This window comes from Quercus robur, chromosome 8 (assembly GCF_932294415.1).
Source record: "Quercus robur chromosome 8, dhQueRobu3.1, whole genome shotgun sequence".
Classification (NCBI taxonomy): domain Eukaryota; kingdom Viridiplantae; phylum Streptophyta; class Magnoliopsida; order Fagales; family Fagaceae; genus Quercus; species Quercus robur.
In genome coordinates this window covers 3,690,936-3,763,024 of record NC_065541.1, presented here as the reverse complement: position 1 = coordinate 3,763,024, position 72,089 = coordinate 3,690,936, and the positions used below count along the sequence as shown (strand labels likewise).

Sequence of the window (72,089 nt, the reverse complement as noted above, 5' to 3'; positions counted from 1 at the left end):
ATCTATTGTAGAGTTCTCAGGGTATTTTTGTTGTAGAACTCTATGGTGTTGTAGTGATATTTTGCTATTGCATTTTGCTCATGATACTGCTTTGTTTTAACGTTGCAGATTTCTGCTACGGTACTGTCCTGCCGTAACGCCACTACATTCTGCCACAGAATTCTGCTACGGTACTGTCCTGCTGTAACGTCGCTGTATTCTGCCGCAGAATTCTGCTAAGACACTATCCTGCTGTAACGTTGCTGCATTTTGCCATAGAATTCTGCTACGGTACTATCCTGTTGTAACGTTGCTGTATTCTTTTGCCATAGATCTATAGGACTGCTATGACATTTTGGATACTTTCCTGAGAGTATAGCTTGAAAGGTTCAAGAACATCTACATGTCTTGCTTTGGTAAGGACTTGGAAACATGTTTGCGAGGGAGAAATATCTCATTCTCCCCATCTTGATCCCAACTCCCCAATGGAATCGCCATTTTAATGTAGTGGGCCTTTTTGTGGTTAAAGTGGGCTGGATTGCCTCCTGCGGTATTGGGCCCGAGTATTCTGAGTAAGGGAGTTGGGACCGGTCCAACTGCAACTCAATTTGGTCCGGCTTGTGCGCAAACTATGTCTCGTCTGCCAAGAGCATGCTTACGGCGGGCAGAACGTGGTGTTTATCCTCTGTTTCTACCGCAGAAGTAACTTTTCTCCAGTTTCTGCCGCAAAATGAACTTTTCTCCAGTTTCTGCCGCAAAATGAACTTTTCTCTAGTTTTTGCCGCAAAAGGAATTTTTCTCCAGTTTCTGCTGCAGGACTGACTTTTTTGCTATGTACCAAAACTTTCTACTGTGCGATAAAACTTCCTGCTGTACAGTAAAGCTTTCTACTGTGCATTGAAGTTGTTTGCTGTGCATTAAAGCTGTCTACGGTGCTTTAAAGCTGTCTGCCGTGCAGTAAAGCCTTTTGCAATGTGAATGACTACTCTCCGTTTTTACTGCAGAAATACTTTTCTACTTCCTGCACATAAACAAATCTAAAACCCAAAGAAAATACCCATCAAACAAATGTTAGTTTAAATGGGTTAGCATATTCTCAAATATATACATACATATATAAAATATATTTTGCAGAACATGAGAAACAAGATATATGTATATATATACTTATGGCAGGATAATGATTAGTTTGTGTCAACAGTGAAACACGTAATAACAAATAAAGAAGAAAGCTTCCGCAGGAAAGGTTTAGCAGTGTAATAGCTAACACAGTAAATATAATGAAAAGGTGCTACAACAGAATAACTAGTACAAAAAGTAAAGATACCACAACAGGACAACTGATGCAGCAGACGTGATAAAAACGTGTTACGGCAGGATGACTAAATATAGCAGATATAATTTATAATGAGAGAAATAAAATATATTTGCAATCAAAATCAAGTATTGAATCTTCCCATAGGATAAGTGAACCAAGAAAGAACCCAAACCCCAACTTGAACAACCTTGTCATAGGCTCCTACCATAAAAGTTATGCATTTTGGAGAATAGGCCTAAATGGCTACTAGCTATTACTTTGGGAGACTTCAAAGAGTGGGTTTGCTAAGAGGGGGGCAAAAGATGGTCTATTGATGCATGCCCCTATTCCTGCCGTATTTTCTCTCTTTGTTTTACCACTTTCTTTCTTTTTCTACGTTCTTTCTTTACTCTTAGTTTCTTACTACTCTCCTGCCGTGTGTTGTTCCCCATTTTTGGTCTTTCCTTTTACTGGGTACCTCTCTCTGGATGCTTACTACCATCTTACCATGGGTTTTCCTCCCTTAAGTGCTTCCCTCCATTGGGTCTCTCTCTTTTAGTGTTTTTCTCTCTTCCCCTGTTTTTTCCTCTTTCATTCAGTCCCCCTTAATCTGCCGTGGTTACCTTCCTTTTTATAGCCAACTGATTCAATGGGATTTCTCCCTTTTACCCTTAGGGCTTTACCAATTGTTTTTGGTTTGTTGTGGGCATCCTTTCAAGATTACCCACTCACCCATTGGTTGCCCCTGCCATTGCTTAATACATGTTTGCTGCAACGCTACTCATTTCACGACAAAATTCCCTTTTGTTTGTTCCTGCTGTATACCTCTACCTCACTACCTAGCTCTATGGCATGCATCATATGGTCCCAACCATTTATTACTTCTTTTAGGTAAGATACCATCCCAGCAAGATATCTTTCCCAAAAGAAGTTACGGCAGGAAACCAAATATAGACCCCCTTTTCCCCCCACCACCAAATCACGCCCTCTGAATCCCCTTGACCGTGGGCCCACCTCCCTTGTAATGGCTGGGTACAGGTTAGTGGTGCCCTGGCCATTCTGTGCTTGCTCTGCTATCTTCTGTGTTTGCCTCCCACGCCGTTTCTGCCGTAGCAGTTTAACTTTGTTTTGGTCTGCTGCGTGTTTTGTCTTATTTCTTCACGCGTTTCCTGCTACGTTTGTCATTTTCCTTTGGTTTGGCTTTTCTTTCCTTCGCGTGATTCCTGTCGCTGACACTTCCTGCCATTCCTTGTTTCTTTTCATCGTGCTTCTTCATATCAGTTTTTCACGCTTATCTTTTTTATACAAAAGGATTTAGGCCTTTATGGGCCAAATAATGTTGACTGGATCAAAAGGGTCTTGGGCCCAATTTGTCTTTGTCTGCCGAAGCTATTCTGCCAGGGAACTGTATTATGCGGCAGATCTGTATTTTGCAGCAGATTTGTATTCTACGGCAGATTTGTGTTTTGCTGTAGATTGCTTTCACTTTCACTTATTTCTTTGGACCTTTCTTGCTCTTCGGTCTTCTTGGTGGGCCTTTGGGCCTTGCTTTTCATTGGGGTTTCTTCCTCATGAGCTTTTGGATATGGATTTGCAAAAAAATGGGCATCAACAAAAAGTTATATTTTAAAAGTACAAATTGAAAACTTGTTACCAAACGAGCACTAGAATTTTATCAATTCTCATATGTGATTATTATTTTGGATTTTGAAGCATCCAGGGCCTTCGAGCTAGCCAGTGGTGTGAGAATTCAAGGTATAAATATCCTTATGATTCACATTCATTTTTCTTGATAAAGATGTTAAGTGTATTTAATATGTTTATTTAGAGGAACATCTTAGATGATCTTATATTTAGAATTAGACATAAGGATTCAGTTACAGGTACTAAGTATACGTTAATTTTCTGTTTGTTGCATTCAATCTATTAGATAATCACCTTGAGTTTTTCTTTTTTCTTTTTTGTGTTGTGTTTGAAAAATTGCCTTATCTCGCTGCTCGATATATTGGCTTACATCTCATTTTCCTCACTTGTGCTTCTTGTCAAGATACTAAATGAATTGATAGAATTAAGAGCAGAGTTAAGAGCAAAGAACAGAAGAGAAGTACCAAAGAGCAAGTTTGTACAGTAAACGACATCACTGTTTCATAATAGATGGAGTAAACGGCATGTAGTTAGTCTCTGTATATATATATATATATATATATATATTTAAGTTTAGCATGTGATAGGCACGTGAATGAATCTGTTAGTTTGTTACTATTGGAGGGAAAGTTAGTTATAGTCCCTGTTATATATATACATGATTGTATCTTTGATTCAATTCAATGAAAGATAGAGTTCTTTTCTCTAGAAGTTTCCTTTGTTTTCTGATATGGTATCAAAGTAATAACTTTTGCTTCCGCTTAGTTTCTTCATCTAGTTTCTTTGCCAAAAGCTAGGTTTTCTTCTTCGAAGCTTCATCAATGGCGTCCTCTGATCAAGCATCTACGAGCATCACCATTGATGAATCACATCCATTCTTTCTTCGCCACGTCGAGAGTCCTAGTGCAATTCTTGTATCTCAGCCACTAATTGGAGGAGAAAATTACCCAACATGGGCACGATAAAGGGAGAGAGCTCTTAGAATCAAAAATAAATTTTGGTTAATTAATGGCTTTGCTTCTTTAACTTTTGCCATGGAGAACATTCCTCTTCTTGTTCAAAGTTGGGCATGATGCAATGACATTGTGGTTTCCTAGATCATCAATTTTGTTTCTCCTAAAATTTCAACAGTATGGTGTATTGCAAGACTGCCAAGGAAGTTTGGAAGAAACTTCAAAACATGTTCTCTCAAGGTAATGAACCTAGGGTTTACCAATTACAGAAAGATCTTGCCAGCATTTCTCAAAGGAAACTCTCTGTGAGCGACTATTTTACTAATCTTTCAATCTTGTGGGATGAGATACAAAAGTATGAACCACTTCCTCTTTTTTCTTGTGAGAAGTGCGTGTCATGTGAATGAAAAGATTTCCAATCTTCATCACAAAGAAGCAATTATGCAGCTTCTAATGGATCTCAATGGTTCTTTCTTTCATATTCGAGGCCAAATTTTATTGTTGGATCCTATTCCTTCAATTGAAAAGGTGTATTCATTGTTGGTCCAAGATAAAAAGCAGCCATTAGTTGGACAAAGCAACAACAATGGCCCTTTTGTTGAATCCATATCCCTCACAGCAAAGGCAATGAATCCTGGTTCTAGTTCCAAGAATTTTCAAGAAAGGAAAAGAGAGGCCTACTTGCAGCCATTGTGGATTGCTTGGTCATACCGTTAAGAAGTGTTACAAAACCCATGGATATCCTTCTAGATATAAGACCAAAGCAAGGGCAAATCAAGTTTCATCTCTTGATTTTGTTCAAGAGTCTGTTACTGCTACTACACAACAACATTTTCCTTTTACATTGGAGCAATGTCAGAAACTGTTTGCCATGATTGGAGGGTCTGATGCTCAAAATAGTTCTATTGCCATGGCCAATAGTGTTTCTTCCAATCAAGCTTTAGCTTCTCAATCTACACCTTTGGCAGGTAATCTCAAGCATTCCACATTTTATGCTAAGCTTGTGAATAGAATTACTTTTGGTTGTAGTACATGGGTTATTGACACAGGAGCAAGTGATCACATTGCCTACTTTATCTCACTTTTTCAATCCTATATTGTTGTTTCCCATTGTGTTGTTGAATTACCTAATGGTGAATTAGCACATGTCACTCATATTGGCACTATCAAGCTTTCCAATTCCCTTATTCTTGAACATGTTCTTTGTGTTCCTTCTTTTTCATTTAATCTTGTGTCTGTCAATCAGCTCACTCAAAGCTTGCCTCTTTGTCTTGTGTTTTTGTCTCAATTCTATTTCATTCAGGACCTTTCTTGTTGGAGGACGATTGGAGTGGGTGATGTCCAAAATGGTCCGTATTTGCTGCAGAACTCCACTTCTAGGACTCCACCTTCTCTATCAGATCACATCTCCACCAACAAGAACCTCAAGTCAATTTTTTCAACTTCTATTTCAAATAAAGATATGTCCATCTTGCAGCATTTTAGATTAGGACATCCTTCTTTTAATAAATTGTCATCTTTACAAGATGTATTACCTTCATTTTCTACTAATGGCCTGTTTAGAAGTTTAGAGAGAGAGGAGAGTAAAGGGGAATGGTTATCCTCTACCTTGTTTGGATGTTTTTAAAATTAGTAAGAGGAAATGATTTAAATAGACAAATTTACCCCTATTTGAAAATGGACTTGCAACATTAGTCTATGATTAATTTATCAATTTTGTAAAGTCTCGAACCTGATTATCATTTGTCCAAATCTTAGAATATGTAAGTGAATTTTTTTTTTTTTTTTGGGAGAAGCATAAATAAAATTTTTAAAAAAATAAAACAAAATAAAGTATATACCTAAAAACTAAAAAAAGAGTAAAAAGCCAAAAAGAAGAGGCCCAATCTTCAACCACCATGCTTTCACACTCTTCAGATCAAACCAACATTTTTTGCAAATCAAACACAAAAATCTATGAAATATAAAAGCGTAAGAAACTAGTAAAAAATAAAAATAAAAATAAAAATTTACATTTGATCAAGCTGCTTGTTGACTTCCTCAACCTCCTCCAGATCGGTAAGCAACTGGCGCACGATCGCACCGTACATCAAGGTAAACTGCTCCGCATTTTGTACCAATTTTTCAAAGTTCCATTTGGTTCTCGAGAAAATGAATCGGAAATTTTGGAATTGAAAATAGGTAAATTTTTTAAATGAGAAAAAGGGGGGCTTTAGGGCTTACCACACGTTCGACATTGGCGAAGATTGCGTCGCTGGATCGAGGAGCAACAAGAGCCATGTGATGAGAGAGTGAGAGTGAGGTCTAATCCGATTTGATTCTTGGTTTTTTTTTCTTCTTCTTCTTCTTCTTCGGATTCAAATCAGCAGCCAAAAAGTCAATGCTTAAATTTTCTCAGGAAACAAACAAAGGTTATTATATAATCAGTTTGTAATTTTGTTAATTTAGAAAGGGTAAATTGGAGAATTTTTTTGGTCAATAATTTACCTACTCTACTCTCCCTCCAAATCTCTCCAATTTGGGAGAATTAAAAATGAGGGGTTAGAGGTAGTTGAAACCCCTCCCCCTCCTTCCTTAAAAAACTTCCAAACAAGGTAATTGAATTACTCTCCCTCCCTCTACTCTACTTCCCCTCCTTTTTTAAACATCCAAACAGGCCATAAATGTAGTGACATTTGTACTATCTATCATTTGGCTAAGCAAAAAAGGCTACCATTTCCTTCAATCAACAATATGTGTACTGAACCATTTGCTTTAATTCATGTGGATGTTTGGGTTCCATATTCTATTTGTACTCATGATGGTTTTAGGTTCTTTCTTACTATTGTTGATGATGCCACTAGGTCTACTTGGGTATATCTCATGAAAGCTAAGTCTGATGTTAAACAACTTTTAATCTCTTTCTATAACATGATTTTGACCCAATTTAACACTGGTATTAAGACAATCAGATCATATAATGCCCTAGAATTTTCTCTGCCCAATTTTTATAGTGATCATGCCATTGTACATCAAAAAAGTTGTGCTTATACACCTCAGCAGAACTATGTGGTTGAGAGAAAGCATCAAAATCTTTTGAATGTTGCTAGATCCCTTAAGCTTCAATCCAATCTTCCCTCAGCATATTGGGGTGATTGTATTTTGACAGCTACTTATTTGATTAATAGGTTGCCTATGCCTTTGTTAGACCCCAAATCCCCTTTTAAGCTTCTTTTTCATAAGCAGCCTTCCTTTACTCATCTTAGGGTGTTTGGTTGTTTGTGCTTTGTTTCAACTCCTCCTACTCACAAATTGAAATTTGATTCTAGAGCTACACCTTGTGTCTTTTTAGGCTATCCTTTTAATATGAAAGGTTACAAGGTTCTTAACCTTCATACTAGGAAGATTTCTGTCTCTAGAGATGTTGTCTTCCATGAGTCCACTTTTCCTTTTTCAACTTCTTCACATTCCTTATCTGGTTCCCCTTCCTTGTCCTTTCCTTTATCTAGTTCATCTACACTAGGTAAACCTGTTTTTGACTCTCCTAGGGATGGCAATTTATATTCGACCTACAGATACCCCCAGCCCAACCCTAGTGGGTCAAATTTTACCCAGCCCGATAAATTATAGGGTCGAGTATAGGTTTAAAAAAAATACCCGAAGCGGGTCCAAGTCGAGTCCGGGTTTTATGCATACCTGACCCGAACCCGACCTGTATACACATAATATTAAAAAAAGTTTAAAACCCTAGTAATATAAATACTCTCTTTTCCTTTTAGATTTCATTTTCTAAACACTAAACCCAACTCTCACCTCTCAGCCGCCCAACCTCTCTCTCTCTCTCTCAAGCTCTTACCATCGGCCACCTTCCCTCGCCCTCAAACACTCCCCTCATGGTCACGGCCTCACTCAGCTTCACGGCCCCACAGCCTTGTTTCGCCTTATGCTCCACTTACGACATCACTCCACCTTGCTACCCGTTACCTCTCTCACTCTCACTCTCACTCTCGTTTTCTCTCAGCCGCCCCTCAGCTAGTCACCTCACTCTCATTCACTCACCAACCGACTTTGATTAGGGTTTTTATTATGGGTTTGGTTTCTGTGTTTTTTATGTGAAGAATAATTGTAGCCGCATCTTGTATTTTCTTCTTCTCTGATGATAATAGTAAAATCCCTGCAATTCCGTGGACGTAGGCAAATTGCCGAACCACGTAAATACTGTCTTGTGCGTGTGATTGTTTTTCTTTGGTGTGTGTTTTCTCTATTTTTTGTTTCTCACAGGTTGGGATTTCGGTTAAATTCCCTACATGAAGAAGTACATTTACCTTACCTTTCTCCCGACTTGTTTGAACTGATTTTCCGTCGTCTATGTTTTGTTGATTATTTGCACTTTCGTGCTACCTGTAAATGGTTTCATTCTGTGGCTCCATCGATCCAATGGAGAATGACCTCACAAAGGTTTGAAAACCTTTCTTTGTCTCCATGGCTGACTTTTCTAGAGAAAGATGGTGCTTGTGCTTTCATTGACCCAAGGTGTGGTGACAAATATTTCATCAGCTTGCCACAACCATTGAAAGAAAGCAATGTCTTTTGTGGCACAAAACATGGTTGGCTGCTATTGATAGTAGACGATGAGTCACCGTTCCTTTCCAATCCATTTACACAAGTGATTCTCCCACTACCATTCTCGGATTCTTCAATTGAGACATGCACTTCCATTGGCATTTCATCCCCTCCATGCACATCAGAATGTGTACTAGTTGTGATTCTAAAGAAGAAGGTGGGGTTTTGTATGTTGGGGATGAGGTTTGGACTGAAAAATTTATAAAACCGACTTTCTGATTGATGACAATAGCCCAGTTCTCTACAGAGGAGCATTTTATTGTCTGGGTCAGAAAGGAAATCTAGCAATTCTGAAGCTAAATGATGAAGAGCAAGAGGGTACTTTTGCTGTTACTTTTGATGTCCTTACCAAGCCTAAACCACCATGCACTGGTTACATCCAAAATTTTCTTGTAGAATGTGATGGTGAGCTCTTATCAGTATTTGTGGGTCTTTTTGGAAAATGGGTTCGAGTTTTCAAGCTGAATGAATCAAAAATGACATGGATCAGGGTTGAAAGTTTGGGAGATTATATGCTTTTTCTTAGTTCCAAATCATCCTTTTCAGCGAAAGCACAAACACCAGGAATGGAAAACAAGATTTACTTTCCTAGACTTTGTGGGCAAAGCATTGTCTTCTATTCACTGGAGACAAGTAAGTATCAATCCTTTCAGAGTGAGGATGTTGTGGATTTTTATAGCTCCAGAGAAAAATTGGACTGTTGTTGGATTGAACCTAGATGGTGCTCGATCACTAAAAGTGGCCGTATGTGCCAGCCTTTGTACTTTGTACATTTTAAATGCCCTTTTTTTGGGAGAAGATTCTGTTCTTGTATTTAGTACATGTAAGTTTTATTTAATTCCACAAAGTAATGTTCAAGAGTTTTTTTATTTCTTTTAATTCTAGAGTTAATGTATGCTCCTTGTTAATTATAATCGATCCCATTAAAAAGTGAATTTGCCTTTGCGATAAGTATTGAGGCATAAGGTCTTTAAAACAAAAAAAAAAAAAAAAAGTATTGAGGCATATACTATAACGAAATATAAGGTTAATCTTGTAAAAAAAAAAAAAGTAATTACACTAAAACAGGATATTTATGTATTTTTGCTTTTTTCCTATATTTCTCTTTTCATAGGTACTAGGTAGTGGCAGACTACTTTGAGGTGTGGGCTTTGTTTCAATTTTTTTATTTTTTTTTACTCACGTGAACTTTGATTTAATAAATGTCAACCCTTTTTTCTTTAGGTGATGGATACTTTGTTTTAGTGTATTTTTTAATTTTAACAACTAACTAATTTACAATTTTCTTTTTTAATTCGTGATCAAAAGGTAAATGTTAGTACTCAAAGTTAAACCCATTTGAAAAAGACTTGAGAAGAACAAGAATCATGAGTTTGATAAACTAGAAATAACATTTGTACAACCAAGAGTCTTGTAACTCAAATGAGATTATCTATTCTCCTTTATAAGCAAAACTAAGATTCAAATCTTCTCTCTCCTTTTTCATTGTGTAACAATATAAAAAAGAAAAGAAAAGAAAGAACATTTATACTTTTGCAATCTATAGTAACAATAAAATTATAGAATTTTAAAATAAGTGACATTGAAAAATCTTTTAGAAGAAACTTTCATAATAAAAAAAAATATAATTTGTATTGATTGACAAGTTAATTTCAAATACCCCATTCAACACAGGTTTCAACACAGGGCCTTTATATATACGAGCAGAGGCAATTTAATGGTAGTCTTTTTAAGGATATATATTAATATCACAATTAGGTCACTATGATTTTGGAACGTTGACAAAATAATTATAAACAAAAACAAAAATAATAATCATTACTCAAAAAACATCATAATCATCATTAATGGATTATTAAAGTATGATATAATTAATAATTAATAATAATAATTATTATTATTATAAGCACTGCCCTAGGGTGGTATCGGACCATTCCTAAAATGGTGTTGCACCAGGTATCCTCATTGGTCAGTAGTTTGCTTGGGCAGCACATTATAACGTACCTCATCTTCAATGGCTCATGGGAAGGACAACCCACGATCATGCCTCCCCAAATAGAATCAAAGCGGACTAAAGAGACTGAATATGACCAATGTGGACTGAATAGGATTGAAGTGGATAGAATAGGACCAATATGGACCGAATGGACCCAATAGGACCAACGTAGACCAAACAGAACCAAATTTGACTGAATAGGACAAAATGCCAATTAGGACCAAAGTGGAAAAATAAATGTGGACAATATTATTAGGGATAATTACAGATTACCCACTTGTGGTTTAGCCCGAATATAACTTATCCACCTATGGTTTCACTTTTGACACTTTACCCACCCGTGGTTCATTCCGTTTATGCTCCGTAACCCACCTCTAATTTTTCCGTTACTCTAACAAGTTTCATCAAAAAATCAAAGAAATCAGATCAAACACTTGTCTCCCACACACTCTCTCACACTTGCTCACCCACCTAAGATCTTAGATGCTACAATGGCACCCACTTGATTTATTAGTTCGAGAATCATCTGGATTTTCATCGTGCAAGGAAACCGAGGAAGAAGGAGACCTACAGATTCTGGGTTTTGAGCATTACCAACCTGTTCATGTTTGGGAACACTTTTGGTCTTAATTCGTTTGTGTTTCTCTATATTGGGTGGCCTCCAGATCAGCGTGGGGTCGTGGTGCTGTGGGTGGACCTGGGTTTGTGGGGCCGTGGGTAGCAACTCGCCGTGGGTCTTGGGATTGATGGATAGAAAAGCGGCGGGGATAGGATCATAGTGTTGGACAAAGACGGAGGCAAGATCGACTACGACTAGCTCATCGATAAGTTTGGCTGTCAAAGGCTTGACCCTTCCCTCATCAATCGTGTCGAGCTTCTCACCTCCCACAGCGAGCACGTCTTCCTCTGCCACGGCTTCTTCTTTGCCCACCGGTACCTCTACCTCCCAATGCTAACTCATTCTAATAATATATGTATTGAGGGTAAATTGGAATTTGATGGTTGGATTTTTCCACTATTTACAGAGATTTCAATGATATATTGGATGGATGGACGAAAGAGAGAGAGGGGGAAGACAAAGAGAGGATGAGATCTGTGGAGTGGTTGATTTGAGTTTAATTTTTCTGGGTTTGAGAAGTCCCTGAAATATATGTCTGGATTTGAAATTGGGGTTTCAAATATATGTCTGGGTTTGAATTCATTTGTTCTTAAGTTCCATTAAAGTTCTCTAAGTTTTTTCTTTTTCTTTTTCTTCCAACAAAGAAGTTGAAATTGTGATTTTTCACTCTCTACATGTTAATTTTCAATGTGTTGCTAGCAATTTGTGACTCTTTTTTGTGGGCTTAATTTTGAAGCCAATCTGGTCTAAAATGTTGGATCAAATGTTGTGCTATATTTTTCTTCTTCTTTGTTTATTTGATTTAGGGATTGGGCTTCTTTTGGTTGTTGGGGTTTGAAAAATGGGATTTGAGGCATGGTTACTGATGGATCTGTGGGTTTGGATGTGTGTGGGTGTGTTGATGTTTGTATTTTGACTTGGGTTTCGGGGTTGTATTTTGATAAATCTATGGTTTGTACTTTGATGGTATTGCTTGATTTGATTTGTATTAGTTTTCTGGGTGTATGTTCTTCATGTTTGTGAATTGTGAGAAACTAATACAATATTTTAATCTTGTTTTTCTTTTCTTTTGTTTTTTTTTTTATTTTTTTATTTCTTTTTTATTTTTTTGGGAGGATAGAGACATAAAATGGGTGTAAAAAGACTTATTTACCCCCTCTTTTTTAATAGAGGTGGGTACCAGAGACTAAACAGAAGTAAGTGGGTAAAGTGTCAAAAATGAAACCACGGGTGGGTAAGTTAAATTCGAGCTAAACCACAGGTGGGTAATCTGCAATTATCCCATATTATTAATATTATTATAATTAATATAATTTATTTAATGATGATGATGATTATGAGTAATAAATTATTTATTTTAATAAATAAGTCTTATTGAGTAATGTTTATGATAATAATTAGTTGATCCAAATTAAAAATATATATTTAAGAAAAAATGTCTAAAGGCTTTTTATTTTATTTTTTTATTTATCCAAGATGCCTTTGGTTAGTTCTGAGTTCTCAATTATGCCCAATATAAAATAAAATTATAAATGAAAGAATCTTCCAAAACTCCAGAAGATATCCTTGAAGCATGGAGCAAGCTTACTTTTTCTAGTTGTTTCTTCATCTCACTTCCTATCTCTTCTTCTCCCTTTATTTATGTAGTTTTTCCCCCCTCTTGATCTATTTTTCATCTTCCTTTAAGCTTTGACTCACATCATGGAATGATGATTTGACAGTGAAAACAACATTTTTATTGTCCTTCTATATAACCTGGAAAAAAATCTATTACCATAATCTATTACACAATTTCTTTACCACAACTATGAGTGGCAAATGTCGTGTGCTAACTTGCCCTTTGTTTAATGACAGATTTCAAAGATTATCCTCCATTTCAAAATTAAAATTTATTGTTTTAAATTTTTAATTAAAGTGTATTTAAAAATGTTAAGTATGAATTTTTCTTATTATTATTTTTTTCTTTTTTCAATGGGTTATGGAGAGATTTATCATTGCCAGTGTTTGCAGAATATGGCTCGAATTAGGAGTTTGATTCCTTGTTGGATTTGGATAAGAAAGGAATTTTATTCCTTTTGGGTTACTGTTGTTTGAATTTATCAAGCTCTATTAGAAGTTTTGTCTACTACTTGGTTTTGAGTTCTATTTGGAATAGGAGTGATTCTCCTTTTGTGTGTAGAAAAGAAGTCTAGTCCTTGGTTTTGGATCTGCTAGCTAACTCAAGTCTTCTATATAAGCATAATGTTGTTACAGCAAATTGAGGAGAATTCTGAGGTGTGAGAAAAAGAGGCTCTTTCTTGGTTTGGTTATTTCATATTTGTGGGTTGCAATTTGATATAGTGAAATTTGTTCGTCATCGCCGTAAATGTGGGCTATTGTTGAACCACATAAATCTTGGTGTTTTGTGTCTATCTTCTTTTGGATTAATTTCTTTCATTCCTATTAATTGTTTGGAGATCTTTTTCTAGCCTAAAATATTTTCACAATTAATCGTGTTAAGTTTAAGCTTCCGCTATTTTACAACAAATTGGTATTAGAGTCAAGGTTTGTTACCTAGGTGTTTGGATTTGTTCTCTTTGGAGATTTTGATGATTAGTTCGTGGATCTGATTATTAGGGAGAAAGATGTCAGATGATTTCTCTACAAAATCTTCGGCAGATTTCTCAGGAAAAGCTTTGGCAGAGTCTTCTGCAAAACCTTTGGTCGTTAGGACGATGGTTTCTAATGCCAAATTTGAAGTAGAGAAATTTGATGGAATGAATAACTTTGGCATGTGGCAATGCGAAGTTATGGATGTCTTGGTCTAACAAGAGTTGGATATTACTTTGGATGACAAACCTGAAGGGATGTCAGACAAGGATTGGGAAGAGATTAATAGATAAGCATGTGGCACCATTCGTTTGTGTTTGGCCAAGAATCAAAAGTATTTTTTTATGAGGGAGACAGAGGCTAAAGAGCTTTGGAAGAAATTGGAGGACAAGCATATGACCAAGAGTGTGGAGAATTGTCTCTACTTGAAGAAAAAGCTCTTTCGTTTCCAATATCATGCAGGTATTTCTATGTTTGAGCACTTGAATGATTACAATAAAATACTTGCTGATTTGCAAAACTTGGAAGTTGATATTAGCAGTGAGGATAAAGCTCTCTTGTTGTTGAATTCATTGCTTGATACTTATGATCATCTAATTACTACACTGCTGTATGAAAAAGATGAGATTAGGTTTGATGATGTGTCCAATGCTTTGACTAATAATGAGTATCGTAAGAAAGATAAGCAAGTTGAAAGGGACACAATGACTGAGGCTTTGATTGTTAAGGGCATGTCTAATGATAAGAAACTCGAGAAAGATAAGTGTGCCTATTGTCACAAAAAGGGGCATTGGAAGAAAGATTGTCCTTTGTTGCAAAACAAGGACAAGAAGGATTCTAATGCAAATGTAGCACATGATAGTGATGAGGATTTTGATTTTGCATTGACTAGTTCATCATTTGTTTGCCATTCAAATGAGTGGGTTTTGGATTCAGCTTGCACCTTCCATATGTGTCCGAAGAAGAAATGGTTTTACAACCTAGAAGAGTCGGAACTTGGTTCAGTCAACATGGGTAATGATCAAACCTATGAGATTGTGGGGAAAGGTAAAATCAAGCTGAAACTGCATGATGGAACATTTCTTTTTTCTGAATGAGGTTCGATACATACCTAATTTGAAGAGGAATTTCATTTCAATTGGTTTGTTGGAATCCAAGGGTTTCAAGATTGCTATGGAGGTACTACATGGTGCTTTGGTAGTTATGATGGCCACACGTCGAAGAAACATGTATTTCCTTAAAGGGAGTACCTATATATTGTCAAGATTAGTTAATGGCAGTTAGTTAGTTATATATATATATATATATATATATATATATATCTATCTATCTTAAGTACAATATTTAGGTGTTTTTCTTCTTCTTGTTTGTTGTCCGTCTCCACTACTTTGGTTTCTTCTCTTTTTTGCTAAACAATGAACATTGCTATGTGGTTTCTCTTTCTTTGTTTTGTATTTTATTTGAAATTTCCTATGCCCTTTTACATGTGACTAGCTTTGGAAATGTTGAAAACTTAGATTATGTTTAGTAACAGTTTTTATTTTCTATTTTCAAAAACTTGTTTTGGGGAATATAAAGAAAAAACAATTTTCTTGTATTTTTGAAATAAAAAACATGTTTGGTTAGTTGAATTTTTTTTTAAAAAAAATAGTTTTTTGAAGAAAAAAATAGAAAATACTAAAATATGTTGTTACTAGGATTTGAACTCTAATGCTAATTCATTAAATGAGACAAATTCATTAAATCAAATACGTATTTTCATTGACTTTTGAAAACTAGAAACTGAAAACAACATTTTGCATATTTTCAATTTCTTTCACAAATTGAGTTTTGAGAACAGTTTTTGTTTTCTGTCCATTTTGGGTTGCCAAAAAAGTTTTTTAGTCTCAAAAATAAAAAATTGTTTTTGAAAACAAAAAATAAGAGGAAAAAACAATTACTAAACATACCCTTATATTTTTTTTTAATAAAAGATGGGCTGAATGGTTCAACCTTTACTTCTTTTTCAGTTTTGAGCCCCACGTTATGTGATGCATTAATTGCATCACATCAATTGAACCTTTTAGTTTTCTTTTTCTTTTTTTTTTTTCTGAGAAGCAACTTTTTTTTTTCTTTTTCTAGTTTTCAATATAAAGAAATGTACATAAATGACTTATTATATTAATATATTCTTAAAAAATGTTTATTATCAATATTATTATTATGGGATAATTACACATAACCTACCTGTGGTTAGGGCGAAAATCACTTTGCCTACCCGTGGTTTGAAAAGTATCACTTAACCCACCTGTGGTATGTTTCCGTCAATCTCCGTAACCCACCTCAAGCCCAGCCGTTACAAAAACATCTCTTAACACCAAAACACAACATAACGCGAATCAAAACACCCAAAACTCAGAAACTTTTCAAGAGAGAGACTTGTGGTGAGATCAACGTGTTCTTCGTGGTTTTTAGATCTCTTTTTCAGCCTTTCCCGACCCGGTGGTTTCATGTCGTCACGGTGGCTCAAACTTTATGTCTTTCTCCTCCCAAAACAAAAAATAAAGCAAAAATGCAAGAGAAACAAAATCAAAAAGTGGTAACTGGGTTTTGATCATTTTCTAGTTTCTACATCTTCAAATGGTGGGTCGGGTGGCTATGGAGGTTCTGGTGGGAGAGGTGAAGGTAGTGGTGGTGGTGATGGTGGTGCTGGCAGCAGTTTATGTTGTTAATGGTTCCCAAATGTAGTTTATGTTATGCTTTTTGGTTTCCAATCTTTTTTTTTTTTTTTTTTTTTTTTTTTTTTTTTTTTTTTTTTTTTTTTTTTTTTTTAATTCGAGGAGTTAGCCAAAGGGTTGAGGGAGGCAATGGGGAAAACTTCTATCTTTATTTTCTCTCTATTGTGAACCCATAACCACTGGCCATCGTGATTTCTGTCAAAAAAAATAAAGCACACCCAAATGCAAAAACCAACAAAACCCACAAATGGTGACACAAAACCACCAAATGGAGAGCCACAACTCATTAATGGCGAGAAAATTTGTAACCACTTATGGAGAGCCAGAACCACCGTGATGAGATGAAACCACCAGGCCAGGACAGGCTGAAAAAGAGATATAAAAACCACGAAGAACACGTTAATCTCACCACAAGTCTCTCTCTTGAAAAGTTTCTGAGTTTTGGGTGTTTTGATTCGCGTTATGTTGTGTTTTGGTGTTAAGAGGTGTTTTTGTAACGGCTGGGCTTGAGGTGGGTTACGGAGATTGACGGAAACATACCACAGGTGGATTAAGTGATACTTTTCAAACCACGGGTAGGCAAAGTGATTTTCGCCCTAACCACAGGTGGGTTATGTGTAATTATCCCTATTATTATTGGGAGTGATATTTTAAGTTTGAGATATGACATAATTGGTGAAATATGAGTTTGAAATTTTATAATTCTTAATATAATATACATTATATAAAATAATGGTAAACCCGAAACGATACACCGGTATTAAACGGTACCGAAATATTTCATTCTATTAACTAAACGAAACGGCCTTTGGTATGGTATTGACTCCCTTACTACTCAGAGCCATTTGTGATTGGTAGTTTATTTTAATTAAAATAAGTCTGGTTGCATGGGAATAAAAAGAATAATATGGTAATATTAAAATTGAATTGAAAATTAAGTTTTTAGGATAATTATCTTTGGGATAATTATTTGAAAGATTTAAAGAATTTTACGGTTAATGGAAAATATTTTATAAGTTTGTCTACATTTCACCTGCAAACAAACACAAGACGTCCTTTTCATTTTTTTTTTTTTTCTTTTTCATATTGAAAGTAATAAGAATGAGAGGTGTTAAGCTTTTTATCATCTTGGCATTGACCTATTTTTCAAATATTCTTGTTTATGTTTAATAATAAAGAGTTGGGGTTTAATTCCTGTTTACACTAAAAACTAATTAGTGTTTTAGTTTAATAACAAAGAGGTATTATTAGGAGTGGACGTCATAGGTTAAAACTCTCTCATTAAAAAAAAATGGTATGCATGTAATTAAAAGTACAACTTTTTTCTTTAAATATAATTCGATAGTTGAAAAAAAGAAAAAAAAAAAAAGGAGGAATTTGAGTTTTAGATATCTACATTAGATGTAATAAAAAATGTTAACTAATTGAACTATAAGACACTTGGCAAATTAATAATTAGGAAGAATTTTCCCCCTCTCACACTTTTTCGGAAGTAAAGGGAAGAGTAATGATTAGTTTTCAATATTCATCCAAAAAATAAAATAAAATAAAAGAAGTTGTCAAGGCCGCGTTTGAAGGAATGATCTTTAATAACATGGCACGAATCACATTCACATTTCACACTAGTACTTCACACACAAGTTTGTTCAGCCATTAGAAATTATTTTTTGGCATGGGTCATTCATTTTTCTATTTCACTCATCTTATCTTCTTTTTTAAATTTTCTAAACTCTCTTTGTTTTGAATCCCATTTATTATTTGATATATATTACAAAATGTAAGATTTATTATACATGGCCTTATTATCATCATCCCCTCATTCTCTCTCCTCTTTATGTTTTAATAAGTCTTTGTTTATATCTTCTCGTCTTCCATTGTTATCATGTTTTTTTTTTTTTTCCATTTAATTATTTTTTTATATAAGATAAAATCTCCTAAATTCGTATATTAATTTATAAAAATTTTTAAAAAATGAATTATATTTGAAGAGATATTATTACATTTTACCCAAAAAACAAAATCACTTTACTATCATTTGAAATATAGCCTAATATATCTATTATCATTTGAAATATATTTGGGGAGGATTATAAATTTATAATAACAAAAATTTAAACATATATATAAATATGATTATACAAACAAGAGAATTTAAATATATTAAAAAAATTTGAAGGGAACAAGTGAAATTTTTTTAGGGGTTTTTTTTTTTTTTTTTTTTGAGAATGACATTTTTTTATGAGCTAATTGTAAATATAATTAGAACATATGGGTAAATAAATAATTTTCAAAAAGTGCCCCCTGGTCTAGAAATTTAAATAGTTATTATCGAAGTAGGTATAGAAATTTCACTACATAAAATTTAAAAAATTTATCCAATAATTATTTAACATACATTATCATCACTGGTGGCTTTCAACTTTTTATTCTTATTTTATTTTAAGGAAATTAGACTCTTATGCAAATAGTGATTGTTAGTTTCCCTTTTGTATATGTGCTAACTTTTACATGTACACAAATGTGCGTATGCATATTAATCACTAATTTTGTAGGAAATTGCTATAGTTATTTATGCAAATTATGGTCAATTGATCAACCATGAACCTCTTCTTTTGAGGCATAAGGATTGTTAAGGTCACACTGTAACATTATTTTTTATATTAGTAACTTACACATGCGCACAATGAGTCTTGAACCTATGGCCTTACCTTCACCCACACCATTGAGAGGAAGAAGTGCCATTTTTTTTTTTTTTTTAGTTAGAGCACATTGGCTCCTTGTAACTTTATTGCTAGTAGGCGACATCATAGGTAGTAGACCCTGTATTGTGTTTTGATTGGGACTCTTTTTCTCTCTAGGCCCTGAATCTAGGATTTGTTATTCTAGTTAAAGCTATTCACAACCTAATACAAGACATGCTTTACAAAACTAGCTACTTGGAAGCAAACCAAGGGGAGGAGACCTTTGTTGTAATGAAAGCTTATGCTCTTTTCTCTTCCATTTTATTCTTGATTTCTTCTTCTCTTCTCTCACCCTTTACTAGTGATGGGACGTCTACATTGCCGACTTTCTCATCCCCTTGTGCACTTGATATAATTGAATTTGCCAACTTAACCTTTTGAAGGAACATTTGAAAAATGAGAATTTAGGTAGAGAAATACCTCACAATTGATGCTATGCTATTGGATACTTATGGCTTGTCTATGATTTTCAGGCCCAGTTGTCATGGATATGTCAGGTTATTCTGAAAAGGGTTTCAAAAAAAAAACTAGCTGTTCAGGCCCTTTTTGGAAAGGTTTTCTATCTGTCTGAGGTAAGTGGCTTAACAGTTGTTGCATTGACTTTTTAACAACACTACATTGCTTGCTGTTATTAATGCATATATCTAGCTCTTGTTAGTATGGTACACTTTTTTACCCATTTATGTTAATTTTTCAATGTAAGTTAATTCTGTGACTGGTTGAAAAACTGCCTCAAGAAAGGGGAAAACAAAAGTTTTTCTTGGAATTCTTTTGGCTCTTGTTCCTCTTTGAAGTTTTAAACTAGTTTGCAAGAGTTAAACCTGCCTGACTCAAGCATATCAAGTAAAGGTTTATACCTTCAAATGGTTGAGTAGATCAGTAGATGTTAAGGTTTATGGCTTTAAAAGTATGGATAACTAGCTTTACTGTATTATTGGGCCCCTCAAAACATTCTTGAATAGAAATGGTTTTTGATTTCTGAACGAGGAAGACACGTATATGTCAGATTTGGCACTGGGCTCCATGATCCTGAATTTTTATTCCTAATGAAGCATTGTACATATCTGACATTCATGTAAGAATTCCCAGTATATTGTTGTGCACTTAACTTGCATATGATTGTGCCGGCTAAGTCCATCCTTTGTTGGAAGAACATTAAAATCAGCAACAGATCTAAATATCTTTAATATGAATTTCTAAATTCTGACTTTTAGCTTATGTTCTTTTGGGGGTGAAAGGGGATGGGTCGTTCAAACAAATTTGCATGTAAGAATTCCCAGTATATTGTTGTGCACTAAACTTGCATATGATTGTTCTGGTTAATTAAAATTTTGGTCAAACAAGTAGTTTCAAATTGACTTGATTACTTTGAACTTAATTTGTGGCTTGCTCTGGATTTTAACGCATTGAAATTGATCATACTTTTGTTTGACTTTCTGGGCCAGCTGCCGGAGTTCTGTTCAAGAGATAGCTCCTTGGTTGTCAAGGAAATTTTTGGGGTTACAGAGTATGCCTCGATCCTTAATTTTGGACTTCTTGGTTCTCATAAAGAAACAAAGGAGTTAAAAGTGCTATAACTTGTCATTTTGACACATTTAACTCTGCAGTTTTCTTTCTGTGATACTTTAAAATCATTGTTTGCAGTGCTCACTTATTTTTTGTTTTTTCCTCCCTCAGTGATGATGCAGACAAACTTAGGATACACACTCTCTCTGAAGCTGGGGATATGGATTCACTTGAGAAGATGGTTGACGGTTCAGATTCAGAAGATTCTAGTGAGGAATCACCTTCTGATCCTTGATTCACATGTGCAAATTCGAAGATTCTAGTGAGGAATCACCTTCTGCTCCTTGATCCACATGTGCAAATTCACTTACTATTTAGAGCAGAATGCTTTTAAGAAAGGTTGTGGGGGCTTTTTCACTTACTGGGATGGCGTTATTGAAACTTGGTTACGGGTTTGAGCTATATTTTTAACAAGTCCTGTAAACTTGAAAATTTTGATGAGTGCCTCAGTTCAGATTCTATCATAGGTCACTTTTAAGGAGTGTGTATGATTTCAATTTTGGTTGGGAATTTTCAGTACCTGAAAATCAGCGAGGTTCCATTCACATGCCGAATATTTTGGCTTCAAAAGATAAAGGTGAATTGCAATTTATTATTTTTATTCATTAGGACTGGCTTTTGTTATTGTGATTCTTGTGACAGATATTCTTTGTTCAAATGACAAGATGCTTGGAGGTATAAGTGATTAAAACCAACAGCTTTTGGCTGGTTTGTGATTTAAAATCCTTTGCTTGGTGATGGAGGTTAGAGTACTACTTTTCAGATGGGCTCGCGTCACCTACAAGTCTCATTCACTCATCTCTTTCTTCATTGACTTGGCAAAAGATATTAAAATCCTTTGATTGGATCAATTAGAGCTTTGTGGTATTGATCGGTTGATCAGCTTTCTTGATGGTGTGTGCAAGTAGTGTATGTATATTAATAATGTGTTGAAATTTTGAGACATGCCCTTTATTTATTGGGTTGGGTCCTGGTTAGAATATCTCAATCCAAATCATCATCCCATATAATCCGAACTTTGAGTCTTGAGGGTGCACAGAAATAAGAAAGAAAGTGCAAACCATTATTAGTGAGTCCATGAGTACCATGCATGGTGTTAGAGCTCGGTCCGTTTTTACTACTACTAAGGAGTGAAGTGGGCTTTCATTTACCTCAAGTCCATTAGTCGATTGAACCTCTTGCAAGCGGCCCCATCTGCTTCATTTGTAATTCGTTGAAAAATATCAGTAGGAATGTTTGTATAGGCAGAAACAGGAACAAGACAGTATTATTAAATGCATAACAATAAAACATTAATCCTAAGTTTTTGTTTTTTTTTTTGTGTGTGTGCGTGCACACGCAAAACTATGTATTTTTACTTAAAATTTTGCATAAAAAAAATACAAAAGAAAATACAAAAATTCAACTAAAGAAAACTGCATATATTTGTGAAATAGTAAATTTTGGCTTAACAAAAATTGACTAATAAAAAAATATTTCTAGAAACACAAAAAATGGCACAACATTTTCATAATACTTTTATAATTTTGTTATATTTTACTTTAACTTGTAAATAATTGACACTTTAGCAATTGTGAATATATTGTGATGGCAACAGAATGTCTTAACATTTTCACGAGAGAAATGCTACGTCTACAACATTTTCATTACAAATCATAAGTAAGTTGTTACGGGTTGTTATTGGTGAGTAAAAAAGTAATTTCATTGGTAAGTTTAAATTAGAATAACAATTTACTACCTAAGATTTGTTATGAAAATGTTGTAGATGTAACATTTTTTTTCTTTCACAAACCTTTATTTTTAGTTGTGGTTAGTTCCAATATGATTGTTAGGATTGAAATTATGGATTTATTGTGTAGCTGGATTCAAGGTCAGCTAGGCCTCCAGAATTTAGAAAAAGGAAAGGACAAAGAAAAGAAAAGGGAAAGGTTGCATTGAAAAAATACACTTGCTTTTTTACCCACTATACAACTCATTGGTCTCTTATACAACACCAAAACAACTGTCAATGACCCATCAGTCTCTGACTAACTCTAACTGACTTGCACAGTCACTAACCAACTCTAATGTACCACTTTCATATGGACACTTAGGCACGTATACTACTAACACACTATCACAGCCTTTACACCATCCAGACTAGTCATAGACTACTACTGCACAGTCTCTATATCACAGCACTACTGCCATACAACCCAACATATTATACAACATACAAACTATGCCTAACAATGATATTTTATTATTTTATTTTGACATTTAAAGAATTAACATCTCAACAATTGTGAAAATATTGTAGCAATTTATTGTGTTAATATTATTATTATTATTATTATTATTATTATATAAGCAAGTTAAAAAAATAAATAAATAAAGAAGGAGGAGGCAAGTGTAACTGTGGGGATTGAACAAACCAAAGTAAGCACAAGTACTGCGCTACACTGGTTGTCTCTTTTTTTTACATACGGAATTGGATGATAAAAATTATCATATGCCTTTCCTTTTTTTTGAAAAAATGATTATACTCCCTTACACTGTCACTTTTATTTTATTTTTTAACACACTATTTTTTTCTTCTTCTAAAAAAAAAAGTTTCTATATATTTTTTCTTTTCTTTTTTGGGGAAGAAATTGCTTTTTTCAAGTTAAATATTCAAATTGAGTATTAAATTTTAAAAATACATATTTGTTTCATGTAGACTAGCTTTGGAATTGATAAACCTTCTATTGGAATTTCAAAAAGTGGAGGTATGTTAAATTTTGATTACCATATGCTAAATTGTTTTTTTACCTCATAATATCTCTTATAGTTAGTAATTTCTTTGAATTATCAAACCTTATATGCTCAAGCACGCATCTGTATGACAAAATGCCTAAAAGAGGTATTGTATCATGTTTGAAATTTCACCTGAATATTAGAGGATGTAGCTAACCAGTGCCTATAATCTCTCTCTAATATGTTTCATTTGTTTCTCTTTTATTTTCTCAAGGCTCAAACTCAGACCCTATCCTCTCTCTCTCTCTAATCTTAGCCAAATCCATCACTCTCAATTTGCTTCTGTCGCTGATGTTGCATAAGGTAATGTTTTGTATTCAATTCTTTACTATATAATATTTTCTCAAATTTATTCAGTGTTTTGAGACTTAGACCAATTCTTTTCTTAGTGCTATTTGATTACAATTTAGATGTCATGGAGTCAAACTTAATTTGTGTTGATAAAATTGTTGATCGGTCGATTACAATTATGCTTGATGCTCTATTCATTCTCTAACATAACAAAAGCTGTAAACTATACTTATCAAAGTTGCGTCAATGAATTTATGGTTGCAAGGCTTCTTAGTTGGTGTTCTTTGAATTGTGGTTAGCCCATGAGAGGAAACTTGATGGGATTTGAAATATGAATGATTAAGTTTTGGGTTTGTGGTTTAGTTGTTGCTTTAGTTAAATTTATATCCCACAAAATTTTTCTGCCAAAATTAAATGCAAATTGGATTTTGGGTTTTGGGTTTTTATGTGGTCTTTCAATATTTTTGGCTTTTGTATTCTTAATGTTTGAATAAAAGCATATAGTACAGTTTAAACATGTTTCAAATAAGCTTTTGAGGTCTCAAGTCATGTTTTATTTATATATGGCAAAAGATAGGACCATTTTCCACCTTAGCACAATTCGTACTGGTATTTTATTTATAACTTGGATATATTGAAGTTTTTGTGTGTGAATAATCTATTTTGTTATTTATTTCTGAATTTCATGATGAAAACCAATGGAATACTTATTTTCATGAAGATTATAGAAATATTCAACTTTTTTAATAATTCAATAGTTGGGGTGGGGATATTATGAAATTTATTGACATTAAGAGTGTTTGGTTTTACATTGTAAATCTTTGATAAATTGGTATAATTTGGTGTTATACTTGATACTAATTTGGCAAAAAATTATGTAGCTTGAAGAAATTGAGAAAAGAGAAGAGCCTAAGAAAGGGAGGAAATACATTCTTGAAAAGCATTGGATAAAGTTTGAAGATGGAAGCACAATTGTATATTTATTCTATTTACTGGTTCTTTTATAATACTTATTAAACCAAATGTAAGAGCACATTATGATTGTTGTAATATATTACTTCATAATATTTGTATTTATCTCATTTTTAATAGTACTTCATAATATTACATGTTTCATCTTATATTAGAGCCAATTTAGCTTTCAATAATTGAAATTTGAGAAATGTTTAAACCTAAACATGTTAACATTTGATTTAAAATAATCCCGTGCATCGCACGGATTAGCGACTAGATTATCAACCGTCACCCTCATCTGTTGCTATCATTTGCACCATGTCATAGAGTAAAAACTGAAGAATTCTGGCCAAACACCAGCCAGCTCAAACTGTATTTTGTAAATTGTGCAAGTTTGAAACTGATGTAATTCAAATTGCAGGGGGAAGAAGTATGACTACTATGAGTTCAATGATACTACATATCTGATGGCATAACATGCTACTATATAAACGAGTTTACTAAAAGAAGCTGAAGGATAGAGATTGGAAAAAAATCTAACCTGAACTTGTTCCAAAAGAATTTTGACAACCCTCACATCGACATCCATCAGAGCATCCAACATTAGCCTTGAAATAGAGAAAAAAAAGGTGTATCCAATGAGAATAATGCAAAGACCGAAAATCCACAAGGACTTCCTATTCCAACTCCATTATCTTGACTGAACTCATTGCCTTTTTTTTTTTTTTTTCAATATGAGGGTTTAAAAAAAAAAAAACAAAACAAAACAAAATTTTGGAAATGTCATATGACATCTGTTGAAACGGAGTTTTAGGACAATGTGGTTGGAACTTGGAAGGAACTGCATTTTCCTATATTTTATTGGATATAAAAACTACAAGCCATCAATGTAAAACATACCTGGTAGCATTCACAATATTTTTTAAGACACTTTGATTTTTTACAATTGCATCCTCTTTTGTGCCTGGCTGATGATGGAGTATTCTGGTTCCCTGCTTCCTGCAGGGTATTCTTTTGCTCAAAACACATTTTAATATTTCAATCACACTAGAGAACAAGATAGATACTTTGAGACGTGATTATCATAATTATTGCTGGAGAGTCAGTGTCATGCTTAACAACCTTTGGAGCGAATGCAAGAGGATTACGAGATTCGATTTGCTGTCGTATATCAAGAACTGTGTCCTCATATTCAGGCTTGTTAAAGCAGTTTACGCAAGCGCAAGAATCCACACAATAAACACCAGCCCCAAAGCACTCACAATAACTGCCAATGACAAAGAATACAGCTGAATCAAACTGCAACAGCAAAGATGGCTTGAAAGTCTTTCAAAAAATGTTACTGTCAGACAATCTGCTGTCATCAAAAATATCATATAAAAGGGAGGTTTAGAAGGCTGAAGCTTCTTACCACTGGACTCCTTAGTCCAAGTGGTACCTCCCCATGCACTTAATGCTTAGAAGTCCAAAGGAAGGCTGGATCGAACTGCAGGGGCAGCAAAAAATTCCTAACCAACATCAAAAAACATAAAAGAAGGCTGAAGCTTCTTAAAAGCTAAGGATAGCAATAGAAGGGCTGTATTTTCTCTCGATTTCCATAGAACATGCTCTCTAGAAAAAAGAAAATAAACATTAAATTCACACACTTAGATGAATAGTACAACTTTGTGATCGATTCATTAAATGATTTCAACATGCTGCCCGAAGGCCACATAAAAAGCTACATTTTAAGATTTTCTCAACATGCCTCCCTTTTACTTACAGTTTTAAGCATTTGGACCTCTTACAATTGCAACGTTTGCAGCCATGACTCTCACTTGTGTTTGATGGCCTCTTCCTGGATGCATCCCAAAAACTCACGTTGGCAAAATGAGTAAAGAAATAAAGCATAAATAAGACAGTAAGTGCATGCTTGCCTTTTCTTATTGGAGCTCTCTTGGTTCAACTCCTCAACACTGTCAGCATTTTGTGGAGTAGATATTCTCCCCTCACATGGAATAACCTGCTGCTCAGTTTGTGCCAAAGGAGAATCACATGGGGGATTCAGACTGTTGATTGGGTAGGTGTCAGAACTGGCTGCCACACCAGCTTGACTTTCCTGCTGATCTATATCTGCATAAGAATACATAGTCCCAGCTACAGCTGAAATTGAGGTACTATTTGGGTCTTCTGCTGAATCATTGCTCCTCCCATGCACTACCTTATCTTGTGAACTTCTATACCTGGTTAAGTTCTTACTTGCAAACATATCCGTACCCAAGGACACAGATCTGACAGTGCTATTTAGATCTAACCCCATACCAGATGGAATGGGGGACAAGATTACAGGATTCCTGCTATTTTGAGTAGATCTCACCACTTCAAAGGGGCTGAAAGAGGACTTGGAAGCCCTGGACTGAGCATAGTTGACTGCCTCCCCACCACTGGAGGTTGCTCTACTTTCAACATGAGACAAACCCAGAGTTTTCAAATTTGTTAGGCTAGCCCTTGAATTGGTTGTTTTTCCAGTAGCTACACTCTTGCAGGCTAAAGCAGCTTCAAAATGAAGATGTCTACGTATACCACGTTGGTGATGATTGGCCTCCTACATTTTAATACAGAAATTACTCTACTGTAATAATTCTTAAAAGAAATGACAAATATAAATTACTCTGGGCTAAACTTGAATCATAATACAAAGGAATGCTTTTACCAATTGATTCATCATTTTCTTCCAATTTCATGCTTTTCAAGGATGATAATCCCAAGAAATATTAAAAAAAAAAAAAAAAAAAAAAACCCAAAGATAATGGAGAATATATTATAAAGGACATTTTGCAAAAAATGCCTGACACCATTACGTATGTTCATTTTAGACATGATGTATTATAAATATTATGTAGCACCTGCAAAACTCTCATATCAATGTAAAGTCTCAACATCAAATCTCTGTCATATACAACTACTGAGATTATAAGCCATGCTCTTTCAAATGAAGGATACCAACATGTGAAGGGCTACAAAGAGATAAGAATTTTGTACTAACTTTCTACAAGTGTAACAAACAAAGGACATTCTGTTTCTGTAAAAAAATATCAACAAGCAGAGGTTAAAGAAAAATGTTTATTTGCAATATTTTACTGTCAAATTGAAAAGACCTGAGAAGTATTTTTTACAGTTCAAATTTTTAGAACTAATTGGGTTTTAAAATTTAGTATTAATTTATAAATAGATACCATTCTCTACAAAAGTTGCCCAATGATAAAAGTAGTATTTTCATCAAGAGTAAATTATCAAGGACCAATTTTTTTTTAAAAAAAAAAGTAGTGATGCAGGATAATCTAGGTTTCACCACCTAGAGCAGCCTGAAAATTGCTTAGAATCACCAACAAGAAGATATATAAATTTCTCACAAAGAAAATTTTATTTAATAATAGTATCATAAAAATAAATTGATAATAATAATACCCCACTTGGAGCCTTTTTATAGAGCTTCCAGCAATAAAAGACCATGTCTCATTAAACTCTCAACAACAGATAATCTAAAAACCTTTTTTTATATAAGTAAAAACAGCTAATCTAAAAACTTATCCCTATCTAAAAAAAAAGCATGAAATATAATCACTATCTAAATAAACAATGAAAATCTGAAATTCCAATCCTATAAGATAATTGGAAATGTGAAATAAAAAATTTCAAAATAATCTTGGTTGTGTTCCTGCATCAAGTAGTTGTTACATCATAATCACAGAAAGGCTCGTAAATGCATATACAAGAGCAAATGAAGAAGCATAGAGCAAGTAATGCAAAGAATGCATGTGAGATTGAAAGGGAAGAACTCGGACCGATTCATGCTGTAGAGTGCTTTCCATTGTAGTTTGTTATTTATAGGATATTGATTTCCATAAACTCAGTATATTGTCCAGTGTAATGGTTAAATCTCAGGCTGCACAAGTGTGCAACTTCAAGATCTTTGGGAGCAGCCACTTCATTTATTAAAAGGGGAAAAAATTTTGCTGAGTGTAAATTAATGACCACATTTAGGTGAAACCAACGCCTGGTAATGACCATTCTATATAAATTAATGATGTAAAGTTGTGTGAAATGCAACACTACCTATGCTTTGGAAGAAGAGCATGACACTTGAACGATGAAAAAAAAAGTAATAATAGCATAGTTAATTTATACCTTCACAAATTCTTTTGGTAATGCTCTTGAACTGTCATCAGAATCTTCAAACGCCTCGCCAATCTGCAAAGGTTCAGAAAGTGACTGACAAGTACCACGCCCTTCATCATATTGAGCAACATTCTGCAACTTTAAATTTAGAAATATATATATATATATATATATATATATATAAACAATGCTAACATCTACCTGAGCTGCATATTGTTCATATTGTTGCGCTCCTAAAGCAGGGTTTATATTCACATCAGAATCAACAATGTCATTGATATCTTCAGATGTAATCTTTAGGAACACAATAAAACTTTCATCATTCCTCAAATCAACTACATCATCAACCAAATTAAGTGAAGTTAAAGGTAAATTCTGTTCGGCTTGATCAGATGATGTCAGAGTTCTAGCCTCTCTACTGCTCCTGCTATCCACAGTGTCAAATTTTCTTATGGTTTCTTTGGGGTCAGTGAAACCACCCTGTAACATTTGAGACACTTCATTGGCTAATTGCAACTGTTTATGTGCTGAATGTGTACAGTCCACCTCCACGATCTCTGCCAGATATTCGTCAATGCTCCATGAAGGACTGCATGATTGGACTTGCTTCTCCAAGCTAGGAATTTGTGCAACATTCAACTGGGTATTACACTGTTCACGAATATTTGAATCTTCTTCAACTATATTGTTTCTGTCAACATAAATAAAGTCACATCAATTGATATTAATATGTCAGCATACTTGAACAAGCAACGAAAACTAAGAAAGTACTTATAACCAACATGTGCATCATCAGAAAGCATTATATGTGTAATAAAATTAGAGCATCTCACACCTTTCCAGAAGACCAGTCTTTCTCTGCAGATCTATGCGAGGTGATGTAAACACGGGCAGTGGGGTTGGAAAATTAGATTCCAAAAACCTTTGTGTATAACGTACTGCCTTAACTGACTTTATAGGGGAGAGATTGCTAAGGAAATTGAAGAATGGTGATTCCTAAAGTTCAAACAAAGATACAAGTAAACACAACTCCAGAACATAATTATAAAGCACTCAGATAAAGTGCCCTGATTTTTAATAAGAATCTGAGAAAAAACATGGACCAAGAACAACAAAAGACAAAATTATGAATGTCATATTTGGAGTCCTATTCATCACAGATACTAAACTCCGCAGAGCCAAACAAATGCACTAGATACAGTTGGCAAAGTCTTTGTTTCCTAGGTACCCAAATAATGAAATATGCAAAAAAAGCAAGAAAGCACAAAGCCTTTACTAGTTTGCTTAATTCTGAATTATGCAATTATTTATGTGCAACCAATAAGCTAAACTAACACCAGGAAAAAAAAAATGAAGAAATAAATGTATAAAAAGCAAGTCTTAGTGCTAGAGTGAATTTCAACCCTTGACAAATTACGGTAATCAAATCCCCCCCCCCCCCCCCCCAAACAAAAAACACACACACACACACAATTGCTTAGTATTGATTCTTAAGAAAATGTTAAACAAATGGAAGTATATACAATTCAATGTCTAAAATATATTATCATCCATGTCCATAATCAAATTCTTCTTCTACAGGGTAGCCCAAGAGTCAATAAACCATCAAATTCACTATTTCGAAAACCCCATATAAAAAAAATAATAATAATAAAATTTAAAGAAATGAATCAAGTATAAACCTGCTTTTTCCCTTTTCCCAAAATTTTCTTACCAAACAAACAGTATGTATAAAAACCAAACAACAAAACTAAGCAGTACCAGAAAATCAAAGAAAGAAAAAACATTAACGATCTAACCCATTAGACAATCAATCAATCAAAATGACACTGTAATATGCAATATGCAAAATCAGAATTAGTAAAAAAAAAATTGGGCTTACTTGCACAGGCGAAGACTTGTTGGAGGAACTGGGTGATGACATGGCGGCGACCCGATTGGACTCAGGGGAATTCATTGTTTTTAGTTCGGAATCTAAATTTCTATATTTTGTTCTGTTCGCATCGAAAATGAAAAGAGAAAAATTTTCCGTCTAGTTTTCGCGTGAGAGTGACAAGAAATAGTGTGGACAGTGGACATAGGCATAGGTTTATAATGTTTTGAACCTTAAAAGCGAGCGGGAAAGTGGCGTACTAGGTTTGTGTTTGTTTTGTAAATTGTAACGCCTGATCTAATCTCTTAATCCCTATTACCGCTCTTTTCTGTTTTTTCCCTCTCCTTTTTTTGGGCCACATTTTCTTGCTGGACCGTTTTATTTCGGGTCATCCATTTAAGGCCCATGTTCTGCCCCCATTAAAAAGCTCTACTTTTCTTACTTTGATGGATTTTTGTTGAAAAATAGTAGGGTGTGGAAAACACTTTTGTGGAAAATTTTTCTTTATTGTAATCCCAAAAACATTTCATATGATTCCATCTAATATAATTATTACAATTTTCATTCCCAACATTTAAAAAGAAAAAAAAAAACAACCAAAAATATAATTTATGTATTTGAATTTGTTTAGTGAAACTAAGCAAGGTGGAGTTATCAGCTTGCTTTCATCACACAACATTCCTTATAATCTTAGCAAAATTGGTGTGGAGTACATTGAGGTTAGTTATTCATTACATTGTTCATATTGAATTATATGTCTCTCTTTTTTTCTTTTTCTTTTTCTTTTTCTTTTTTTTTGTTCTCTAAAAAACAGTTTCAGATGATATACAAATATGGAGCAGTTTTATAAAATAATTTATATCTTTGCTTAGTACAATTGTACCTTATAAATATTTAAATAATTTATATTTCCCCTGTGTATGTTTAATAGTTACAGCAAATATATGGTTGCTATTTTAAATTTGCTTTTATGCTTGGAGTTTTAATATCATAGTATATTGTAGTGTTCTGTTTACATTTAAAGAACTCATGAAACTCAATTTCAATTGTAACTTATTATGTACACAAACAAAAAATTGTAGAGTGTAGCTTAACATTGTTAAAATTTTAGAAATGCCCTTGAGCATAGTGTTGTTTAGTTTTTCAGATTTGAATATTGTATTGCTCAACAACATTATTTTTTTCTTCAAACACATTAATGTATGGACATGCAAGGTATGACGCAGCTGACACATTGATTAGATAAGATACATTCAAATAGTTGCAAGGCTACAAGACTATAACTGAAAGTAACTACATAAAACAAAATGGAATTCTTAAATCAATTAGAGGATTTAGTTTAGGATTTTGCTTTTAATATTTGGGTTCCTTTGCCTCTATAAATTACTGGTCACTATGGAAAACATGAGTTAAAGTTAGCTAACAACAACAACTATGGTGATACAGGTGATTGTTTTTTCATTGGATAGAATCATTGAAATTTTTATGCTAATCTATTTAATTCTTGAAGAAAATAACATATATAGGAAGAGTTCTCATTTTTTTTATGAGGGTAAGCTACCTACTCTCACAATCAAATTTTTTGATGATGTGAAGGAGATTAAAAAAGAAAAATTTGCACTACACTACATTGTTTCATTAAAATCTACACTACACTGAACTGTTTCAAACTTTCTGCACTGCACTATTTCTCTTCCATTAATGTTTCTTGGCTGAAATTAGATTCTTACTCTTTTGCAGGTAGGGATTTAGCATTTTGATATCTAGCTTATTTGGTAATACAACTACAAGACAAGGAAAGTCATGTATGGTCCAGTCTTTTCCTTTATTCTGTACTGTTTATTGCATATTTATTGGTAATATGTTTGTAGAGAGATTTTGAAATTTGTATATGATTTCATATTTAAGTTTCTTGGTTATCTTAAACTTGGTTTTATGTTTGGTTTAATTGTTTCATCTCAAGATTTCCATTGTTTTAATTACTTCTATGTACAATTTGTATTTTATCAAATAATCATGTTTTTATGATTTTTTTTTTTTTTTTTAATTCTGAAGTTAGTATGTGAATGCTATATTTTTCTTCAATTTTTCCCCTTTCTATAACATATAACTGTTAATTTGTAATATATGTTTTTGCTATATAGTTACATTTATGAATTAAAATTTTGTGAATGCTTTGCTTTTAGTTTATTCCCCAAGCATGGAGTCTGCTTTCTATGCAAGATTGAGATGAAGATTAATTTTATCTGAAAAGAGAAATAGAAGGGGTACGATATTGAGATATTAAAAAAATATTTTTCTTTAAAAAACTCATAATTAGTATGTAACCTAGGCCAAACAAGAACAAGAGATGATGAGCCATTTGAAAGGAGTATTCGACGTAGACAATATAGCACTAATGATGAAAGCAGAAAACAACGTAAGTGCTATATTTTTTAGTTCTCCCAAAAAGTTCTTAAATTAGGAAGAAAAAGTTGAGGTTTTGTTTTTGTTGTCACAGGAAAATTTACAGAACCATTGGATTTAGGACCTCCAACAATAGTATATGAACATTGTGGAGCTCAACTTTGGTATGAAGAGAGAACTATAAAGTCAAAAACGCCTACAAAACCAAAGTTTAGTTTGTGTTGTTCTGAAGGAAGAGTTGAACTCCCTCTATTGAAAGAACCTCCACCCTTTCTTGGAAGCTTACTCAATATTAATAGTGATTAGAGATCAATAAACTTTCAATTAGGGATAAGAATCTACAACTCTCTCTTTGCTTTCACTTATTTAGGGGGTAATGTTGATAGATCAGTGAATAATGGTTTTGGTCCATATGTGTTTCGTGTAAATGGTCAAACTCATCATAGAATTGGATCACTTCTTCCTGTCCATGGTCAAAAACCTAAGTATGCATAGCTTTATATTTATGAAATTGATAATGAAGTTAAAAATAGAATTGATGCAGTTATACATGAAGATGATAGAAATTATGTGGATCCAGATATTGTTACTAGGTTGATGGAAATGTTAGACCAATGCAACCATTTGGTTAAATATTTTAGAATGGTCAGGGACAGATTTGACGAATCAGATATACATAATGTCCGAATTCATTTAATTCGAAGTCGCAATTCTGGTGAAAGGCAATATGACTTACCTGTAATGTCTAAGATAGCTACTCTTATTGTTGGAGATTTTAATATTGAAAGTTTTGATAGAGATATTATTATTGAGAATCGAAGTTTAGGATTGCAATGTATAAATGGGACTCATCCAAGCTTTATGGCATTGCAATATCCATTACTTTTTCCTTATGGTGAGGATGGGTATATGCTTGGTATACCTTATAGGAATTTGAATGGGAGCAATTCTAGAAAAAAGGAATCAATAACAATGAGGGAATACTATGCTTATAGGCTTCAACAACGCTTTCATGAAGGCAAGACACTGTTGCTTGGTAGAAGGCTTTTTCAACAATTTATAGTGGATGCATACACTTCTATCGAAGAAGAAAGACTACAATGGGTTAGATTCAATCAAAAAAATTTGAGGTCAGAGTTGTACTATGGTTTGAAAGATGCCGTTCTTCGTGGTGATACAGATCCCATTACTGTAGGTAAACGAATAGTCCTACCATCCTAATTTACTGGAAGTCCAAGGTACATGGTTCAAAATTATCAAGATGCAATGGCGATATGTAAATGGGCAGGTTACCCAGATTTATTTCTTACATTTACTTGCAATCCAAAATGGCCAGAAATCAATCATTCTTTGGAATTTATAGAAGGCTTGAAATATGAGGATTGGCCAGATATTGTAGCAAGGGTTTTTAAGATAAAATTGAATGGACTATTACATGATTTGAGGCATAAATCTCATTTTGGAAGAGTTATTGCAATTGTGTATACAATTGAATTCCAAAAAACAGGACTCCTACATGCACATATTCTTCTATTCTTGGATCCAAAGGATAAGTGTCCAAGTCCAACAGACATTAACGGTATCATTATGGCTGAGATACCAAATCCAGATGAGGATCCTGTTGCTAATGAAGCTATAAAACAATTTATGATGCATGGGCCATGTGGATCTGCAAAACCGAAATCACTGTGCATGATAAATGGTAAATGTACAAAAAAAATTCCAAAAAGATTTTATGAAGAAACAATAATTGATGAAGAAGGCTTCCCAGTATATAGAAGAAGAAATGATGTAAAAACAATAGAGAAGAACGGAATTCTTTTGGATAACCAATATGTTGTACCTTATAATGTAGATCTTTTGGTGAAGTACCAATCCCATTTGAATGTAGAATGGTGTAACAGATCCCGATCGATCAAATATTTGTTTAAATATATAAACAAGGGATCAGATAGAGCAAAAGTTATTGTAGAAGAGAATTTGCCAAATATTGGGAGTGATGGACAAGAGACCAACATTGTTGTTGATGAGACAAAAGCATACTTAGATTGTAGATATATTTCAACTTTTGAAGCATGTTGGAGAATATTTGAATTTCCAATTCAGTTTCGTTATCCACCTGTTGAAAGATTAAATTTTCATTTGGAAGATGAACATCTCATTATTTATCCGGAAAATACAAGCTTGGATAATGTTTTAAATATACCTAGTATTGAAGAAAAAAAAGTTTACAGAATGGATGAAAATAAATGAGGCTTTTGAAGATGCTCAAGAGTTGACTTATGCTGAATTTCCTACAAAATGGGTAGGCATAGTAATGACAAGCAATGGCAAAGAAGGAAATCTAAATTTTGTATTGGAAGAGTGTATTATGTACATCCTTCAAGTGGAGAAAGATTTTATTTAAGAATGTTGCTTAACATTGTCAAAGGTCCAAGAAACTTTAAAGAATTAAGGACTATAAACAATGTTACTTATCCAACTTATAAGGAAACCTGTTATGCACTTGGACTTCTTGATGATGACAAAGAATGGCATGATTCCCTAATTGAAGCTTCGAGTTGGGCCAGTGGGCAACAATTGCGTCAACTATTTGTTACAATGCTATTGTTCTGTGAAGTAGTTGATCCATTAAGTCTTTGGGAATCCACCTGGAAACTAACTACAGAAGATATACTAAATAGGCAAAGGCGTATCCTCCAATTCCAAGAATATGGAAGATTACTTAAAGAATATCCACAAATGCCCCAGCCAAATATGGATCTTATTCAGAATGGGAATAGACTTATTCAAGAAGAAATGTCGTATGATGTATCAAGTTTGAAAAGAGAACATGAGATCCTAATTTCTGGCCTAAACAATGAACAGAGAATAATCTACAATTCTATAATGGAAGCTATTGCTACTAAAAGAGGGGGAATGTTTTTTGTCTATGGACATAGTGGAACGGGTAAAACGTATCTTTATACAACCATCCTGTCTAGTATAAGATCAAAAGGTAAAATTGCTCTTGTAGTTGCGTCTTTAGGAATTGCTGCTTTGTAGCTACCTGGTGGAAGGACTGCTCACTCAAGATTTCATATCCCAATTAATGTAAATGATGACTCTACTTGTGACATAAAGCAAAGAACACAAGTAGCAGAACTTCTCTAAAAAACAAGTATTATACTTTGGGATGAAGCACTGATAGAACATAGGAATTGTTTTGAAGCTATTGACTGCACGTTACGAGATATACTACAAATTGAAGATCCTCAAAATGTTGAAAAACCTTTTGGTGGTAAAGTTGTAGTTCTAGGTGGAGATTTTCGACAAATACTTCTAGTCGTGAGAAAGGGAAGACGAGAAGATATAGTCCAATCCTCAATTAGCAAGTCATATCTATGGAATGATTGTCATGTCTTTAAACTCTAAACAAATATGAGGCTTCTACAAAACAATATGAGTGGAATAGAAACATCATCTATAAAGGACTTTAGTGAGTGGATTCTTAAAATAGGTAATGGTCAATTGGGAGAAGGAGATGGGGATAACAACATTTCAATTCCAAGTGATTTGATTATCCAACCTTCAGAGAATCCAATGCAAGATATTATTGACAACACATATCCAGGTTTGGAAAATAAATATACAGATCAAGTTACCTACAGGATAGGGCAATTCTTGCCCCTACAAATGAAGTTGTAGAAGAACTAAATGACTACATTGTGTCATCCTTAAGTGGAGAAGTTCATGAATATCTAGGTTCAGATTCTATATGCAAGGCTTCTTCAAATGTTCCTAACCAAGATATCCTGTATACTGTTGAATTTTTTGAACACGTTGAGATTTCCAAGATTTCCAAACCATAAGCTAACATTAAAAATAGATTTGCCTGTAATGTTGCTTAGAAACTTGAATCAGAATGAAGGTCTTTGTAATGGAACAAGACTTATTATAACAAGATTGGCTACATGGGTGATAGAAGCAGAAATCATAACTGGCACTAATATAGGCAAACGTGTGTTCATTCCAAGAATAACATTATCTCCAAGTGATTCAAAATGACCATTTGTTTTAAAGAGATGACAATTTCCAATTTCAGTGTGCTTTGCAATGACTATAAATAAAAGCTAGGGACAATCATTGCAACATGTTGGAGTGTATTTGCCAAAACCTGTTTTTAGTCATGGGAAATTGTACGTTGTAGTGTCCATAGTTACAAGCAGAAAAGGACTAAAATTCCTCATCATTAACGATGAGACTGAAAAAGAGTTTGAAACAAAAAAATATTGTCTATAAAGAAGTTTTTACTAATCTTTGACTCAAGAAACCAACTAATAAAGGTAACGTAATTTTATATATTATTTATTTTTCTATTTATCTCCTCCAAATTGATTTAGTCACTTCATATATGCTTACTGTTTTGTTAAATTATACAAGCTAATTATTATTTTCTATCTTTAACAAGCTCATTACTTTTTGGTGCCTTTGTTATACTACTTTGTTTTGTTTTATTCTATGAAGTATCTAAATGAAAGTTTGAATTTTTATAAACAATCAAATTTATTAATCTATACAGGTAGGGATACAAGATGATGCAATATTCTCTCCTTAATCAACTTTGTATAGACAAACACAAAGAAAATTGGAAAGTCAAGATCAAAATATCAAGGATGTGGAATGCAATCAACTCAAAAAATAATGATATTATTAGTTTAGATATGATTTTAATCGATGAGCAGATTTGTTTTTCTTCTATAGCTTTTAATATTGTTCGATCATTATATAAACCATGAACTCTATCTATATAAAAGTGATGCACTTTACTTGCAGAATAATGCAATACATGCAATCATTCGAAATAACATTGCTAAAAAGTTCAAGCCTCTTCTACAAGAAGGAAAATTGTATGAACTCTCTTATTTTCAAGTGGTTCATGGTAATGCATTGTATAAACCAGTAGACAATGACTTCAAGATCATGTTCACATTGAAAACTAGCATTAAGGAAAAAAAAAAAAAAAAAAAAAAAGGAGACTGATGTTGATATACCGCGTCATAAATTCGAATTTGTTGACCACAATAAAACACATGAACGCATCAATAAACATGTCTAGCTATCAAGTATCTCTATATATATTATGCGTTATATTAAATTTTTTAATAATTACATACACATCTTTGTAATGCCTAGATATCATTGCAAATATGATTGGTGTTGGACCAATTGAGCAACCTTGCATCAAAGGATCAAATGTCTCGGTGAGAAACATAAATGTCATGACTATAGAGTATGTCTTTTCTTTAAAAAAAAATATTTTCAATACATGCGCTTTTTATTTTTTTTTATTTTTGATAAGCCAATACATGCACTTATATTATATGAACTTACACTGTAACATTGGAAAATTTGAACAGAGGAAATGAAATAAAACTTACACTTTGGGGATCAGTTGCAAATCAAGTTGAGGAGAGCTTCTTTACTGAAAATCCAGGCCCTTATATCATAATAGCTACATGTTTGACTATCAAGACTTTTAAAGGCAAGTTCATTTCTCTTTATAACGATATTCTGAACTACATAAGAAATCATCCAATTGTTTGAAATACAAAGTATTTTGGCTAAATTATTATGTAAGCATCCAATTAAGAAGTTGTATAAATGGCTTGAAACTTAGATTTAGTTTGTTATTTTCTATTTGATTATTGAATGCCCTATAGATTTTATAATTTTGAATTTGGTTGGAAATTTTTATTATTATTTGTGAATTTGAAACTTTTAAGTGGGAGCTGGTATGGGGCCTAGAACAGAATCCTATTGAGGAAGAGATGATGGACACCAAACTTTGTATGGGTTAACTTGGATGCCTCATTCAATTTAATTTTTACCATAAAGATAATTGAAAAATAGGCAAAAATTAAAAGATTACCTCCATGTCTTTAACTGTAACATCATTTGCAGTGATTGATGATTCATTATGTCGGGAAGAATTCCATTAGCGTAATCATATTTATAATTGATAGGCCAAAAACGAATTGAAACCTTGTGATAAATTAATTGATTAATTACCCAAATTTATTAATTAATCAAATTAACATGCAAACACGTGGTAGCACAAACAAACCACCAATTAAACTAAGTGCAATGGAAATTAAATTGACACGGTGATTTGTTTACGAATAGAGAAAACCAACACGACAAAAACCCCACTAGGTAATTTTAAGGTCACCACTCTTGAGAATCCACTATTATCAAAACAAGCGGTTACAAGTAAAGGAATCCTAGTACCTTATATCAACATACAGTTGAACCCTTACCCCAATACCTAATTGGACTTGTTCTGTAGTGACAATCTCTCCTTGTAATGTATGGCTCCCAGTACGCAATTAACCAATTGTGCGAATTCCAGTACGCAACTTCAATCACCAACTAGAGAAGGTTGTTGGCTGCAAAGTTCTTCAGTTCATCCAAACGATGAAAATCAAGAAGATGCTTGGTCACAAAACCCTATGGTATACAAACACATCAACTTCTACACAAGAACGATGAACTAGGGCAAATTCTGTCTCCAGTCACAATTTGCTTGAACAAACTTTGCTCAACACTTGTGCAGCTTGTGTCACCTTTGACGGCCCTTAAAATAATCATTTTATATGCCTAGGGTTGTGAGAAAAGAAAGCCCAAACATACAATCATGGATTGGAGTCAAAACAGATCTGAAATTCTGTTTTTCATAAACCTCGATAGATACCCTATCTGTCGAGCTGCTGTCAAGCCATGGGGCTGGAACAGCTCTTCAAGCTCGATAGATGGCTAGCTGTCGAGCTTTAATGAACTTGCACTTTTCAGCTTAAATCTTGGACAGACTTGTATAGCTTTAACACTTGATCTTGAAACAAGATTTCTAAAAGTATTAAACACATCCTAGATCTACCCAAATACAAGTAAAGTGCGTTTTGTCAATAGATTAGCCAATTACATAAAATAGTGACATATGTTCCTAACAAGTGAATCACATATGTCCTAACAATCTCCCCCTTTGGCAATCTGTGACTAAACCACAACAAACAAATGAGATATGAGAGAAGTCATAAATCACTCAACTCATACTCACTTGTTGAATACAATAAAATCTATCCTAATACAAACTCTTGAAAAATTTTGCAAGAAGAGAGTTTATGGAAAGTAGACTTTAACAACATGTATTTCTGAAACACTTTAAACAAAACTCATCAAGGCATCTTTGTGTTAAATAGAAATAATAGATTGCATACAAGAATAAAAAGCATGTGCATAAAGAGAGAAAATAAATAACACATGCAAGGATAGGTGAAGCAACATACATCAACATATAAAAAAGATAAGTACAATGTATGTCAAAATGGTTACAAGACCCATGTACAAGATAAATGTATCTCAAATAGAAAGAAAAGAAAAAGATACAAGTAATCCTCACTACATCCCTCTAATATCAACCCTCCCCCTAACAAAAAGGTCCTATACTAACTCTCCCCCCTAAGAATGACTACTCTCATATCCAAAATTACTTCCCCTTTTTGTCACAAGTGACAAAGGGTAAGAGTGTCAAGTAGACATCTCAGCTGTACCAGAGGAGCTAGCATCTCCATCATCATCATCCTTGGAAGCAGTAGCATCATCATCATCATCATCATCCTCAAAAGCCGCTGGAGGAGGTAGAGGAGAAGCCTTTGGAGCAAAGCCACCCATGACCACTTGCCGTCATGCTATATGGCCAACACGAATATTCACCTGATACAGCTTAGTAGAGAGTGTATCGAGGCGAGCATCCATGCGTTGAAGCTGCGACATGATGTCTCCAAGAGTCACATCACCCGTAGAAGAGGAAGGAGTGGATGTGGATGGAGTAGATTGAGATGGAGCTGAACGGGAGGGAGGAGCTGCTGACCCAGACTGCCTTGACTTGAACTGTGCCTTGCTCTGTTTAACGGTAGCGGTGTCTATGGCACACATATAGGAAAAGTGGTCGGATGCTAGAAAGGGAACAGAAAAATGGCGTAAGATCCTCGTGATAGCGGAAGGAAAGATGAGCTTATCACAGGACACCAAATCCCTATGGACATTTATGATAGAAAGAATAAAGTGAAAAGGAAAATCTATATTAAGATACTTGAGAAGGGACAACAAAAATCGAGCATAAGGCTTTGTGATAGAGTTATAGTGAGAAAGAGGGTGAAGAACAAATGCCATGACCATGTTCAAAAACCGACGGCCTTTTGCAAAGCCCAAACAGTAAGTGAACTAATGATCACCCCATTCAGAAGGGCGCTCACAGAAAGCAGATTTGAGCTCATCTTTGGACACAGTCCTCAAACGCTCACAACCAAGGTAGTCAGGAAACTCTACCCTCGAGACATAGAGCACATCTGATACCAACTCTGGTGTGACAACAATGCCCATACCTCGAACGCGAGTATGAAAGAGAGGTACTGAAGAATCAAGTCCGTGCATGTTGGAGTAAAACTCCTAGATCAGCACGGAAGGACATGTGACCAGGACGTCACATAGTGACTCCCAACCTCGACTGTGAATGACATCGGGTAGGTCAGTGCTGACGAAGTCCGCCAGGATGACTTGGCGTTCAGAATGAATGCCATGTCGAGAAAAGTTCTTTGAGAAAGCCTTTCGGGCATTCTCATCATGGAACCGAATAGATGAAGGAGTAGGATCAGACGAAGTGGATGCCCCAGAACGAAGAGGATTCTGGGACGAAGTAGACTTGCGTTTAGGTGCCATAGACACAGACTAAAGCAAACAGAAGGAAAGGGAGAGAGAGACAATCAGAAAAGTCCTAAAACAATTCAAATATATCAAGTATATTGAAAAGAGAGTACGTATGCATGGGAAATGCATGAACATGTGACATGCAATATAAAAAGCATCATGGGCTCAGCCCAGTCCAATCCTACCAGCACACAATCAATTTGCACACATCTAAATGCATGATAATACTGTTATAATGCTCAAGTGATGCAATGCATGAGGTTTTTAAGATCAATTCTTTAAAACCCATCCCAAAATTTTTCAAAAACTCCAAATCTTAGGTTTCAAAACATGAAATGCATGAATATGAGAGATTAGAAGCTTACCAAGTGAAGAAGATCTTGAAAAAGCTTGAAGAAACCTTGAGGATGAAGTTTGGAGTGAGTGAGAGAGGTTTGGGAGGTGAAAGGACGGATAGATCGAGAGAGATGTTGAGCAAAATGACAAACGGATCACGCTAAGCGATTTTATAGGAGTTCAGTAATTCTCGACAGATAGAGGTGTCGAGAGGTGTCAAGAGGTGTCGAGCCATGTGTTGAGCATAAAAGGCGTTGACAGATGTAGTTGTTGAGGATCTGTCGAGGAACAATTCAATAGAAAAGATAACAAAGAAGCTCGATCGATCCACCAGCTGTCGAGAAGCTATCGAGGGTCCAGAAAGTTTGTCAATCGATCCACCTAGCTGTCGAGAAGCTATCGAGATTGCGATAAAAAGAAGTTGAAAAGCTCGATAGATAACCAGGTGTCGAGGAGCTATCGAAATTGCTTAAAAACAGTTTTTCAAGAAGGGAAAAACACAGATATGAATGCAATAAAGCATGCAACACAATCAAGGATCCAAACATCATTATAAACCCTCAAAACATCTCTCAACAATAAAAATGTTAAGCACATAGATCCCAAAAACACACACACACACAATAAACAAGTCTAACCAATTTTATATTTTAATTACAAATCAAGACAGTTTAGTTAGCATACATTAACACATGTAAACCTTGTGATGACCAAATCATATTGTATCTTTTCCTTCCACACCTTGGAAGAACTTTTCCTTTGATTAAACCCTTGAACCGGCGGTGAGGGGGAAGAATTGAAACCGTTCAAGTTCAAAAGGAACATGAGGGCTTTGAGAAGATCTCCAAGGGGAGCTAGAGAGGATTGAAGTTGATTCTAGCTTCTAGATGCTATTAGACCGTTGCTCTGTTAAATGGCTAACCACTTATAGCAATTTAGTCGTGTATGACCGGCAACTCCAAAATGATGACAGAGATGCTGCTTCTTTTGTTTAGGTTTTTGAGAGTTAGCCTTCTTAGCCTTAGGGTTTTTAGCTTCCTTCTTATCTTGCTTAGGGGGTGCTCCTAAGATAGATTTACCCTTGTCTAAGTTCTCACTAGCTAATTCATTTTTAACAACATTGTTCTCAATTTCAACATTATTAGCAAAAGGAACAAAAACAATAGTACTAGTAGAAGCAATACTAGGATAAGAGAAATCATACCCTAAACTGGTTCGAATCAGAAGCAAATTTCTAAAGACTGGGCATCTCATCAAGCTTTGCACTTGAAGTCCTCTCCAATTGAGTTTTGACTTGGAACAGCTCCACTTCAAGCTTCTTAGTCTTCTCAACCAAGAAATTATTCTCAAATCTCAGTGCTCTAATAGTCTGATTGGCTTCATCAAACTTTGTAGAAAGCTCTTCTTGCTTAAGCTCCATATCACTAAGCTTCTTGGAGTCTAACCTATACATCTTCTCATGCTTCTCTAAGACCTTGTATAACTTTGCATAGGCTGTGTGGATGTCATTTTGTTCATCCATCTTCTCCAACTTGGACTCCACCAATTCCTCTTCTTTATCCACATCTTCAACAATCCCCTTGGTAGGATTGACAGTGGCAGTGAAGGCATTCAGGATTCCGTCATCCTCATTGTCGGAATCATCCTCAGGCTTAGTGTCACTCAAGGTAGCAGCAAGTGCCTTACTCTTCCCAATGATCTTCAGATATGTAGGACACTCCTGTTTCATATGTCCAAAGCCTTGACACCTGAAGCACTTCGGTCCTGAAGGAATAGTGTACTAACTGCCATCCCTAGCATCCTTCTTCCCTTTATCTTGGCTCTTGAACTGAGAAGAACTAGATTGCCTACGGTCCTTGTTGAAGCCTTTCCCATTGGCATTTTTCATGAACTTCTTGAATTGCCTTGTAATGTAGGACTTCATCTTAGAATCTTTATCGTCTGAAGACTCATCCGTGTCACTGCTCTTAGCCTTCAAAGTCATGCTCTTGCTCTTGCCCGACTTACCAATTCTTGTTAACCCTAGCTCGTAGGTCTACAAATTACCAACCAGCTTTATCAAAGGAATCTTGTCAATATCCTTTGGTTCCTCAATTGCGGTGATCTTGGCATGGAATCTCTCGGGTAAAGATCTAAGAACCTTTCTCACAATCTTGAGTTCAGGAATGGTTTCTCCAAGATTGAAAGCTGAGTTCACTATGTCCTTGAGCTTGGCATAGAACTTATCAAACGATTTATCCTCCTCCATCTTGATTTCTTCAAAACTTGTAGTGAGCCTCTGAAGTTTTGAATCTTTGACAGCCTTGGTTCCCTTATTGGTTGTTTGGAGAATGGTCCATGCTTCCTTAGCAGTTTCAGTAGATGATATTTTCTTGAACTCCTCATTAGTGACTGCACTGAATAAAGCATTCAACGCCCTGCTATTGAAGTTTGCCGCATTGATCTTGGTCTCATCTCAATCGACCGACGCTTCCTTTGGCTTGGTCCAGCCTATCTCAATAGCTTGCTACACTTTATCATCTAAAGATTGCAAGAAAGCTCTCATGCGTACTTTTCAGTATGCATAGTTAGTACCATCAAATAAAGGAGGTATAATTAATGACTATCCTCTATCCATAACAAACAGGGGTCAATGGATGAACACAACAATGATTAAAACCTAATCAGAGTGTGTCTGCTCTGATACCACTTGATAGGCCAAAATCGAATTGACCTCTTATAATAAATTAATTGATTAATTACCCAAGTTTATTAATTAATCAAATTAACATGCAAACACATGGTAGCACAAACAAATCACCAATTAAACTAAGTGCAGCGGAAATTAAATTGACACGGTGATTTGTTTACGAATGGGAAAGACCAACACGGCAAAAATCTCACCGGGTGATTTTAAGGTCACCACTCCCGAGAATCCATTATTATCAAAACAAGCGGTTACAAGTAAAGGAATCCCAGTACCTTATACCAACCTACAGTTGAACCCTTATCCCAATACCCAATTGAACTTGTTCTGTAGTGACAATCTCTCTTTGTAATGCATGGCTCCCAGTATGTGACTAACCAATTGCGCGGATCCCAGTACGCGACTTCAATCACTAACTAGAGAAGGTTGTTGGCTGTAAAGTTCTTCAGTTCATCCAAACGATGAAGATCAAGAAGATGCTTAGTCACAAAACCCTACGGTGCACAAACACAGCAACTTCTACACAAAAATGATGAACTAGGGCAAATTCTGTCTCCGGTCACAATTTGCTTGAACAAAGTTTGCTCAACACTTGTGAAACTTATGTCACCTTTGATGGCCCTTAAAATAATCATTTTATATGTCTAGAGTTGTGAGAAAAGAAAGCCCAAACATACAATCATGGATTGGAGTCAAAACAGATCTGAAATTCTGTTTTTCATAAACCTCGACAGATACCCTATCTGCCGAGCTGCTGTCGAGCCACGGGGCTGGAACAGCTCTTTAAGCTCGATAGATGGCTATCTGTCGAGCTTTAATGAACTTGCACCTTTCAGCTTGAATCTTGGACAGACTCTTTAACACTTGATCTTGAAACAAGATTTCTCGAAGTATTAAACGCATCCTAGATCTACCAAAATACAAGTAAAGTGCGTTTTGTCAAAAGATTAGCCAATTACATAAAATAGTGACATATATTTCTAATAAGTGAATCACATATGTCCTAACAATAATGAAAGTGGTAGAACACAAAGTGCTTTAGAAAATACCAGGTCTTGACACATAGGTAGCTAAGAAAGTGAGTCCACTTAGAAGCACTTCTTTTCACTCCTTAACAAAAACACCATTATACATATACTTGGGAATTTTCTTTTGTGAAAGCATTATTGATTTGAGTAGGTGGTTTTGGGTCAATTTGCTATTTTTTTGCAAAATGTTTTTGAGTATATATTGAAATTTTTTTATGTATTGAGCTTTATTTTCTTTTCTGTATCATAAATTGAAAGATGTATCTTGGAATTAAGTGGTGTGATACGTTATAACCAGTATTAGAATGTGGGGCTTTGTTGTCTTGGGTTATCCCAAAGATGGAACTCTGTGAATTGCATTTGCAACAAATGGTGAAGTCAGTTGTTTTGTAATTCTAGAGGGATTTATTCAGCTGTTTATGTGACAGTTATTGGTTTCTGTAACTTCAAAAATTTACTGTTGGGTTATTATTTTCATATGTGCTGTTTTAGCTGTGTTTCTTTTGTATCTGTAATTGATTTCTTATTCTTGGAGAGGACTTCACTATCCCTTTTTGTTTGTTTTAACTTCTTTTTAGAGATCTCACAAACTTTATGCTTTTTGGGCTATTATTACTTTGAAAGGTGTGGGATGATCACACTATAATATTGGTGTCTTGGCACATCTTAGTTTCACTATTTGGTGCTGGTGATAGACATGTTTCCCATGTGACAATAAAGAGGTGTACGTTAAGGAAGGTTTTGGAGTCCTTTTAAGGCCTAAAGTAAAAAAGTCTAAGTGGCACAAAATATGGGAAAGTGTTTGTTTGATATGAAGGTTGTTTTGGCAGTGCGTGGATAATTAAGTCTTTTTAATAAGGTCCTGTAAAAAAGAAGTTCAACTTGCAACTTGCAAATTAGAATGCAGTAATTCCTAAAAGGACACGTGCAATAGTCAAGTTTTTTGGGCCGTGATATATTAGCCTTTTAAAATAAGTTGTGTATGTTATATTATTATGTGGTATCATTACTTTTGAAATCTATTTGTTACTTTTTTTAATTGATTCACATTTTTAATATATTTACAGTCTCTACAATACTATGATGATTCCATTGAAACTTTGATGTACTTTTTTTTCTAATGAATCCCGTGCATTGCAGGAGAGTATAACTTATTGTCAACAAGTAGAACAAGGGTTTATATTGATTTAGACATTCCTGAGACTGCTGAATTCAAAGATCAGTAAGTGCTTTGTTTTGGATTCACATTTTTAATATATTTACAGTCTCTACAATATCATGTCTAATATCTTTATGTAATATAATAGGCTGGTGGAAAATAACCAACCAATAGTACAAATGCCAAAGCAATTCAAACCACAAGTGAGAATTCAAGAAGAGATGAACATCAACAGAAGGACCATAAGTGAAATAACAAAAATTATGCGGGACTCTGATAATGAGGTAAGAAAAAAAAAAAAAAAACCTTCAACAATAACATTGTGTCTTTAACGTTGCTTTATGTACTATAGACCTGCTTTTACAAAATTTAACTATAAAATTACAAATTGATTGATATTAAATTCAATTTCTAGGAAACTATCTTTACCAGTCACGGAAAGATTATAAACATTGACATAGATAATTCTTGATGGTACTTCAACTCTTGCGAAGTATGTTGTAAAAAGGTAAAGTCAAGAGAAAATTTTTTATGGTGCAACAATTGCAACAAAAAGGCATGCTTCCCAATCCCAAGGTACACAAAATGAAAATGTTTACTTTTTATATTAAAATACACAATAACTAATAAGATTTTAACATTATATACGCCATTTCTTTTATCAGGTATAGAATTCAATTAAAGGTTGAAGATAGCTCAGGAATGGCCACATTCATTTTATTTTATTTAGAAGCAGAAAAATTACTCAACATATCAGCAAAAGACCTTTTGAACAAATCTTTAGAGGTGAGAATGTGGAAGATAAAATTAGTATTTAATATTTACTAAACTTCACTTGAGTGTACAATTTGAAAAAATGTTTCTTTTGCTAGGAGCCCGATGAAGTCATCCTTCCTGTGCAAATAGAAAATCTGAAAGGAAAACAATTTGTTTTCCAAATACAACTAAATGACTATAATCTCAAGCATGGATGGGATCTCTATACCGTCAAGAAACTTTTTGACTCTTTTAAAGAAATTGACAAAGCAATTCAACTTGATAAAATGACAGAAGTACATATTCTTTAATTTAGCAATATTACAAATATGATATTTAAAATGTATATGTTGTAATACATTCTTCAACCTGTTCTATTGCCAAGCTTACATCAGTGATACTTCAAATTTATGTAGCAACAACTTATCAACTGAAGAAGATGGTGATTGTACAAAATTTCAAAAGCTTGATGTTCAAAGTAATGTACAACTCACACCAACATCTGTACTCAAGGAAAACAAAAGGGCATATTCAGGGACTACTACAAAGCAACAAAGGAAGAAGATACAAAAAACACTTTAAAGTAGTATTTCAATCTCTAAGATTTTCTATGCACAATTTGGTTTTAATGGATGATTTTGGTACTAAAGACATATAGGAACAAAGGAAATATTTTTGCCTTTATGCACAATTTGGTTTTAAATTGAAACTGAGAGGAATTAAACTCTTATATTTAGTTATTTGAGGATACATCTTTACTTCAAAATTTTTTTTTTTTGAGAAATAATTACAACATACTGCTAATCCCACAACTCAAACCCTTTCCCCCCTAGACCCCCAAGCACTTTGTGCATGGGGAGGTGCCAATTCAGCTACAAGGCCTTTTACAATGTTTTTTAAATATAATGAATACATTGAATATTTAGTGGAAGTCATGAAATAAATGAAATTGAAATATAAAAAAAGCCATAGCAAAAATACATGATATTGGGACATTTGCCCAATATGTGCAAATAAAAAATTGTTGGGAGGAGCTTCAGCCTAAAACAGTTGCAGCTTTGAGAGATGATAAGCTATTTGGTTATGTATTATTTGTATTTACCTCATATTTAATATTACTTCATAATATTACATGTTTCATCTTATATTAGAGCCAATTTAGCTTTCAACAATTGAAATTAGAGAGATGTTTAAACCTGAACATGTTAACATTTGATTTAAAACTAGCCCATGCGATGATAACCTCGGACACACACACACACACATATATGTATATATAGATTAAAAGATAAAAATTAGGCAAATGATAATAAGTGTGGTGTGAGCCTGTGTGGTGGATTTTTTTTTTCTTTTCTATTTTTTTTAATGATAACAAGTGCATTAATTTTTTTTTTTTTTTTTTTTTTTTTTTTTATAAGGAAATTAATTGCAATTTAATGAATAATAAGAAAAAAAAATAATTGATCTAAATGTGTGGTAAACTTTGTTTAATGATAAGTATGGTAAGTTTTTTTTTTTAAATAAATAAATTATAATTTAATGAATAATAAAAAGAAAAAAAAAGTATTGGTCTAAACATGTGGTGTGTAGTGGACTCTTTTTAATGATAACTATGGTAATTTTTTTTAAATAAATAAATTAAGTTAATGAATAATAGGAAAAAAAAAAAAAAAAAAAAGACTGGTCTAAACATGTTGTGTTAGAAATTTGAAAAATATAGTTAATGAATGGGAATGAATAGAGGAAGAATAAAGAAATATTAAAAAAATAATATAAAATGATTAAAGAAAGAATGAAAAAATAATATTTTAATGAGATAGAGAAATAATAGAGAGTTTGTTGGAATGTGTATTTGAAAAAGTAGATAGGTAAAAGGTAAATGTAACTGTTTACTCTTTAAACAATATAAAAATTTGGAGAAGCTGCTGACTGCTGAAGATGCTCTTTTGTCTCTAAATTTTTTTTTAGGGTTGCTACAATAGCTCTTTTGACTTGGAGAGCACTGTAGCAACTCCAAATGAATTTTCCTCCTTAAAAAAATCAAACAACGAAATAAAAAACAATTCTTTCTCTTTCCTCTCATCTCTTTATTTTAGACTCTTTGCTTCCCTCTCAAAGGCTCAAACGTCTCACATAATTCAAACAGAAAACAAAAAACAAAATCAAGTTCTTATTACAACAACAAAGTTGAATCGGAATAAGAAAAAAAGAAAAAAAGAGACAAGCTAATTTAACTCTCTGGCGATGAGGAGGCGAATGAGGTGGTGCTGCATGGTGAACACCGTTCTGGACTTTATTGTTAAAATAATCGTCAAATGTAATGTTTTTATAATCTGGTATAACAGGTTACCTACTACTAGGTATCGTATTATTTTTTTTTTTTTTTGGGTTACCATAGAATTACCCTAAGTAAAAGAAGAGGAACAAACTTTTGAAGTCTATACAACTATATACCGTATAATAATTAGTTTATTAAAATCGCAAATCCTTTAGAGTAGAGGAACAAGTTTTTGAAGTGTGTATAACTATAAACCGTCTAATAATTAGTTTATTAAAATAGCAAATCCTTTAGATCACATGGAGGATAAGCAAAAATCAACAGATTCCGTAGCCATGTAATGCATATTCGGAATTCCAGTCTTGTATGTTTGTGGGTGTGGGGTTTGAGTTTTAATTAATACTAGTAGTTACCAGCACGACAAGATATCACACACTCAGACACACACGTGACACGCCCATTGAATTTGCAAAATAGTCAATTTTAAATTGGGTTTTGTGAAATGGGTTTGGCTTACTTTCAGTACTTTTTTAAAAGGAATCTTATTTTGTTTTAATAAGAGACGGCCACATCACCCACTAACTAAATAAAAGGAGGATTAAAACTCAAAATACTGGATGTAAGTCAAACCTTTGTGAAACACAGAGACTGAGACAATCATGCACTGTTTCAAACCTCACACAAGAGTGGCATTAGTCATCATCTCATGGGAGTTGTGTTGGGAAAAATCTTTAATGAGACGACCTTGTGAAATCAATCTTTCACTTATATATGAGACCGGCGTCAATAAGACATTGATCTTATGAAATCGTCAAGAGATACTCTATTGGCATTTCAAAACACCTTCCCCCTCCCTTCCCTTCATTCGCTCTCTGCCAAAACTCAAAAGCAAAAAATACTAATAAAATTAAAAGATACTACTTCACTTATTAGATTTTATTTTTATTATTATAGTATAAATAAATAATATAACATTTCATCCATATCTACTACTATATATATATATATATATATATATATATATATATACATGTGACTCTTCTCTATACATGACTTTCAGTGGTGCTTTTGGTCTTCCAAGTTCCAGCCTTCTTTAATTTGTGTACAACTACTACCTCCGTACGCCATTCTATTTTCACTTTACATTTCTTTCCTCTTCTTCTTCTTCTTCTTGGAGGAATCTCCAATTGTTATCCATCACAATTTTGTCTTCTAGGTGAGAAATCTTCCACCTTGTTTTTATTTTTTTATTTTTTACTTCTACTCTTAATCTTCATTGTTACTGGATGGGTTTGATTTGATTCTTGCTGCACTCATTTCAATTGTTAACAACTCTTCTATGTACTTATGTTCTGTTCTGAAAGTTCAAAAACATGTACAAAACACCTTTGAACGTTTAGACCCCCAAAATACAACTTAACCAATACAAGCAATATGTCAAACAACTAATGTGCGGAAACTTAACACATGCTATAATATGAAATTGGTTAAAATCTATCTAAGCCATAACATAATAAAACCACAGCAGATAATGTAAAGGCAAAGATAGAGAGGAAGGAAGATGCAAACACAAAGACAACACGCGATGTGTTATCGAAGAGGAAACCGAAGTCCTCGGCGAAAAACCTCTCCACCGCCCTCCAAGCGGTAATCAATCCACTAGAAAATACAGTTGGGATACAAGGACAACAATAGACCCTCCAAGCCTAATCTACCCAGTGCACCTAAACCCTCCAAGCTTCTTGCTCCAACGAGGTTGCGCCGAACCTTTTTCTTTTCTAGCTTCCCGGATTCCGCTACTAGACCACAGCATCAACCAATGAAGATTGGTTCCTTCCTAACTGCTTCCCAGAAATCCAAACAACTGTCTCACAGAGATGATAATGGTGAGAACCAGGTTTGGTATAATGCCTCTCAAGGATTTGACAATGGAGAGGAAGAGAGTTGAGGAATTTGAAGAGACTCTAAGGTAGAGATTGTGGGTGAAGCAATCTGGTTTTTCTTTAGGGTTTCTCTCTCAAAATTCTCTCTGGAAGCTCTCTTTTAATCGTGGGTAAAAGGGGTATTTATACTGGAGTGGGAGAGGAATGTGAAACGTCAGGTTTTACAAAAACAGGGGTGGCTCGCGGCTTGACCAAGTCGCGAGATCCAGTCGCGAGTTAACCGTATGGCCAGTTGTCCTGTTTTGTCCTGTAGTGCTCCAGCTAGCATGACTGTTCATCTTCCAGCATGCTTGGCACGTGTGCTGCTTCTGGCAGCTTGCAGCCGCGAGTCCACCCGCGAGTCCACCCGCGAGTCCCAGCCGCGAGTCTCTGTTTTCTTGCACACTCTTGAGCAATCTTCACTCTATCTCACTCACTACCCTTACAACAAACCCACCTAAATACAGGGTTACTAAATGCTGAATTACAAGCAAATTTGGCACGGAATAAAGCCAATAAGATGGTTGAATAAATTCAACCTTACATGTTCTCTTAGCATTATATCTTTTTATGCCCATTCAATTTGCATATAGTGTATTTCGTTTTCTTCATAATATATATATATATATATATATTTTTTTTTTCATTCATGCCAGAAAAGGTGGGACCAAAATCATCTTCTTCTTTTTTAAGTTACTTGTGAAAATTATTCACTAAGTGTACATGATGCAACATGGGCGTGTAGAAGCAAAATCTGTAACACACAATTACTACAACTCTTTCACGAAACTTAAGTTCTACAAAAACACTAGGATAATAGGCAAAATAATAGAGAAAACCTCTCTAACAAGCTTTTATTAATCAACACATAACATCAATAATCGACCCCTCTATAAAGAGTATTTATAATAATAGAATTTCTCCTACTCCTTTTAGGAAAAGAAATAATAAACCTACTTTACTTGAGAAAGGAAAAACAATTTAACTAGGAAAAGAAAAACAATTAAAATCCTAATTCAATTAGAAAAAAAGAAAACAACATAAAATATTAAAATATTTTATTCTTCCTTAACCAATTTGCATCAGTACAACTTTCACTCCCTCTTGGTTGGATTAGGAAGCTGGAGGGTTGCTGGTGCTTTTCAATTTGATGGGAATTTATACTTACTTATATCTAAAGCTCTTTTTTTTATTAATATACTCACACCTTAACAAAATACTTTTATGTTATATAATAATACTACGTGATTGCATTTCCTATTTCTAAGACAGCATTTTACTTGCCATTTCTTTTTATCTTTTAAAAAAAAAAAAAAATTATTCATCATGATGATGGAAATGGTAGAATTTTTCATTTATAAATTTTCTAGGTTAGCTTGATAAGCCTTTAATTTCGTCAAAGTGGAGCCTTTCAATTTTGTAAAAGAAGACATTGTGTTGAAATAATGACAGTTGGCTCCTTGAGGTAGTCTGGATTTTTTTGGCTTTGTGCTTCTGATTGCATTCAATTGTGACCTGTGAAAGATGAATATTGCTTCTGATCTTGTTGCTTTCTTCTTATTATTATTATTCTCAATATTTTTTCCCCTTTTGGAAGATATTTGTTAATAACCATATTCAACCAAATTGTTACATTCGTTTTCCTTCATCTGCTTGCATTTGATTAAACCTTCTCCATCACTTGCTTTTTAAAAGATAGATTTCTTTCTGGAAGTATTTAGAATAAATTTTTTCTGAGTAAAATGTTTCTCCTATTGAAGTCCATTCCTTTATGACTTGTAGAATATATATGGGCTAAGTTGAGTATTTCATGGGAGGTATAGACGACAATGAACCCCCGTTGAAATGTCCAAAAGTTCCCTTGGGAGATTCAAATATCTTCTCAGGAGACTTATTTCTTACACAGTCTGCCGCTTTCTCTTTGGGAAACTTGATGGCTAGGCCTCTACCCTCCCAAGGGGATGAAGAAACGGTTGGTTCAAAAGGAGTCATCAAAAGATCCGAATTCATCAAAATTATAACTAGAGCATTATATTCACTTGGATATGATAAGAGTGGGGCCCTTTTAGAGGAAGAATCAGGCATACCATTGCACACTTCAATGGTTAATTTGCTTATGCAGCAAGTGAGGGATGGAAAATGGAATGAATCTGTGGCCACACTGCATACAATTGGGGGTTTAGATGAAACAACTGTAAAATCAGCATCTTTCCTGATGTTGGAGCAAAAGTTCCTTGAACTTCTGAGAATTGAAGTGACTGATGCTTTAGATACTCTTAGGAATGAAATTGTCCCTCTTTGTGTCAATGTGAGCCGAGTTCATGAGCTTACTGCCTGCATTGTCTCTCCTTCATGGAGTGCAATTCTTTGGCTTTCCAGCCATGATACTGATGTTGCAAGGTCACAGTCAAAGATTTTGGAGAAACTACAGAAGTTACTTCCTGCGGCAGTCATGATACCTTAAAAAAGGTTAGAACATCTAGTTGAGCAAACTCTTGATGTGCAACAAGATGCTTGTGTGTTTCACAACACTCTGGATGGTGATTTGTCTTTGTATTCGGATCATCATTGTGGGAGAAGGCAGATTCCTTCTCAAACGTTACAGGTTAGAGTGCCTCTGGATATGTGGATCTTTGCTTCTATGAGTGTGTGTGTATTTTTCACTCCCTTGGATGTTTCATTGGCCAACAAACAATATAACTCTTAGGCATTATTTGTTGAGCATATGAAAGATAATGCAGTTGTTGATTTGTTGAGATGGTTTATTTATCAAAAGTGGCAGGAGACATGAATGAACTTTTGATTTGTTTTCCCCAACTATATCATGTGGCATCTCTAGAATAAAAACTGTTCTTGCCTGAATTCAGAATTGCTGGTATTTTTTAATTTTTAAAATGTTAGTATGTAGGTTGGAGAAGGGTAGCTTTTTAATAACTTCTGTGTTGCATTAGGGTGGAGCTAACTGTTATTACTGTAGCTTTTCATGTCTGACAAAATGTCATGACAGAGGAGCCTATAACATCCACTGAGGCATGTTGGATTTTGACACCACCTTAGCCCAGCAACATGGCATGAGATATTGGAAAATGAAATTTTAGTTGACTTTGTTGGCATCGTTACTTACATATAGAACAATATAAATTGTTGGCTATATAATTTTTTTTTATGAGAGTAAATAATGTAATGATTTTGAATTTTAGTAGTGAAGGTCCATTGGTTTTCATTTTAAGTGCCCAAATTTTTTTTGAAGATACTGGAACATGTATGGGAGTCAGATGAAATTACACAAGTATAATTTATTGCTATTTTGCAAATTTTTGTCTAAAAAATTGAATAATTTGATATTATTTAGTAAGCAATGACATTCTTTATTTCTTTTTTCTTTTTTTAATGAAACCTGAAATGTCAGCCGCAGTCTCTCAAAAAGGTTGCTGTAAATAAAGGTCTTTAGTTTTTTTTGAGAGACCTTCAACATACTTACAGCAACCTTTATCAGACTGAATGTCCTTAGTTTTTAGTTGTGCTCATATTTGGAATACTGAACATCCTTGATTTTAATTGTTTTCAAATTTTCTTCAGCATACTAATATAATTATCATTTTCTGTTTTGGATACTGTTATCTTGATAAAATCATATCATTCCCTTATCTTGCATGTTTGTGTCAATTTTAATTTCCTTTGTTAGGTTGTTAATCTTAATCCCATTGTAAATCATCACTACCTGGGCATTGCCATTGCAGCCATCATCACTGTGATTGTTACACTTATCAGTATCGGCTTATATGACTTGTTGAATTTAAGCTGCCTATGCAATCTATTTGTGATTTTGTCTTGTGTGCCTGAAATGGACTGCAAATTTGCTGTTGAGTTCTTCACCAATTACTTGGGTGAGTCAATTTGAAAATTTTGCTTGTTGAATTTAACAGGTACTGCAAGCACATACAGATGAAGTTTGGTTTTTGGAATTTTCACATAATGGGAAATATCTCGCTTCATCATCAAAAGATCAATCAGCAATTATATGGGAGGTAACTTTATGATTTTCCTAATGAATATTGGCTTTTAACCATTGACACAGAATAAATGAACCTTTTTTTTGATAATTAAATAACTGAACTTTAATCTCTCAGGCTCTCTCTCCCTCTCTAATTTGTTGTTAGTTGCATCAAGTATCAGCATTTAGGCCTATCTCTTTGAATTGGTTAGGGATGATCTTACTAGATTGGTTCAAGATGAAATCCTTTGCTATATGCTTTTTGCAAATGATATAGTTTTAGTGGATGAAACTATACCTGGAATTAATGTCAAATTAGAAATTTGGGGAAGTCTTTCAGCTAAGTAGGACTAAAACAAAGTACATGGAATGTAAGTTTAATAAAAGTAGAAACAAAGATGAAGTGATTGTAAAACTTGATGATCAAGAGATACCAAAGAGTGTGTGCTTTTGATATCTTGGATCAATCGTTCATAAAGATGGAGAGATTATGATGAATTATAGGTTAAGAGCATGGTAGATGAATGGAGAAGCGCATTAGGAGTATTGTATGATTGTAAATATACCAATTAATTTAAAAAGAAAATTTTAGAAGACTAACGACTAATTCTGCTTTATGGTACTGAATTTTGGTTTATTAAGAAGCTAATTTGCTTATAAAATGTGTGTAATTGAAATAAAAATGTTAAAATGCATAAGTGGAAATACAAGATAGGATTTGAAATAAATAAATTCACAAGATGGGTGACCCCTAATGATTAAAAGATAAGGGAGGGTCACTTGAGATGGTTTGGTAAGGTACAGAGGAGAGTGATTAATGCAGTGAGGAAAAGTGAGTTGATTTAAGTTGAAGGACAAAAAAAAGTAGGAAATACCTAAAGTAAAACTTGTAGAAGTACTAACAAAGGACTTGTCAATGAAGAATGTGACAAAGAGTATGGTTTGGATAGGATAGAATGATGGGGAAATTACACTTTACCTCTCTAAATTATATCCACTTTTACATTTAATTCCTAAACTATGAGAATGCATACTTACTCCCTTAAACTAAGGTTTTGAAACCCGGACCGGACCGTACGGTCCGACCGGAAAAACCTCGAACCGTTCATCTTTGCGGTTCTTTTAGCTGCAAAAACCGCTCTATGAGATAAAAGCAGGGACCCGTGCGAACCGCGGTCGGACCTCACGGTTTTGAGAACCGTGATCAGACCGCTTCTCACGGTTCCCTGCATCCATTTGAATCTGAACCTTAAAAAAAAAAAAATACACACACAGAAAAACAAAAGAAAAAGAAACACAATTGTTGCGACACGGCGACACTCCTCCGACGCACTGACTCGCCGTTCTTTTCTTTTTTTTTTTCGATCCTCAAAGCCACTGTCTCTCCTTTAGCTTTATCCTTGTCTCTGAAAGTTTCTGGAAAAGAGATTATGATTATGATTAGTCTTTCGGTGATGAGGAGTGGAGTCCATGCGAGGCCAACGGGGTTTTTTAAAGAAGAGCTTGGGTTTGGAAGAAGAGAAAAAAGAATAGTGGGAATAAGAAGAGTACTCGGCCTGGGTAGAGGAATAAGAGCACTAGACAAGCCTCATCTCTATTCTCATAGAGAGAGAGAGAGAAAGAAAGGACAGGCTGGTGTTGCTCTCCTCTTGCTGAGCTGTGTGTACTATCTCAACCAAAAATATCACTCATTCCACTCTAACCCTGGCCTGTACATGTACATCTGCTCCCTCTCTCTCTCTCTCTCTCAGGATCGGAATGCCATTACAAATTTTTTTAGATTTTCCCTGTCCTTACGTCCTGTGGGATGAACAAATGAAACTGTCAACTAAGTTAAAGGTGTGGTGTAGATCAAACCTTGGGAAATGGAAGGCTTTGGGAAATAAAATAAATAAATAAAAAAAGTTAAAGTTGATGTCCCATCGTGATGTTGCTGTAGAGTGGCAGGCGAAGAAGGGTATCCAAATTCCAAACGTGATGTGTTTGCTTTGGAGTGGTAGGTGAATGGAGGAAATAAATAGAAAAAGAATTTAAATTTGTATTGGGTTAGAAATAGAAAGATTATGTCCCTCATATTTTCACAATAAATTTTAAGTAGTAAGTTATTATTGATCGTTATTGTTAGAACAAAAAAGTAATCTCAATGATACGTTTAAATTTGAACCAACTTATAATTTATTGTAAAAATATTGTGGACGTAGATATTTTAGATTAGAAATTAACGTAATGAAATTTTACTTAATATTTTTATAATATTTATACAATAAATTCTTGTACTAGATTAATATTTAAAGTAATGTTAATTCTCTAAATGAATTAGACTATTTTAGTTAATTTTTCTATTTTTTTATTAATTTAATGTTTTTATATATATTTAAAATAATTATTAAATTAATTATGACGTCATCACGGTTCGACCTCGGTTCGACCTCGGTTCAATCTCAAAAATCTTGAACCTCTCCTTTTTATGGTTCAATAAACGGTCCGGGTTTAAAAACCTTGCCTTAAACTATTCACACTTTACACTCCACTGTTAAGTTAGCCGTTAACTTGGATAAAAATTACACATGTGCAAGTCACATGACTTTTTCACAAGTGGCATCCAATTAAAAGACTGAATTGCCCCCATCTTTAATCTCTTAAAATAGAATAGGTCCCTCACGTGTTCTCTAGAATTCACTCCCTTCCACCCTTGTGTCTTCTTCCTCAATTCCTCTGCACAAGAGACTAAAATGGCTGATATAAGAAATGGGCTGGTCGAGTAAAATGCTTCTAAAGGTAGCCTGACAATCCACCATGCACACCAATCCACAAATAAAAGAAGCACCGTTAAGAAGCTTATAAGTCCAGTATCGATTGAAACCCCCAGTTTAATCCTGCAATTATAGCGTGCAAAAAGATCAAGATCAAACTAAAGAAACCATGAACACTTCTCATTAATACAATCAACTGAAATATTACCCAAGAGCACAGGCATTAATATGATGAGTGTAGCTAGGGGGATTCACTATTATATTTTCTTAGTCTTCAAAGAAGATTGAGCAAAATACAAACATAACTAACTATAACTACTATGATAAGTACTACAGCGGCAAACTTGCCTTTCTTTCCTGCTTCTTCTCCCAGGAATTGCAAGCCAGTGAGCAGTCACTGCAAAAGCCTCATCAGCTTTTACAGTAACACTAGGCATGTCATCGTCAGTTATTGGATTTAGTGCGATTTCTGTATCGCTCTCTTCACCTTCTCTGGATGAAAGCATGTACCCAGTCATCCCATCATTATCATTCCAATCATGAAGCAATGGTATATACCAAATGAATCCTATAGAACAAAATGATTCTCTAAGTATACTAACCAAGCTGTGCTGTGCAATACATCATTGCAATGATATCATATAGAGAACTCAAATTTGCAAGTGTGAGTGGGGTAGGAGGAACCGAGGAAGAACACGCGAGGACTGAAGGGAGTGAATTCTAGAGAACCCGTGAGGGACCTGTGCTGTTATAAGAGATTAAAGATGGGGGCAATTTGGTCTTTTAATTGGATGCCACTTATACAAAAGTCACATGACTTGCACGTGAGTGTAAATTTCCATACAAGTTAAACAACTAACTAAATGGTAGGGTACAATGTGTGAAGGGGGTAATAATTTAGGGGTTAAGTGTGCATTCTCATAGTTTAGGGGGTAAAGTGTAATTTCCCCTAGAATGACGGAACAAAATATGTATCCAATTTTGAGTTCATTGATATTCTTTCACCTCTTATTGGTTGGGATACCATGTAGCACTGATCTGGTGTGTGGATTCTGCCTCTGTATGCATTATGGTGAATGAAATGCTTTTTTTTCCTGGGTGATTACCTATGAATCACAGCACGGACACGGATACAGGCACGGGCACAAATATGAGTATGACATGGGGACATGACAATTTTTGAAAAATTAGGACACGGATACGGCGGGGATACGTATATTAATTAGTTATTAAATTTATTTTTATTTTTATTTTTAAATATTGTTAAGCATTTATTTTTTTATTCATATAATGTTAAACATATATCAATTTAATAGTAATAAAGGGCAATAAAATAAATTCATGACTAATATATGATGTTTAGAAATTAGAATACAAACCAAGAATAGGATCTAAAAGAGTTGTTAAATTACCGATTCTTCCAAAAGCTTAAGTTATTAGGAAATAGTGAATTTAGTCACTTAACCATAATTTTAACACTCCCTCTCATGTGCGGGCTCAAACTTCCTTTTAATAGATGAGACCCATTTTAAATGGGAGGTAGAGCGAAGACAAAAATCGAACTCAGATCTCCTGTTCTAATATCATGTCAAATTACCGATTCTTCCAAAAGCTTAAACTATTAGGAAATGGTGAATTTAGTCACTTAACTATAATTCTAACAAAAGTAAATAAAAGATAACTAGATAAGTGTTCAAGATTAAAACCAAAAAGAAATAAAAAATTAGTGTCTTGTGTCCTGCAATACACGGCTGGGACATGGGTTCAAAAGTGTCCAACGTCAGTCCTGTGTCTGATACGGTACAATACCCCAAGTGAAGTGTCCTTATTTTCTAGATGATTTCTTTATTGTTATTTAAGAAAATAAAAATGAAAACAAGATTGATTGGAATTTGCTCTAACCTGGCAATGCATTGCATGAAAGCTTGGAATTCAACATAGAAGTTCACGAAATAGAATCAGGTCCATGTATCACTTGCTTTCTGAGATGATTACAGTACTCTTTCCACAGTTCCACTGCCCTTCAGTTCAGTCACTGCTAGAAAACACATGAATTTATTCGTATTCCGTTGGAATGTGAACGTCGTATCACCTTCTCAAACGTGGCAAACTGTTTTGGAGGCATTACCAGTATCACCTCCTTGATGTTTTGCAACAGCCACTCTGTGGCTTTCTTACCATGAACATTGATCTCATGAATCCTTCAACTCGTTCGTAGATTCGAAGTGTGAAAACTGAGCCCCCTCTTCTAGGATGAGTTGAAAGGCCTTTTATTCAATATAGAAATTGCGCACCCCACCCATGGAAGATTGCTAAACTAAGAAATCTCTGGCTAATTCAAGGTAGCCGTATAACTTTAATGGAATATATCTGTAACTTGTATCTGGAGAGGGAAAAATAAATGTAAATTGGGTAAAATACTATTTTGGTCCTTAAACTTTATTAAAAGTTTGTTTTTCATCCTAAACTTTAAGAAGTTTGTTTTTTGTCCCTAAACTATTGAAAATGTTTTATTTATATTCCTAAACTTTACTAGAAGTTTGTTTTTCATTCTTAAACTATTGAAAAAAATTCTTTTTTCATCCTTAATTATTTTTACCTCTAAACTATTGAAAAACTCTTTACGAAGTTTAGGGATGAAAAAAGAACTTTTTAAAATTTAAGGATGTAAAACAAACTTTTGTTAAAGTTTAGGGACCAAAATAGTATTTTACCCATTTAATTTATATATTGATCTGCAATTTTGCGGCAGGAGGTTCTTTAAAGTGATTGGTATAAGTGCTTGATGATAAGTGGAACCTAAGTTTTAAATCTTAGGGAAGTATGGGATACAGTTATAGTGATTTAAGTACATAACATAATAGAGCCTCTAATGCGATAAAGGACTAGCTTAAGTACATTTCCTTGGAGGGCAGTTATTTGGATCAAACATTATTAGCCAAGGATGGCTGGAATATTCTAATTAGGCTCAACTTTTCTCCCCTTTCCCTTTTGCAGAGTCATCAGACTGTCAGACATGGTTTGTTGCACTGTTTATTGTACTACTCGACTTGTTTCTGTTTCTTTAATTTCATCGTCCCCGCTAAATATCAAATATCAAATTTATTATTTCAAAGTATTCTCTCTTAAATGATTGAGAAAATTTACTCTTTTAGGTTAAAGAGGATGGCCGTGTTTCATTGAAGCATGTACTAACTGGTCACCAAAAGCCGGTGTTGATGGTTTCATGGGGCCCAGGCGACCATCAACTGCTCACATGTGGACTGGAGGAGGTCATCAGACGTTGGGATGTCGCTACAGGGAAATGTCTCCATATTTGTGAGAAAAATGGTGTTGCCCTGGTTTCCTGTGGATGGTTTCCCGATGGTAGGGGGATATTCTCTGGTATGACTGACAAAAGTATCTGCCTGTGGGATTTGGATGGAAGAGAGCTGGAATGTTGGAAAGGGCAGCATACACTTAGGATATTAGACATGGCTGTGACTGATGATGGAAAGAGGATCATAAGCATTTGCAGGGAAACAGCAATACTGTTGCTTGACAGGGAGGCAAAATTTGAGAGACTGATTGAAGAGGAGGAAGTAATCACTTCATTCTCATTGTCAAAGGACAACAAATTGCTACTGGTCAATCTTACAAACCAAGAAATTCATCTTTGGAGCATAGAGGGTGATCTGAAGGTCGTGGCCAAGTACAAAGGTCACATGCGTGCCCGATTTGTCATTAGATCTTGTTTTGGTGGATTTGAGCAAGCGTTTGTTGCAAGTGGGAGTGAGGATTCCCAGGTAATCTTCATTGAAGCCGAGTTACTTGATGAGAATAAGGATCTTCAAGTAATAACTATAAACAAAATTTATAATTTTATGTGCGCATTTTGATCTTATAATTTCATCTTATAATTTTATGTGCGCATTTTGATCTGTTGGTTTGGGCAACCCAACTCATTTTTAATTCAACTAGACTGTTAAGAAGTTACAGTTCTCTAGAAGAGTTATATCCAATGATGGTGTGTGAGTGTTATGAAGTTGTATGTGTTATTTATGACTCGTCCAATAGTCTTTGGGTTGAATGACGTCTCCTGCCCTATTAAACAAGGATTGGACACTTATATCATAGATTAAATCCTATTAGAGTGCATTAGTTGTGTAAAAGGAGCTCCTGACGCAGGACAACCAGAACAAAACTGAAACAACAATAAAATAAAATATATGACCTAGGAGTCATCACCTTGGCCTTGCTTGGAGTCAACATCAAGCGGGGAAATCACTAGGAGTCAGCACCTGGGGTAGACCTAGAGTCAGCACCAGACCAAAGAAAGGCCAAATAACCATTGTTTTCATTCATCAAAATATCAACTATTTCTTAAGGAGTACAATAGGTTGCTTATAAAGGATTGCTAAACCCTAGTTCTAATTGGCTAGGAAACCCTAATTGCCTTATTACAAAAATAACCTTACTTCTAAATTAAAATACTAAAAGCCCAATAAACTAATAGGACCTAAAACATAAAAATACAATTGGCTTGCAAATATAAATAATACTAAATAATAATCTTCTTGCGTCTCCTGTATCGGCTCCCCTGCTCGCTGTCGTGGAGGGCCCCAGGGGGGGTGTTGGGGGAGAGAGAGAGAGAAAGAAATGCTAGACAGCTACACCTCAAAAAATGTAAACTAGGGACCCCTCCAATCATTTCATCATTTCTTTTATTTATTTATCTTTTGCTTAATCAGGAGTCCCTTTAGAAACATCTCACCATGATATCATTGTCATTGTCATTAATTATATGAGAATTTATCACCCATGATCAAAAAAGTTATGTTCTTATGGTAGACTCCCTGACAAATTTTCATCAATTCATATAGGGAGAAACAAAAATAATTGAAAATGCATCAAACAATCTTAAACCAGCTAAATTTTAAGCATACCTCCATTTTGTTATTGGCCTTGATGACTATGATTAAAATCTTGCTGGCTGATTCAAGTGGGACAATTGATCCACAGTTGTCAGTTAAGAATAACAGTTTTGATTTGGGTGTATGATAGACCACAATAGTTTGTACGGGGAAAATGGGCTTTTGCCCTTTTTTTGTAAAAAATCTAGCACAATGTCCCTGTTTTGAAACTATTAAGCACCATCTGCCTGTTTTGAAACTCGATTTGAAAAAAATCGAGTTACAGGTGAAACTCGACATTAGTAATGTCGAGTTCTATGCATATTTTGCCACTTAATTTTTAAAAAAAATTTAAGTGCTAAAGTCGAGTTTCAATTAAAAATTTACATATAACTCAATTTTGAAGATATCGAGTTTTATACAGAACTCGATTTTGTTAAAATTGAGTTTCAAAAACAAAGACACGGTGCTTAATAGTTTCAAAACAGGGATATTATGCTAGATTTTTTACAAAATAAGGGCAAAAGCCCATTTTCCCCTAGTTTGTACTAAACTCTGTCTGATATTGTAGACATGTATAAAAGAACTTGCAAGTGCGTGCTTATTCCTTTTCATTCACTCTACGTATAAGATAACTTAACCCCCCCCCCCCCCCCCTTCTCTCCTCCCTCCAAAAAAAAAAAAAGGATAAAAAAAGGAAAGAAAGAAGGTGGTACTTCAAGTTTAATTTGAGGTCCGCCATTTTTCATTGCTGGTCTATATATGGGGAAAATTACACTTTACCACCCTAAACTATACACCAGATTACACTTTACACCCTAAATTATTTGAATGCACGCTTTGCACCCTAAACTATGACCTTTGTTACACTTTGCACCCCAATGTTAGTTTTATGGTTAAGTTAGACAGAAATTAATAGCATGTGACTTGCATGTGATTTTTGCTTAGGTGTGACACTGTTTAATGACCAAAACACCCTCTTCATAAACAATTAAAAACAAAACCCTGTAACCCTAAATCCCCAAATCAAACTAACGTTGTCTTTTTCTTTATTAATCGTACTCTCTCTGCTTTGCAATCTTTATCCTTTCTCGCTCATCAAATAATTGAAGCAATTCATGTAGTTTCTATATTTGCCTCAAGGTGGAAAGAAAAGTTAGACAGCAAAAAAATAGCGGTGAGATACATGCTGGGATGCTTGGATAAGTGGATACGAGTGAGAGAGAAGATGAAATTTATGAAGAAGACAGAGAGAAAGGGGAGAATGTGTAAGCCCAGGAAAAAAAAAAAAGAAAAAAAAAAGAGAAACAAGTGAAGTTCTAATATGAGGTAAGTGGTATCTATAGAAGCAAGAACTCAAGTCAAGCGTATAGTAGAAGAAGGAAGAACCTCTACCACTTTTCTCTATGCATAACAAATTGAGAAACAGTGGTTTTGTCTTTGGAAATGATAGCCCCTACTCAGATAGTATGTCACCCAGATTCTTCAAAAAAATATTGAAAGAATATGCTTAATATGGATTCACTGATTTACCCATATCTCACTTTTTCATTCTTAATTTTTTAAGCGAGTTTGAAATTTGAATAAAAGAAAAGGATTTTTATCTTTTATGGGTCCTAAATCCCCAAATCAAACTAACTTTGTCTTTTTTTGATTTGTTGGAGCCGAATATATTTTTGATTAGGGGATTTAGGGTTTTAATTTGGGGAAAGAGAGAGTGAGTTGTACCAAAGAGAGAGGACAATACCTGTACTCACGAGACAGAGAGAGCTGGAAAAAATAAAAAGAATTAAGTTTTGTTTTTTTGTTTTTTGTTTTTTGTTTTTTTTTGAGAAACTGTTTTTTTTGTTTTTAATTGTTTATGAAGAGGGTGTTTTGGTCATTAAACAGTGTCACACCTAAGCAAAAATCACATGCAAGTCACATGCTATTAATTTCTGTCTAACTTAATCATAAAACTAACGTTGGGGTGCAAAGTGTAACAAATGTCATAGTTTAGGGTGCAAAGTGTGCATTTGAATAGTTTAGGGTGCAAAGTGTAATCTGGTGTATATTTTAGGGTGGTAAAGTGTAATTTTCCCCTATATATGGCTAAGAGGTTCTAGGGAGCTCCTACTGACACTGCCTGGGCATTCTGGAGCTGTTAATTGTGTGAGCTGGAATCCTACAAATCTTCACATGTTGGCTTCAGCCAGCGATGATTGTACCATTCGAATATGGGGTTTAGATCAGCTCAATCTGAGAGACAGAATCTCACAGAGCAATGACACCACTCACTACTCTAATGGAAGAACTTGAATGATTTTCTATACATAAAAAATTCATTGCCATTTATTGTATTTTTACTATGTTAAATTCTTGTAGAGGGTGGAATAACAATAAACATTATATAACAACAAAAGGACTACAAGAATCAGCTACCAGAGTAACCGGTGCTCAACCAAGCCACCTCTAAAGGCTAATTGTATTTGGCTAAAGTCAGAAGCCAAAACCCATTGCCGAAGCTTGTGAGTTGCTGTATTTACACTTCTCCTTGCATTCGTTAAGCTATGACAGCTTATTTTTCGTAGTTGGCCACATTGATTAAAGGCTCAATAAGATATGAGTTTATTTTTCAAGCTCATATCAAGCTTATTAGTTATTACCAAGCTCATTAACTAGCCTAAACTTGACTTGTGTTTTTATTGATTTATTGAGACATTGTTCATGAGCTTGTTCATGAATACATTTTTTTTACTTTAGCTTGGCTTGTTTATAAACAAAAAATATGAGCGCACTTTTTTATCAAGCTAAGCTTGAGCTGTTTATAAATGACTTGGTTTATTTACACCCCTAAAATTTGACCATTCAGTTATCCTATTGTTAGCTAGCTCAATCTTTCTACAACATGTCATGCATAGTTATCTAGGATAGCTTATGGTCTAATGTCATGCATAGTTATCTAGGATAGCTTATGGACTAATGTAAAGGGGCAATAGTACCACCAAATTTACATTTGAGTTAGACTAATTAATATTTTTCCTTTCAATTGGTATTTCATGGGAGGTATAGGGGACAATAAACCATCCTTGAAATGGTCAAAAATCCCTTGAGAGAATCAAATTGCATCCTAGGGGACTCGTCTCTTACACAGTTTGTAGTTGTCTCTTTGAGAGACTTGATGGCTAGGCCTTTAGGAGTCATTAAAAGTCTTTTGTTGTCGAATAAAGGATATGAGGTTCGATCCACCCCTACACTGAAAACTAGTGTCTTAATCTGATGATAAAAAGCAATTATCAAAAGTGGATGTTATTGATTAAAAATTATCATATATATATAAAAGGAGTCATCAAAATATTATAATTAATCCAAATTTTTAGGGCATCATATTTTGATAATGCCATAATGGTGAGTGAACTGTGAAATGCTCCTGTTTTTTAGGTGATTTATTAATTTTTATTTTTTAAGGGAGTGAAAATGAAAACAAGATTGATAAAAAATTTGCTCTACCCTCATAATGCATTGCATGAAAGCTTGGAGTTCAACATAAAAGTTAACGAAATGAAGTTATACTTGAAGTGAGATCTAAACAAATTGAAATAGTTGGCCATGCTTGACTTCTTATCATGTGAGCCTGAACTGCATCTGATCTTGAGCCTATACAACATACATTCTTGGGTCATTTTTGGACTTCATTTGATATTATGAACATGATGTTGGGTCAGGTTAGACATGGGCTCTTTATCAAATAAAAAAACTTTATTAAAAAAAAAAAAAAAAAAAGGTTAGGCATGGGCTGAGGCATTGTATAATATAATATAAAATAATGATATTTTGGAATTATACATATGGCTCAGTGGCCTTCTTTTATTTTTCCTCAGGACTCATGGGAATGGCACGACATTATTGGACAATTAATATCATGTCAGCACTATTTTGTAAAGTAAGAGAAATGGGTGTTCCAAGTTCATTTAAAAGCCCACAGAAACCCCCCAAGTTTCTATCCAACCACACGTACAGCCTAAATTCCGCAAGTCTTTTGGGCTAGGCTCATGACCCACAATCCTCTTTACTTGTTTCCGTTGGAACCAAGAAACTCTAAGGGTATGTTTGGTAGATTGTAATAAGCACGATAATATAATAATTATTTTTATGGTTTAACTATTCATTAATTTGGTTATGATTTTATTATAAGGAATAGTTATTTTTTATGAATAGTTATTCTATAAAATGAGGAATACCTATTCATCTCTAAAAATGTTGTAATAGCTATTCCTTAGTAGGTATATTAATTTCTAAAATTAATATATTTCCAAATAAACAAACTTTTCATATGCACATAACAATTATGAAAATAAAAAAATTATAAAAAAAATTGTTTGTTTGTTTTAGACCCTTATATACTCAGATTGTTTAACTTAATTAATTAGCCGTGTAGTTATTTAGGTTAATTATTAGATCTAGGTTAAACTCAAGCAATTATATTACTTAGAGCGGAAAAGTACAAAAGACAAGTAATATGATGACCCAAGAAAACCAATAAAACCAACGGTTTCAAGGTAAAAAATTTGGAGAGGATTTAACCTAACTATCCTCAAGGTAAACAAATTCACTATGATAGAATGAAAGCTTTACAATAGATTTTCTCCCTTAAATCTAAAACTATCTCTTGTAGTACTTACTTACATGACTACGTGCAGCTCCGAATCCACGGACTCTTCTATCTATATTTGTTGAACACAAACACCCACGTTTGTGACTTTGAGATCCCACTCAAAAGTTTAAATCAACAGGTGTGTATGATTTTGTAGTAGCAACTTTAGATCTATCGGTTCTAATAATATGTAAATGAAATTCCAATAGTGACTTTGAAAGGAGAAGGTACAATACCTTTTAGATCTTAAAAGAGCACCTCCAAAGTCATATCAAAACGTGCCTTAGGGTTTGCTTTATATACTAGGAGAATTAGATCTAAAATCCTATTCATTTAATGGGCTTGATGGGCTGTTAGGCCGAAATTAAATTCTGCAGAAATGCATCTCGATTGGTCGAGCCTTTTTCTCGATCGATCGAACCTAGCATATTTCGAATTCCTGAACCTGCAGCTTCCTTTTTCTTGTATTCTAAGTTGCAACATCTTGAGTATTGTCTAATATACTTATAAACTTAGGAATCTATATTTAGACAAGTTTATATTCACAGTTTACCAACTGTTCTAAGCTTTTAGAACCTAACAATAACTAAGGGGCCGTTTGGATTGAGTTTTTTGATAACTCAATTCTTTGTTTCCATAACTCATAACTCAAAAATGGTGGGACCCATAGTAAAAAGGTTGTTTGGCCAAACGATAACTCTGTTTCCATAACTTTGTTTCCATCACTCAATTCTCTGATTTTTGAGTTATGAGTTATGGAAACTGAAAACAACAAAAGGCTGTTTTCAGTTTCCATAACTCATAACTCAATGGCATTTCCGTAAATAAACACACATGAGGGACCCACAGCCGCAACTTTTGACCACCTTTTGACTTTTTTTTTTTTTTTTTTTTTTTTTTTTTTTTTTTTTTTAAGCTTCGGTGAGTTGGGTAATAAAAAAAAAAAAAAAAAAAAAAAAAAAAAAAAAAAAAACTACTGTATTGGCTGACAGGTGTGGGACCCATGAATAGTGTGAAAAAATTGAGTGATGAAAATAAAAGTGATGTTGCCAAATGAGTGTGAAAAAATGAGTGATGAGTGATGAGTGATGAGTTATGAGTTATGAGTGATGAGTGATGAGTGATGGAAATTGAGTGACGGAAATTGAGTGATGAAAAAAGGTTACCCAAACAGGCCCTAATCTCTCTTTCAATTTTTTTTTAAAAAAAAAAAAAAAATTATTTATTAGGAAATATAATTATATGAGTAAGATATTTTCTAAAATATATCTTAATTTTGATTTAAAATTCTATAATTGCATTGTCTTCAGGGGTCTATTATTGTGTTGTGACCAAACAAATAAATAATAATAAGTATTACATTACAACATCTTGTATTCTTTGTAATACCTATTCCTATTCCTATATAATTACTGTTACAGTTTGCCAAAAGTGCCCTAAATATTGAATCTATGAGCGCTATAGATCGTAGAGAGTAAAGAGAGGGAAAAGGGTTTGAGTGTACTACAGTAATAGTATTGGGAGATGTACGTGTAAATACAATGTGGGAGAATTTTGGGGTTGAATATTAGACATCTTTTTAAAAAAAATTATATGTTCGCTGATGTGAATACTCTTATTATTTACATTTAAGTGAACTTTGGTGCGTCGTTGATGCGGATGATCAGACTGGATATTATTATGAAACTCTTTTTAGATACTTTTGAAGTAATAAGTGTAAAACAAATAAACAATTGGCATTGGGCATTGTCACTTGATCACAACACTGTCAACACAAACTGGCTGATGGTTATTTTCACCATTTGTGAACCTCCTTAATTTTTTTTTTTTTTTTTTTTTTTTGAGAAAGAAGCTAACTTATTTTTATTAACTTGAAACAGTTACATCCAAATCTAAAATTGAAATAATATGCGATGGGACATCTTCCATCCATACTTGTTAATCTGGTATGCGTAATGCATTTTTCACTAGACTATGAGCAACCCTCTTGCCGTTTCTCTTAACATGAGAATAAAACAATTGTTCAAAACTAATAGCAACCCTTTTCACATCGTCTACCAGTAGACCTGTTGGAGATAGGCTACCCTTCGTTGACTTCAATGCTGTAATCAGACCGAGAGAATCACCTTCAAGAATCACATTTCGAAAACCCGATTCACGCGCAAAGGTGACTGCCTTTAGAGTAGCCAGCGCCTCAACCTCGTCAGGCTTGTAAGCTTGATGAATTTTTTCTAAATAGGAAGCCAGCACAGCTCCATTATTATCCCGGATTACCACTCCAACTCCGGACTGATTTGATTCACTGAAAACGGCTCCGTCAAAGTTTATTTTCACCAAACCATCTTGCGGACTTGACCATCTTGAGCCTTCAATATTGCTGTCCGTAACCTGCACTTCAGTATTTTGCCAATCAGCTCTAAATTGAGCCAGTTTTTGCTTCGCTTGTTCAGCCACTTGAAGGAACGAAACAGCTTGTTGGTTGACACGAACTTTGTTTCTTTGGTTCCACACCATCCAAGCCGTATAAGCAAATAACTCAAGTGACTTTCCTTCTGCAATCAGCCACGACAGAAGCTCCTTCACATCTGTAAACTCCACCTAAGACCTGAAACACCACTCTTCACCCACACCCCAAACCTCTCCCAACTCCATGCAAGACTAGACAGCATGCACGGACTCCTCCATAGCAGAATGACACCTCTCACAGATCGGTTCAGCTGTAACTTTCCTCTTCAACAGCACCTGTTTTGTTGGAAGAACATTACGACACGCTTGCCAAAGGAAATTTTTAACTTTTGGAGGAACTTGCAGCTGCCAAATCTTCTTCCAGACCTGTTTATCATGAATTAGTGGGACTTGTTGGCTTGTTTCCATCTCTGATTCTTGTTTAAGGAACATATAACCGGACTTGCATGTGTAGTAACCCGATGTGGAGTATGACCAATACAAAGTGTCCTCAGTTGCAGCTTGGCTAAGAGGAGTCTTCTTGATCAATTCAGCATCCTCTTCCACAAATAAACCATCAATCAACTCCTCATTCCATGTTCTTGTGTTTGGGTCTATGAGCAAATCCACCGTATAATTTTCAAAACTCTCCAATGGACACATTGGCTGCCTTGGAGGGTGTTTTCTTGGCAGCCAACGTTGCTGCCATATATTGATTTTTTCCACACTTCCAATCCTCCAAATTGCCCCCCTTTTAATAATATCCCTCCCTCTAAGGATGCTCTTCCAAGCATAGGAACCCAACCTTGAATCAGCAGCCTCCATTATTGAAGAATTAGAGCTTTAAATACCTTGTAGAAGAGTGAGGACTTATTATGCAGGAGCCGCCAAGCTTTAAATACCTTGTGAACCTCCTTAATTAGGCAATCTTCTGAGTTGGCTAATAAATAAAAGTAGTATCATATGTTGTTGTTGTTGTTGTTGTTTTTTTTTTTTTTTTTTTTTCTTCCCTGGAAACGGAAAAAAAATCCAAAAACACATACTACACGACGGGAAATGAGGAATGGTTTGAAAAAGTCCGGCAGTGGGTTAGCTGATCAAAAAGCATTTTAGTAGTATTTACACAAAGAAACAAACGCCAAACAAAGGATGTACGTATGCATTAATTTGGGAAAATAAGGCGTGGCAACTAAAGAAAATTGATATTTTGCTAACGACACGTGTTTTGTTTATTTTCTTTTTTTGGTAAAGGCTAATATTGTAAAATCAGTATTAGGCAGCGTATTTTTCGTGGTTAAGGAA

General features: G+C 34.4%; 1 protein-coding gene and 1 pseudogene across 1 annotated transcript; one reads left to right on the top strand and one right to left on the bottom strand.

Moving 5' to 3' along the window:
- Positions 1–21,632: 21,632 nt before the first annotated feature.
- Positions 21,633–30,962, bottom strand: LOC126694241 (CRC domain-containing protein TSO1-like). Its single transcript, XM_050390328.1, has 10 exons — positions 30,764–30,962; positions 29,717–29,877; positions 29,083–29,572; positions 28,891–28,953; positions 26,640–27,307; positions 26,486–26,560; positions 25,846–25,990; positions 25,624–25,722; positions 25,265–25,331; positions 21,633–21,897 (listed from the first exon to the last, which is right to left on the bottom strand). The coding sequence occupies exons 1-10, from the start codon at positions 30,836–30,838 to the stop codon at positions 21,851–21,853; spliced, it is 1,890 nt and encodes a 629-aa protein (XP_050246285.1). The 5' UTR covers positions 30,839–30,962; the 3' UTR covers positions 21,633–21,850.
- Positions 30,963–53,880: 22,918 nt separating this feature from the next.
- Positions 53,881–66,111, top strand: LOC126694239 (WD repeat-containing protein 26 homolog; annotated as a pseudogene).
- The last annotated feature ends 5,978 nt before the right edge of the window (positions 66,112–72,089 follow it).

Excerpts from the sequence above, each read along its gene's own strand:
- LOC126694241 (XM_050390328.1), bottom strand. The coding sequence starts at position 30,838 with ATGAATTCCCCTGAGTCCAATCGGGTCGCCGCCATGTCATCACCCAGT. Across the intron at positions 29,878-30,763 it reads ACAAGTCTTCGCCTGTGCAA|GAATCACCATTCTTCAATTT; the intron begins GTAAGCCCAATT and ends TTTGAACTTTAG. Across the intron at positions 25,991-26,485 it reads AGGTCCAAATGCTTAAAACT|TTATTGTGAGTGCTTTGGGG; the intron begins GTAAGTAAAAGG and ends TGTCATTGGCAG.